Genomic DNA, 59,728 nt, shown 5'->3' with positions numbered 1-59,728 from the left:
ACTTTCGTGAGTGTTGCACTTGTTTCCGTTTTAAATGTAGAATAGAACGACAAAAAATTTTGGAAACATCATTTTTAGGTCGTTGAGCTTTAGGTTTATTAGGCGGTACTAGAGGAACTTGACCACTATGACCAGTCAAACGCCAACTATGAATTTTATTTCTGATCTCAGTAGCCTTACAACCTTCTTTTTGAGATTAACAGGGAAAAATTCAAGTCGATACCGTAGATCAACAGCTGTTGTGAGTAAAATACGTCGTTATCATGAACGTTTATTCGTGTGCTTTTACTTGTCCTGGACATGACTTTAAACTGTATCCTAGTGTATGACTCGATAATCGAAATGTTTTTTTGTAAACAAGGTCCTTGGACCAAATATTTGAGCACTTTTTTTCGTTCAATAAACATTATAGTAGTATAAAACCTTCTTTCAAAAGCCTATTTTTTATTTTCTGCAAAGGTTGCTAAGGTTTTAGAACTATTTTTACCTGGTGGACTATAAGCTTCATGACTAAAATTTTTTTTAGTACTGTTGCATGCGGGATTACACTTAACAGCAATGCGTTGTTTTTACTACACTGCTGCGTTACTATGTAAAAGGGTTCGAGTAGCTCATTAAGGAGGCTAACAAATTTCAAATTCATCAGCTGTAAGAATATTTTCGGGTTTAATCTTTTTTTAGCCACGTAGTTCTGGAAATAAAAAAAAAAAATTCTAGTCTTTTCAGCATAAGGTAGGTTGAGTTTCACCTTGTTTTAACATCTTGCATAAGTAGAAAGAATTTTTGCATCGAAATTGATGAACCTAAAGTGACCAGATTTTTTAGTTTCTCGCACACTGTAGAAGAATGATTAAAGTGGCCTACAGTTTGACGGGCCTTGGCTATCAACACACTTATGTTATTTGCTGAAGACAGTAAAACTTTAATTGTTAGTTGAAGCGTGTGAATTAAACAGGGTGCTGTATCGGATTCTAAGAACAACATACTTCATGTTAATTAAATTGTCGCGCAGAAAATTTTGTTGAACTATTGCTGCCTCTTAAAGTTTCAATAACCAAGTATTAAATGAGCTGCATTTGTAGAGTTTTTACATAATTTAATATAATTAAATGAGAACAAATAGCTAAATTAAAACTATTCAAAATATAATTTTAAGTGTTTGTTAACAAAAGATCAACAAAATTTTTTTTAAATAGTATTGTAAAAAGAATCAAGCTATTTTGTTAAAGTCTTGAAAAAAGGTTATTTTACGTATGAAAGCTAAAAGTAACTAACAAATTAACACTACAAAACTATTACAGACACTTTATTAATTTTTACACGCAACATAATTATACTGTAGCGTACACTTAATAATTTATTTTATACAGACTGCGACGTTTTGTTGTTATTGTTGAAACACGTCAGACAGATATAAGTCTTACAAAAGAAATTTGTGTACAAAAGTTTTTAAGTGCTTGTTCGTATGAGTATTAAAAAAGACACAACAAAAACATTTCAACTCAACGTCTTAGCTACTATATGTTTTAAACGAGACAACAACTAATATCTCGTATTTATGCTATAATATCTTCGTGGTAAAGTTTGTTGTACAGTGATGAAAAAGCTCAACTATGCCAAATTATTGATTTACAAAGTTTGACTTATTTTATAGCTTAAAAACATCTTGAGCTTCTGATAGATAATATTTTGAAAAGTGCTGTTAATTAACTTTCTAGTTTACCGGAGTGTTTATTACATGTTCTATCATTGCAATTTAAGTCTCATAGAGTTTTTTTTTATATTACTTCTTTTTAAATTACACAGCCCGCTAAGACTTTTTTAAACAGTTGCGTCCAACAAATGATATTTTTCGAAGCTTGTCAAGTAAAAAAAAAATTATCCCCTGTCTAGGCTTCAGCTTGAACATAAAATAATACTATATTAAATGATTAATAACACTACCTTATTTAAAAGTGTTTAATCGATTTGGTCTAAAAAGTTGATCAAAACAAATTTTAGTTAAAATAGTTTTAAAATTTTTAGAAACAATTAAACACATAATAATAAAGTGTTTTTTTTTAATAAAAACTTAAAGCTTATAAAAGTATTTTAGAAACAAAAGTACATAAAGTAGGGGAAGTAATAACATAAAACTTTAGTTTAATGAGTTTTTCTTAAGATTTAAGTAAACTTTTGCCACTTTATGCTTAATTGTACGATCAGCTAAAATTTAAAACATAACGAAGCTTTTAATAGTCAGCTAGATATGAATTCTATAATTTATTAAAACTAGATTACTTTATTTTGAAAAGTGGTATGTAAAACAGTTTTATCTACTACAACTTTATTATAATTTTATTTTAAGACGATTACAAAACCTCCTTACTTTAATATTTAGTATCGTTACTGAAAGTTACTCCTACTCTTCCATTTTTCAAGCGGCATAATAATTATAAAATCTTATAACTTATACTTACACAAAGTACATTTTCTTAATTAACTTTCACCTCAAGAAAACATGAAAGTAAAGTTTAAATTTTTCATAACGTAAATACTAAAATAAATTACGATTGATCTACAGAAAGTAACACAGCTTACTTCGTAAACTCTGTTTTAAATTTATATAGTTGAAATCAGTGTACTTTCTCAGAGTTACAATTAAAAATTATTTTTAGATTCAAAGATAATACTTGTATAAATTCAAATAAAATATATCAAACTGTTTTCATTGATTTAAAAAAAACAATAGTTTCTTAAGTCTTGTCTGCATAATTTTAATTATTTTGTAGGAAGTTTTTAAACTACTATTTTTAAATTCAAAATTTTCACAGTGATAATGTTGAACAACGAAAAGATAATAATAAATAATTTGAAACATAAACAAAATTTAAAGTAAGTTAAACTTTAGCTCAACATTTAAAGAAATCTTTAAATGTTGTTTTGTACAAATATAAATATTATACATTGAACGGTTTTAGATCTTTTATAGTTTGACTTAAGGATGAACTTATTGTATAGTGTTTATTATAGCAATAAGTGCCAACTGCGGTTGAATCTAGCATCTGAAGATAGGAATCGAGAAAACTTTCTAGATCGTCTTTAGTAAAATCAAAGTTCAAAAAACACTCATAAAGAGCTCGAAACGTAGGATTGACATCACCAAAAAACGACGAAGATATTCCATGCACTGCTCCTGCTCCAAAAGACTCTGCATCAGGACAAGTCAAGTCATCTGATGAGCACATATTGTTTTTAAAATTCCATCTGCAGGATATCGGCCTAAGCATCTCAGGATTGTAATGGAATATTATATTAAGCAGCTTTTGGTCATGTTCCGCGGAACTTTTGTACCTAAAGTAATACTTAAGAATCAGCTTTTTGCCGTATTCTAACGACTCATCACCAATTTTATCAAGCTTCCATTCACTTACCAGCATTTTACGAATATCAAAAAGCAAGACTCCAGAATTTATCTGAAAATAGCCGCTTTCTTTACTTTTTATACTAAACTCATTCGAATCCGAGCCTTGAAAAGTCTCACCGCTAGTTGGTGCGACTCCCATGACTTGATTTTCATCGAAATTGTCAAACTCACTCCAAATATCGGCCACTGATCGAACAAACAATACGTCATTGTCGACGTAGACTGCTTTGCCGACTCCAACTTCATCGAGCAGCATGGGTGCGAAAAGCCTGTAACTCCCGCACGGCTTGTACCACACTTTCAACTCTTCTCCCAGCTCTTTCGGCACGAACCGCTCGTAGTTTATGTCGTACAACGTCACATTGATTCGGTTGAGAGCTTTTTCCGGCCAAGTTTCCAGTTCGCTTTCAAAATCTAATTTCATATCGGGTTCAGTGAACACGTGAAAGTGTATGGGACAGTTTGATGTCGCAATAGCTGATTTCATCATAGTGACAGATTGATCAACGGCCTTGTTTGAGTATCTCACGTTCTGGTAATCTAGTCTGGCACAAGATACAAGTGCGATGTGAACTGAAGAAACTTTGTTATTTTTCAAATGTTTTGCTTTAATTAATGCATCTGAATGTCGCCTGTAGCCGAATTTGAAAAGAAGTAAGAGAACTATTATTGTTAGAAAAATGAACTTACACTTCGGCAAACTCCATTTGTACCTATTCATTTCAGATTTCTGCAGAATTTTAGAAATTATTAGTAAAGCTATTTTGAAATATTTCAGTTATTTTTAGATAGGTCTTATCACTTTACTTTTTTCAAAAAGTCGATATCTTTTGCTTTTATTGCTCAAGTTACAAAAAACAATTTCATAGATAATAAAAATTTAGTTAACAGTTACTGTTCTTGTTATTATAAAAAGACTATTAAAACATTATAATGTAAAATAGTTAATTTAAGATTACATACATTTATTCATTTTGTAGAAGTTTTAGACTTTTTAAATTCTACTTTGTCGTAAAATAAGAATATTTATTTGTCATAACTTAAAAAACAAACAACATTTTTGAATGAAACTTAATAAAAATATTTCAAATAGACCATAAAATATATTTTTAAATTCAGAATCAATAAAGTTTACTTTAGAATTAAAATATATCTTTTTGTTTATAAAATGCTCAATGCTTTAAACAAAAAACTAAAAAGCTCACTTATAATATATAAAATGTTATAAATTACTGTAACTAAATTAGCATTATAATTTACGAACTAAGTTTGGTTTAATATAACTACAACTAAAGTAAAATCGTTAATTTTATTATATGTTCACTGTATAGCATTAAGTACAAATATCATACTAAACATTCAAGATTTTTTCAGCAAAAGTAAATCAGCCTTGGGCTATTTTTATAAAAAGTACACTTTTTAAACTTAATGATAATAAAAAGTAATAAATACATTTATATAATTGTAAGTACAAAATTCAAAAGGTTTTACAGCTAAGTAAAATTTATACAAGATTTTTTTTGTTTTAGTTTTTTACTTTTAAAAGTTTAATCAACTTATAAGTTTTTTTTTTGTTCAGAAATTTGAAAAATATATTTTCAAAGACTAAGAAACAGCAATTATAAACTTAAAATATAGTTTGATGAAAAAAACTGTTTGGATTTGAAACACAAAGCATAACTTTAAAGTCAAACTATGGAATTAAAAAACATGCTTGCGTTTGTTTTATAAAATTCAGAGTTAAAGCTAAACTTTAACAATTACAAAAAGAATATTCAAACTGAATTCATTAGATAAAGCCTTAAAAGTATTTATGTTTTTATTTGGTTAAAAGCTAAGAAAAACTTTCTAGATAAAAGAACAACATTTTTGAAAACTGTTAATTTACATCAAAATATTTAAAATAAATTAAAACAATTTCATACAAAACATAATTTTTTTATTTTAAATCATGCTTTAAAACAAATAGTTTTGAAATTTTATACGGTTTTAAACTTACAATTGATGATTAAAATACATCTTTGCTTGCTGTTGTTACTTAAAAATGTTTTTTAAACTTCTTGGCGAGATTAATAAATGAAAACTTTAGCTTAATTTAAACATTCCAGTAAGTAGTATTAGTTGATCAGCTTAATTTAACTGAAAACGTTGAACTGAAAATCATACAATTAGTTTTAAAATAGTTAATTATATTTACTTTTTCTTTTAAAAAATCTATAAATTTCTTATGCAGTAAACCAACTCATTTAAGTTATAAAGCAAAAATATAAAATAGGTTTTATATATACTTTTTATATTTAGTAGTTTACAGTAATTTGGTAGCTTATTTATTTCTACTTCTGTATCATTTTTCCAATTTGTATCATTTTCATTTCATGAGCCAATCGTTAAACATTAAATGAAAAAAATTATAAATCTTAAACAACCTTACTTCAAATTAAATAGATATATTTATAATGTTTAACTTAATAATGTTTATAGAGATCTAAAATTTCGATGAGCGTAAAGTCTTTTAATAAAATAGGTCTTTTGACCATACTTTTAAGCGTCAATCTCTATATCGTATTAAATTAGCTAACTAATACAGACATTTAAAAACTGCAGCACGAGAATTTTATATTCGTTTAATAAAATTTTCATAAAATTCGTTTTTAATAAAACTTCATAAGTTTAATAATATAAAATAATTTTCATAATTTAATTATAGTGTGTTCAAATCACATCGGTTTGCAAAAGAAAACTTTTCTTTGAGGTACGGCTCTCGCAAATTTTTAAAAGTAAATGTGACCCGTCGTTCATAAAACGCTGCCAAAATGTAAAGCTTTGTTTAGTTTGTAATGAAATTATTTAAAGCCCTTAATTTTTAAATAGAAATATAAAACAATCCAAAACATCTTAAAAACTGTTTTATTCAAATTAAACTAGTTTTATGTGTACGCTGACTCTTTCAGTTTAAAACAAAAGTAATTTTAAATAGATAGAAGAAAACGTCTCAGTATATTTTGTTCACAATACCGCCATGTTTTATATATGGGTAAGCGTCTAATATGCACGAAGACCCTTTTGCATGAAGACACTTTTGCACGATATCAATTTTGAATGAGGGGTAACTTTTGCAGAAAGACACTTTTGCACGAAGGGTGACTTTTGCACGGTTTGAAAAATTTTATAATCTTTTTATAAGCTTTAATTTGTTTATATTTTTTACTATGCTATTACTTAACCCTTATCCTCGGTTGGTAACTTTTTTTTGATTTATTTTTTTTTCTTCTTATTTTTTCTTTTTTGATTAATATTTTTCATCAGGTATTTATATATTTATATATATATTTTTTTCTATCACTTTTAACTTTTACCCTCGGTCAGTAATTTTTTTTTTTTTTTTCATTATGTTATTTTTATTCATTTTTTATTTTTAATATCACTGTTACCCCAAACCCATATTTAATTTAAGACAGAATGTAAAAATAAATATACAAACAAAATTGAGAATATTTTACAACAAAAAAGCTTAAAAAATTTTAGAATTAGACTTTTAAAAATCTATCAGACATCTTTTACACTTAGAGCTACCAAGTTTTTAACTGAGTGGTATTAAAAATTAGGTAAAAAAAAGTACACTATAGATAAAATATGTTTTTTTTCAAAAAATTAGAAAAACGAACTCATACAAGCTAGCTAAAAACTGCTTTTTAAAGTTAGGACTGATTTAATGTAAAAAACTAAATATTTAACGTCTTTAAGCGATAAAACTCCACAAACACTTTTGCACAATGATACTTTTGCCCGGATTTGAATTTTTTAAAATTTCATAAGTTTTAAAATAATGTTTCAATTGTTTTATTTTTACTATCGCTGTTACTCCTAACCCTTACCCTCGGTCCGTAACTTATTTTTATTCTTTTTTTTGCTTTTATTATGAATTTATTTTTTAATTTCTTGTTTTCTTTTTATTAAATATTTTTATTAGTAAATTTTATTTTTTAATTTTCTATCACTGTTACCCCTAACCTTTACCTTGGTCGGCAACTTATTTATTCAAATTTTTTGTTTTTTATGAATTTGTCTTTTCGTTTTTTTCAGGTTTTATATTTTCAAAGTCTTGTGCAAAAATGACCATTCGTGCAAAAGTGTCCCTTCGTGCATATTTGGACCATCCCTCTTTCTATGATACTTTCATAGCAGATACCTGTTTTTTAAATATTTAATCTAGCCAACAAGTAAAGTTTTTAAACGACGCCGTATAAGTAACAAAACACATTTAAAAAATTTAGCTTTTTTTTGAAAACCGCTAAATAACAATAAATAATCACAACTATTGTGTTTTTTACTAAATGAAAACTAAAAGATTTTTTTTTGCAAAATGGAAAGCATAAAACCTCAAAAACTTTTACTGTTTACTGTAGAAACGAATTTGTTACAAGTACAAATTAAAAAGAATTCCAAAAAACTCACATACTTCACCAGTTTTTTTTATGTTTTAAAGTGCCGCTGTAGGTTATGCACTTTGTTTGACTTTGATTAAGGCACTAAATAGGTATTCCCAAGCCTACTTCAAACGTCGAATGGCTCATTGTCCCATCAGCTTTCTTGTAATATGTGCCTCTTAAACATTTTTGAGCACTGCCATGGCAAGCAATGATGAAGAACAAATTAAATATCAGCAAAATTATTATTTTCTTTTAACAAACCTGACCACTTTGGCACGGAGGGTCACTATAGCACGACGTCATTTAAGCACGGTCCGTCACTTTAGCACAGTGGGTCACTTTGCCACGGTGCATCACTTTTGCACGGTGGGTCATTTTTGCACAGCGTCACTTTAGGACAGTGGGTCACTTTTGCATGGTGCCTTTTATTTTGCACGGCATCAATTTTGCACTGCGTCATTTTTGCATGGAGCGTCACTTTTGCACGACGTCAGTTTATCACCGAGAGTCATTTTTGCACCTTTTTTTCTCTTTTTTTGCTTGAAGCGTCTTTTTTACAGTTTTTTTTATTTTGAACTTAGTCTTATTTTATACAAACAAAACATTTTTAAACCTCTATGTGAAAATACTACAATAATAAAATTTTAATTATAAATATATTTAACTCAGTAATATATAAAACACGTGTTTTTAAACTTAATTGAAAAATTAAATGCAGAAACGCATCAGATACGTAAAAAATTTAAACATAATTTACAACTTATTTTTTTAAGTATTCTAATATTATTCAAAATGTAGTACATACTAAGTTTCTTTGACAACGGTGTAAAGTATATATAACAAATTCTAAAAAACAAATAAAGTTAAAACGATTAAGCAACCACTACATGCTCTAAATTTTTTTTTGAACGTGTAGCTAGTTTTACTGGGTAGCTGTCTAAATTGCACGAACGTACAAAATTGCACGAAGGGACAAAATTGCACGAGTGCACAAAATTGCACGAAGATACTTTTACACAAATGGTCACTTTTGCACGAAGACTTTTTTGCACGAGTAGAAAATTTTTCACGGTTCGATTTTTTTTTTTTTAATACCTTAAATTTTTTTAGTTTTAATTTTAATTTCTTATATTATTACTATTACCCTCGGTCGGTAAGTTATTTTTTATTTATTATTTTATTTTTATTCTATTTTTAGTCTTTTTGTTTTATTTTTTTTATAATTTTTTTTATAATTTTTATTTTACGATCACTGTTACCCCTATCCTTTACCCTCGGTCGTTAGTTTTTCTTTACTTAATTGATTTTTTAAATATTTTTTTTTTAGTTACTTTTTTATTTTTATTTTTACTATCACTATTTCCCCTAACTCTTACCCTCGGTAAGTATTTTTTCTCTTTTTTTTATTAAATTTTCATTTTGTTTATTATTTTTCTTTATTTATTTACTCTCGTGCAAAAATATAATTCGTGCAAAATTGACCCTTAATGAAAAATGGTCTTCGTTCAATTTTGTTCCCTTGTGCTAACTTGAATTTAAAAAAAAAATATTTTAATATTTATACAAGTAAAACTCAGAACAGGTCTAAATTGCACGAGGTTACCAAATTGCACGAGGGGACTAAATTGCACGAGAACAAAATTGCACGAGTACACAAAATTGCACGAAGCCAAATTTGCACGAGGGAAAAAAATTGAACGAAGACCATTTTGCACCCTCGTGCAAATTTGGCTTCGGGCAATTTTGTGTACTCGTCCAATTTTGTTCTCGTGCAATTTAGTCCCCTCGTGCAATTTAGTAACCTCGTGCAATTTATACCTGTTCCCAGTTTTACTTTTGTAAATATTAAAACAATTTGTTCTTAATTCAAGTTATTATTCAGTTTTATAAAGTAAAAATATTAGTAACGTAACAATAAATTTAAATTTACTACTTTTATTAAATTTTTAATTATACTGTATTTAGTTAATGGTAACTATCAAAATAAAAAAAGATTAATGTTTTAAAATTATAATTGCTTGATACGTTAGTTTCAAATACTTACAAGTTTGAATTCATAGAAAACATTCATACACACATAAAGAAATTTTAAGTTCCTATTTTTACGTTTCACGGACTTTCATATTTATCTATTGAATAAAAGACTTATTATAAAAGTATTGCAAAAATAACAAAACTAAAATCAAATATGTTATTAAACAATAAACATTTAAAAATAAACGTTAAATTCTTAATTAATTGCTGCAAAACTGTTTTAACTTGAACTTGATACAAAACTATTTTCATTCACGGGTCGTACGTTGCCCACCCCTAGTCTAAAGTATTGGTTATATATAAGCCAAAAAGTTAACGAAATTATTAAAAAGTATAAGCCCTAATATGTAAGAAGTATTGGCAAAAAAAATAAGCCAAAGTAAGTTACGAAGGTTTTTTCAAAACATAAGCCCCAGTAAGTGACAAAAGTTATTGGCATGGTATAAGCCCAAGTAAGTCAGAGTTGTTGGCAAAGTTTAAGCCAAAAATAGGTAGTTTAGAATTTTTTAAAACTTATGGATATTCTTGTTTTTTGCTATAATTGTTACAATCTTAGTCCTATATAATTGAAAACTTACTATCTTTTTATTAAAAATCTGTTTTTAAATACTTGTAAATGGCTATACTATTTATAACATACCTAATTTAAGTGAAATCACTAAAAAACCTGACAAATTCAGTTGTTCTTAGAATTTAAAGCTTAAAAAGCTAAACATTTTTATAATTATGATGTTATAAATTCATAAAATTGGTTTTTATTCTATAAAAATTAAGAATCCATGTTGTGAAAAGTGTCTACAAATCAACACGTTTTTTACGAAGCTAACAAAAACAATATACTACCAAGTACCAATAATAAAAAGAATTAAAAAAAATTATACATTAATTACAAAATCAGTAATAATTATGCGCTAAAAGTCTCTAAAAGCAGACTTTAATTTGTTTTTAAATAATTTTTTTACTTGGTATTCTTGAGATTTTTACAATTTTTTTAAAAATCTCAGCTCTCTTTTAATTTTTCGAAAAAATACTATCGTATTGATAATTTATTATCTTTGCTATCTTATCGTAACATTTATATAGTTTAAAATGTATACAATTATTAATTGAAAAACTTTAACATTTTTAGGTTTGATATTAAATACTATCAAAATATTTACTAGAATTACAAATATAAACAAAAAGTACTAGAAAATATGATATTATATTTTTGTAATAAAGAACTAATACACAAATTAAAGAAAAAGAGTTTTGACTAAAGTTAAATATTTATGCAACTTTAAAGTATAAACATTTATCTTTATCAGTTGAATAAAAATATTCATAAATCCTTCTATTGAAAAGCTTTAGTTCGTGCAAAAACAACACTCCGTTCAAAAGTGACCCACTGTGCTAAAGTGACGTATAGCGCTAAAGTGACACCGTGCTAAAAAACACCGTGCAAAAGTGACTCACCGTTCTAAAGTGACTCACCGTTCTAAAGTGACCCTCCGTGCTAAAATGACGCCGTGCAAAATTGACTCATCGTGGTAAAGTGACCCACTGTGCTAAAGTGACACGACGTGCTAAAATGACACCGTGCAAGAGTGACCCACCGTGCTGATTTGACGACCCGTGCTAAAGTGTCGCTGTGCCATTCTTACACCCACTCGCATTTAGGCCATCAATTGCAATGAAGTAATTAACCAAATATCTATGTCCTTTTTATTGATATATAACTAGTTAATATAAGTTTTATTTATACGAAAAATAATAAATTAAAAAAATACTTTTTTTACTTTAAGTAAGAGATCGTGCCGTTTTTTCTAATCAAAGTTTAAAACTTTAGTTTAGGTCTCGTAAGACTCGATAACTGAAAGGTTCTTCGTGCACCAGGTCCTATGACCAAACATTATGAGCGTCTTTTTTGTCCTTCAATTAGCTAATAAGTATGATTTTTTCTAAATCATGTTTTTGTATCTATGGCGCCAATTCTAACAATAAACTTGATTTCAAAATGCCATCAACTTAGATTAGATGATAAGAAAAAAAATTAATTTTCAATTTAAAATATTTCAAACTCATTTTCAGAATATAATGTGTGTTTTAGAAGTTGATGAATTTTCAGTTTTATTTCAAAAGTGCACATATTAAAAGAAACTTGAATTCAAAAATAAAATAAAAGAACCTTTAGAAAATTTAATCTCAAAACTATATTATAAAACTAATCAAAGTGTTGCCTAATAGCTTTGAAAACTCTCAGAAAACTAAATATTGCAAGACTTGAACTAATGGCCTACACATACACAAAACAAAAAAGTTCTGACCAAATAAAACTTAAAACCTTAAGAAAAACATAATTTGTACTAAGAGGTAAATAGAGTTTAAAAGTGTGCTATTATACTGGTTGCTAACAATTATTTATATTAGACAATTTTTTGTATTAAGTTGGAAAAATTTATTTTTAGTAAAAAAATAAATATTTAACCTTAATAATCCAAGTTTTACAAAAGAAAAGACTATGTAGATGGTTGAAAAATTGTGAAAAATATTTTTAAATGTGTTTATTTGTTTTAGAGGTTGGTAAATATAACTCAAATTTTTGCTGCAACATTGCACATTTTAATGTTGTAAATGAGTTTTAAAGTGAGTTTCACTTTTTTACTAACATCAAGTTTCTGTTATTTTTAAGTTGTATTTTTTTGTTTTTATCATCTTTAGATTTTTATTGTTTAGCTGTTTACTGAAAGCCATTGCTGGTAGAGGGTCCAACATTTTTTACAAAAAATAAAATTAAGCTATCAAAGTATTTGCACAGTTTGTTTATATATCTTTATATAGTTTATTGAGAAAACTGGAATTTAAAAAGAACAGAACATATGTTTTATAAAAACAATTTTTTTTAAATAATAATTTGTAAGTTCAAAATGAAATGCACTTTGCTAAACATTACAGGGTTGCCACACACTCAGGGAACTCAGGGAACTCAGGGAATCTCAGGGAATTTTCAAACTGTAGAAAATCTCAGGGAAACTCAGGGAATCTCAGGGAAACTCAGGGAATTTTGGCATTTTTCTTTTAACTGAGGGAAACTCAGGGAAGTTTTGATTTTTTCTCTAAATTTCAGGGAAGTTTTTGAAAATCTCAGGGAAATTTTTTTCTAGATCTAGAATGAGGTTTAGTTAATCCAGTTTCAATATTTTGTTCATAAGTAGTAATTTTTATTATTTAAGTGGTTATTTAGACCACAAGATGGTTAGAGTCAAAGCAGGTAGCTGACAGAGCCATTTTAATTTGGCCTAATGTTGTTAAAATGGTACAGTACTGGAAAAAACTGCCTGGTTACAAACAGCCACCAGGTCAAGATTTTATAACTATAAGCAATGCTATAAAGGATGATGTTGTGAAATTGAATTTTTTTAGCTTTGTTGCCTCAATTTTGGTTCCATATTTAACAAGCTATCAGGAAAACAGCCCAAGCATTCCTTTCATGTATGATGATATACAGAAGTTAGTATACAAGTTAATGAATATTGTTTTTACTACTTCTTTCATGGAAGCCCATTCAAATGGAAAAAAGCTACTTGAACTAAATAATGAGCATTTTCAAGATAAAAGTTTTCACAAAAAAGGTGTAGAGTTAGGATGTGCTGCTTCTACTTTAATTCAAGATTTGCTAAATCAAGGTAAAGTTTCTAACATTTTTTTCAAGTCATTTCACAATGAATGTAAACTTTTTATATTTGCTATAATAGTAAAAATTAAAACAAGAATGACTGTTGGTTTGAACTTTTTAAGAAGGGCTGCTGTTTTAAATCCGGCATGTCTAATTGGAATGGGTAGAGACCGTTGTGTCAGAAACTTTACAAGGTTGGTCCAACAACTTGTCAGCATGAAGATACTAAAAGCAAAAGAGGGTGATGACAGCATTAATCAATACATTGATTTGTTAAGTTCTTCTAACACTCAAATACTTTTTGAAAATTTTCTTGAAAAAGGTCACAGTTTAGACACCTTTTATTTTGACACACTCGATATCCCAAGCAAGTATAAAGATTTAACAAGAGTCCTTGAGGCTGTTTTTGTGCTTCACAATGGCCAGGCAAGTGTTGAACGGGGCTTTAGCTTAAAGAAGGAAGTAATATCAACTAATATGGGAGAGATGACAATAAGGTCCCGAAGAATGATCAAAGATCATCTATATGCAAACAGTCTAGAACCAAGCACAGTTGAACTAAGTTCTGAATTGTTAAAATTTGTAAAATCTTCTAGGGCCCAATATTTGGCATATCTTGAGCAACAGCGCTTTGCTAAAAATGTTCCAAATAAAGGTGATACTTTGAGCAAGTTAGGAGAACAAAAAAGTAAACTTACAAAGATTGAGTTTTTGAAAACAGTTTTTTTATAAATTTAATGCAGAAGCATACACATACAACAAAAATGACAATGAGGTATTAATAATTTGTGTTAGAAGAGAAAATTTTTTTTTTAAGATTTGAAAAATACTCAGGGAAACTCAGGGAAATTTAAGGTTACTCAGGGAAATTTTTGGTCACTCAGGGAAGATTTTTTGGCTCAAAGAGTGGCAACCCTGACATTAATACAAAAGTTATACAATAAAACAAAACAAAAAACACTGACGTAATTATTAAATATTTTATAGTACAAATATTCAGTGCAAAAATTATTCTTTCATCTAAACAAGCAACTAAAATTAACAAAACTACAATAAAGTGACTATGAAAGACTTTAAAGTATTCTTTAGTAATATTGTCATTAAATAGTTTTTATAGTGGTTTTTCACCATTTTGATGTGCTTGGAAGAATCAACAGCCATTATATTATATAAGTTTAATCACTTTCAACAGAGCTGCTTGAAGGGCTTTTAAATATTTTTTTAAGAAAATTCAATTTTGAAAAGTACTAAACATATTTTTCATAAAAACAATAACTTATTTTTAATTCTCAGCTGTAGGTTTGAAATGAATTGGACTTTGCTAAACAACAATAATACAAAAGTTATAAGAAAAAAACATACTATGACATAATAATCAAATATTTTAAAGTACAAATATGCAGTGCAAAAATTAATCTTTCATCTAATTCTAAACAAACTACTAAAATTCACAAAACTACAATTTAGTGACTATAATATATTTTAAAATAATCTTTAGTAATATTGTCAGTTATTAATTTTTTATAGTCACTTAATTCTAGTTTAGTGAATTTTAATTATACTGTAATAATATTTATGCTTTTTAGTTAAAAATTAATTTTAAATAGGCAAGACAAACACATATTTTAACATTTCTATTTTTAACATCCTGAAATTGAACTTTAGAATTCATCTTTTGAATTTTCATTGATTCAGTGTAAAGTGTTGCTTTTCATTATCAAACATTTTTATTTTTATCGTCTTCTAAGCATTTTCAAGATGTCAAAAAACCAAAATGTTAAAATATGTGTTTGTCTTGACTAATTTATAAATAATTTTATTTTAAGAAGCATAAATATTTATAAAATATAGTATAAATATGATAACTTTTGTTCTAATTACTTAGTTTTAGATAGGTTCATGTGATATGATTTTAAAATATTTTAAACTATATTAAAATATAAATTAAAGAAAATATATACAAATATTGATTTTATATGAAACTAATTCCCCTTTTTCAGTTAAACAGAGTTTGCCTCCACTGTTTGACCTTATTATTACTGTCATAATTGGTCTCAAAAAGCAGGGCGGCCATTTAAAACCTGGATTTTGAAAATTAGGCATAATCAACCTGCAAAACCTGGAACTCCAAACATCTTTGCTTGTAAAATGGTGTATTTTAGGTTAGAAATGAGGTACACATTTTTTTTTGTTATTTAAAAGTTTCTTATTATGAATCATTCAAAGTAGTATTACTGTATCTTATAACTAATTTAACATTATTTATAAATAACCTTAAAATTGAATTTCTACTAAAAAGGAACAAGAAAACTTGTACTTTTTAAAGTCTAGAAGAAACTTTTGAAACCAGAGGCCACATTGAAAACTCTATGCCACATATGATATAACCTTTCTATGTTGTTTTAATGACTTACAGGGTTCCCACATCCCTATAAAATTCCCATATTGTGAAAAATCTCTATAAATCCCAAGAAAATATTTAAAAATATGTGAAAGTCTTAAAAATTACATTTCATTGTTTATTGATTGAAATTTGAAAGCCAAAACAGTGACACTACGTAGTGGAATACATATGAAAAAAAAGTTAATTATTAATTTTATTATTAAAAAAAACATCTTATAAATATCAGTACAAAACTGTGACTCCATGTGCCACCTAGTGGATAATTATTTTCCTTATTTATTTCAAATACAATTTAACTTGAGTTTGCTTATTTAATTAAAATTAGAGCTCAAAAACCTTAGAACTTTCAAAATTTTTTTATTAAAACTGCTTATAAATGATTAATGACATATTATTTTATGTACCTTTAAGGCCATAGGGGGGGGGGTAGGCCATGTTTTTTACAAGTTGATCTTATTTTATAGAGTTTTTACTAAGCTTCAAGTTGCTTTTTACTGTTTTTAAAAATTCGAATTAGTTTTTGAGATATGACCGGCCAAAGTCGGGCCGCATAACAGGTTCCTTATGGGGAAGGAAAAACTAAAACGGCAAAAAAAGACTAATGCATTCAAAATCTATCTCCTCCTTCATTTTTAAGCGATCTTCTTCAAACTTTCACAGTCTATTCTTTATACAATAACAAAAAAACGTTATTTGTGACTTTAAAAAATTTCAAGTAAAAATACCTTTTTAAAAAAAAAAAAAAAAAAATTCGATAAAAAATCACTTTTTTTTTTTTTTTTTGTCATAAAATTTTTATTTTTTTAAATTATTAAAATTCACAAATAACGTTTATTTCTCATAATGTAAGGAACATTTCCTGAAAATTTGAAGAAGATTGCTTGAAAAATGAAGGAGAAGATAGATTTTAAAGCCCGTTTTTAAAAACTCGAGAAAAACGGCTTTAAAGTTACCCTTTATATACCCTTTATAAAGACAACCTTTTATATAACCGGTCATAAAAAAAAAGTTACTTAATATTTTTAAAATCTAAAAAAAGCATCTGAAAGATTATGAAATTTACTATAATATAAGTCTATATGTTATTTTTGGTCAAAAAATGGCTTTCATAAGTTTGTAAAATTTAAAATTCATTATTTTTTGATAACTTCCTTATAAATTTCTTTTTAAAATTTTAGTTGGAACCCTAAATTCAGGATCTGGAAATTTTTAAGGCCAGTGAAAATGTTGTTGTGTTCTATTTAAATTATATGTATATATTTTAAAATGAAATTCACCCATTCAAATATAACTCTATATATAATAGATTATAATTGTAAACTAAAGAAGAAGTTAAGTTCCAACCTAAAATAGATATATTATCATATTTGTGCCTTACTTATATCAAATATTGATTATCAAATAATTCGATTTCAAATTATATTAGTTATAACTTTAGACTATATTTGCAATTAAAAAAATTCTGTTTTCATAGTTTTTATTAAGATAAAATGGATACTAGTAGAATAGAAGGCTATGATTTGGAAAATTTGAAGATATCTACTAGTATTGATCAGCTATTTTTAGCTGGCCATGGTTTGACTAGGTTGTCTTTAAAGGAAATTCAAAATCTTCTACCTAGTAAGTTTAATGACGTTTTTGTATCAGGTGATTAATTTAATCTTTTTTTTAAACCTTTAGATACTTGAGTTTTTTTTTAGTTTAGTTTCCAAGTGTAGGATTAAAATTTAAAGAAAAAATAAAAAACTTGAAAGTTATAAGTATAAAGTCTATGCAAAGGCAGCTTTTTAGTTGACAATTTGTATTTAACAGATAAAAGTCTAATGCAAAATGAGCTGAAAAAAGTCTTTCCTGCCAGCTTAATTTTTGAAAATTATACTTTTACAAAACAACTCTTTAAAAGATGATATAAAATACTGTAGAAATGATCAATTAATAATCACAATTGTGTACTAAAAATCAAACCAGGAGCATATTTGAAATTATTTCACATAAATAGCTTAATTTCATATGTTGTGCACAAGTTTTTTTTTAAGTTATAAAATATGCTGTTCGTTAGATATTTCTGCTTTATAACTCGTAATACAGTCTATTGTTTTTAACCAAAAGTTAGTATAGTTAAAACTATAAAAAACTAAAATGTTTAGCTTAAAAATATTAAAGTAAGTTTTATATTTATATATTATACTAATATTACACCACAAAGTAACAGCAACATTATATTATGTATTGTATACATATGATGACTTTTATGGATAACTATCTTTTTGATGTTATCACAAAAAGTATGACAGCTGTCTACAATGGTTTTTATGTTGCTCGGTAATTAGACAGCCTGAGCACTAATCTTATCAGTTTTAAGTTAAAGCTGTTTGTAGATCAGGGTTTCCCAAAGTGTGCCATCTTGCTCCCTTGGGGGCCATGACAGAAAGCAGGAGGCTATGAGCAGCAAAGGAGCCACAGGAGGGCCATAAGGTCATAATTTGAAACTTGCACTAGATATTCTGGAGTTGCTGATAATCAGCAAAAAAAAAGGTCTTTTAGGTGTTTTTAATGGTAGTTTTTTGAGTAATCTTGTTGAAGGGGCAATAGCTTTTCTAATTTCTTTTAAGGGGGCCTTTTGAAAAAAAAATTTGGAAACCCTGTAGATTGATGACTACAGGTATCTCAGGTGATAATTGACTGACAAGTTTTAAAAGAACAAAACCTAATCAATTTACAGGGAGCTTTGGTCTGGTGATTGAAAAGTTTTATGATTAAAAATGATTCTAATAAGTTAATAATTTTTTATGTGTTTATTCTAAAATTGTTCTAATGGAAACTTAAATTTATTCAAATGAAAACTCCAAACATCCAAGAAAGAAATATTAAAAAAAGCTTTGTAACTAAATGAACTTAATAAATTTACAAATTTAGTTTCTACATCTAGTTTACAATAAGTTTAAATTTTAATAAGCAAAACACATTTTTAGAATTTAAAAAATAAGAGTTCTTTGATTGTTTATTTATTGCAATAACTTTTAAATGAAAATCACAAAACACTTTGACTAAGTCTTGTACTTTATTAAATATATAATTTTTTTTATTGATTTACTATATATTAAATATTTTTTCTTTTAAAATATTGAAACAAATTTTCCCATTCAATAAATTTACTCCTAGATAATTTATTAAGTAAATACTTTATTAATATGATTTTTTTTTTAAAAAACATAGAGTTATATATTTCTATCTGCTTAAACTTCAGACTACTTAATATTTTATTGAGCTTCTATGTTTTGATCTACTATTTATAAAAAAATATTCTTTGTTATGATTGACTAATACTTTTTTGTAAAAAATTATATATGTACGAAAAAAATGTTTAGAAGTTTTTAATTGTAATATTAGATGTGTTGTGTATTGTATATATAATTTATAAAGCTTTTTATAATCGAAAAAATAAATGAAAAAAAAAGTGTTGATAACAAATAGATAATTTTCTGATAACATGTTTATCAAGAAATGTAAATGACAATTATTTGTAAAAAACATTCAACATTATGATTTAGATTTATAAAATAGGCTTATACTAAATTTTTAACTTTTTCAAAGGTACTAAAGTTTATCTTTTAAGAGGAAACCCAATCAACAAAAGAAGCTTTGATGTTTTGTGCAATGTCCTTTTAAATTTTGACAAGTTGGACAATAGTGTGAAATTAACTGCTTGGTCATCAATAAAAAAAGGTGTTTTTTTTTGAATTTTTTTATTTAATTAATTTTTCAATGTTATTTATTTAAAATTTTCTATAAACTAGTTTTTATCTAAAAGTTTCAAAATAATTTCATATTTTGTATACTATTTTCTACTTATTTAAACAATTATCATCTATTAAGTAAAACAATTAAATACTAGAGGCTAGTTATAACAAAAACTATTTAAAATTTTTCAACAGAAAAACTTTAATTGTTTTAAAACCTACTGTTCACAGGTGCACATTTATTTGAAAGATTCTAATGTACCTTTTTTGGGAAACACTGGTCTAGGTTATTACTTGTCCAGTTGTTATATGACACAAAGCTTACTGTTATTTAATCTTTATATAACAAGGGATAGAGGGTAAAGGCATTTGAGAAGAAATTGGTTCTTATATCTGAGTATAAATTATAAACTTTAGTTTAAGTTTTACTTAAATTTTTTTTGAGGTAGTAATTTATTCAAACAAAACTTAGGTACAAGCTAAAAAACTCAAATTTAAAAAACTAAAATTTATTTCAACTAAAAGTTTTTTAAAATTTTATTTTTTTATTTTTATCAATTGACCTCAATATTTCAGGAAATCTTCATTGCATCATACAAGAGAAAATTCTCCTGTAAACATAAAAAATGTTTTACTAAATAGGTTGAGTGCTTTAAAAGTTAAATAATTTTTTTTAATTAGCCAAAGATAACTTGAGAACGATTGCTTTAAAGCTAAGAGAAGATATGTTATTAAAGAAAATGCTTTTTTCTCCCTAATAACTTTGCTTTTCTGAAAGAAGCCTATTAAATTTTACGCTCAATCTCAATAAGTAATTTTAAGTTAGCGAAGTAAAAGATCTATAAAATGAGAACATAGTGTTAAACAGGTACTCACCCTTAATGCCCTTAAGATCTTCGTTAAATGTTTTGATCTTCATCAGTTTTTACAATTAAGTTTTGATGTAGGATTGGTTAGAAAAAGTTTGCACTTTTTAGTTGAAGTAATTTATAGTAAAACAATAAGGGTAAATAAATTTTAAATACATTGTCTAGTTGACAGTAAATCTATTTAGATTCAAACGTGAACTATTTAAAGATAATGAAAATTATGTTTATTTCCTTTTATCTCAGTATTGTCTGAAATTACTAATATTTTTTCTAATAATCAATATAAGATTCATTTTGATTTTCTGCCAAAACTTTTTTTGTATTGGATTTCAGAGATTTTACAGCTATTTGGTTAAATATTAAAAGCTTATAAAACATCTTGATTGTAGATATAGATCTTTTAACAAAGTACAACAGCTACTTATTAATAAGTACTAACAACACATCTTTTTAAAATGAAGTTTTTCTTTTTTAACTTAATTAATTAAGTAAGTAACTACTTATTATATTTATTTTTAAGAAAAAAATGATTAAAATCTTTTAAAAAGTAATTTTGTAAACGTTTTTTACAGCTTGCAACACATGTAGTTCGTTACTCGGTAGAAATCTCAGTGTAGAAGATAATCAGTCGTCACAAATGCAAAGAAATACACAAGAAGATCAAGCGAAAAATCGTCACAATGTTGAAGTTTTAAAAATGAGCACATATCTCATAATTCACATGTCATTAAAATTCCACTCTGTTCAAAGATCTCTAGCCACATTAGATCTTGGAAAAAAAGGCAAAAAGCAAAAGCAACCTTCTAGCCAAGGTATATTTCGCTACTCAATTTCAAAGTTATTTAAACTTACAAGCCTTGTCGCAGTTTTTAATAAATAAATGGTTGACAGTTTTGTTTGTTAAAAGTTTATCAAATGTAAATAGTACAAAACTATTTAAAATATAGAATCAATACTGTATGTTTTGTTTTATTGCCCGTGGTAGAAGGGTAAGAAGGATTTTAAAGTTTTTATATGATTTAGTATTTATCAGTTTGAAAAATTAATAGTAATTTGTGATATATAGCTAGTTAAAGTTGGAGAGTTCAATAAATTTTTTCATAAAAAAAAAACTAACTAAAAAATCAATTGGACTTAAAAATGATTTCCTTTCACTTTTTCAATTGTAATTGTTTTAAAACCTTCTCACTCTAGTTTTTATAACTGATTTTTTTTTAATAAACCTTTTCAAATAAAAATATTTTTATTTAAAAATTGACTTGGAAAATTATTTTTTTTATTTTTTAGTTGTTAGTTCAAAAAATCCATTATAACATTGTATCACAGAATGTAAGTAAATATTCCTGAAAATTAGAAATTTCTAGCCTAAAAAGTTTAGAAGAAGTTACAATTTTTAATAAAATTTTTAAAATTATGAGAATTATTGACTAAGAAAATAATGCCTATCATTCATTTATACCTATAATTATCTCATCTCAAAAATTATTTGAAACTTTTATATTCTAGAATGTTACTTAAAGCTTTTAAATAAGAGCCAATGTTAATTTTTGTAAAAAAAAGTTGGTCAAGTTGAATGATATTCAATTTATAAACAATTTTTTAAATATTAAAAAAAGTTATTTGATTGTAATTCTTAAGTAAAATATTTTTTATTGTTCGTGTAATACTAAAAAAAAATAGTTTCAAAAAGTCAGCAACTTGGAGTTTTTTAAGTGTACTTGTTTTATTGAAACAGATGTACGTTTCTTTTTGTGTTATTATGTATAAATACTTGTATAATTTAACGAATTTGTTTATTTCGGATCTTTTTTAATAAACATGTTAGCAATCTAACATTAAAAACATTAGTTTGTATTATCTTAATTTATTTTAAATTTCAAATCTATAGGAATAGCTATTGAGGAAGAGCTTAGATGTACATTAAGTTTCCAGCTCTCAATAATTGATCTGGACATAAGAAAAATATTTCCTGATCAAATAGTTGATGATGACTTTATAAGGTTTACTGGTAGATAAAATTTATAATAGTAGTTAAATTTTAACTTTTTGTCGTTCTAGACTAAGAATTATTACCGTTTATTTGGTATACTGTCGACTTACAATTATAAGAGCTAGCATATTGTATTTACTTTATTTTAGTGTTTAACTTTTATGCAATTTTAACAAAGACAACAATTTGTAGTTGAGACTTTTAATGACTTAATTTTCAACATTATACAAAAAAGTTAAACACAAAATTTTATAGCTTTGTAAAAAGTATGTTATCATTGATGGTGTACCTAATTTTTTTCTAATCTTTATATTAGAATAAATGTTAATTAATAGTTTTGAGTAACATTTTAGTTTTCAAGTTTCTACCTTTGTAATAGATGAAGTTATGACTTTAGATAGTTCCATTTATTTTGTTAAATAATCTAGCTCTGGTAAAGTATATTTTTGTATATAAGTCATTAAAATTTAAATTTTTACTTAAATGTTGAAATAATTAGATTTAAAAAAATGCTAACTGGTTTTTCTTGTAAGCCTTTCATTTCAAACGTAAATAAAACACGACAATGCACATCGTTTTATTATAAATTTTCTGGTTATAATGTTTTTATTTAGTTCTTAATTAAATTGAACAATTGTGTTTAAGGCCATAGCGGGGGGGTCTAACATATTTTTTTACATAAATTAACTTTGGCTTTTATATGAAAGCTTTAAGTACAAACTACAAGCCAGTTTTTATAGAATTCAAAAATATCATTTAACTTTTGAGATATTTAATTTTTTGTAAAAATTTTCCAATGTAAACGTATCGACCGCAAATTTTTCGGGGTCAATTTTCTCGGAAATTTTAAAATTCACTAAAAATCTATCTCCTCCTTCATTTTTAAAGCAATCTTCTTCAAATTTTCAGGAAACGTTCCTTATAATAAAAGGAAAAAAACGTTACTTTAGAATTTTAGTAACTATAAAAGATAAAAATTTTATCACAAAAATTAAAAAAATAAGTGTTAAAAAAAAAAAAAATAATTCCAAAGTAACGTTTTTTTGTTATTGTATAAAGATTAGACTGTGAAAGTTTGAAGAAGATTGTTTGAAAAACGTAGGAGGAGATAGATTTTAAATGAAGTAGTCTTTTTTCGCTGTTTTAGTTTTCCTTTCCCATAGGGAACCTATTATGCGGCCCGACTTTGACTAGTCATATCTCAAAAAAAAAATTGAAATTTTTAAAGCGATAAAAAGCATCTTAAAGCTTAGAAAAAACTCTATGAAATAAGATCAACTTGTAAAAAACATGGTTTACCCCCCCTATGGCCTTAATATTATATATAAAATTTTTACACTAGTAAAATATTAGATATAACACTTATTTTAAAACTTTTCACTGAATTTGTTATGTTAAGTGCTAGGGGGGGGGGGGATCAATCACCCTTTTCACAATTTAGTCTTATTTTATTGAGTGTAACTAAGATAAGAGTTACTTTTTGTAGATTTTTAAAGCTCAAAGTATTTTTTGAGATAAAGCCGCTTGAAGTCGGAGACTACAATAGTACTAATCAAGACCCCCCAATACTCAAATTGACTTCTAAAGAGGATTTTCCTTACTTTGAAAAAATATCAGGCTAAATCGGTCTCAATCAGGCTAAATGAAAAAAAAAATTGCACATGAACCCTGCACCTAAGGTATAATGCAAAGCAATATAATTTAATATGTTGCTTATGAAAGGCACAACTAAAAAGACAAAACTCTCAACTTTATTAAAAACCTATGACTTTCAAACTCTTTACTAATTTTTTTTTTGAGAAATCCAAAATGCTTAACTAAACGAGAGTGCGTAACCAAATGAGTGTGTAGATTCGCGAGAGGCGACTGTAGTTTTAAAATTTCAATCGATATCGCTCCCTTCATTTGAAACTAATGATTTAGCTAATTAAATTAAAAATATAAATTTATTAATGTTTAATGCATTTAAATGCTATAAACATCTTTTAAATATTTTATGAACCATCTTAGAATTTTTTTGAAATAATTTTTAGTGTAAGCAGTTTCCTAAGACTAAAACATTGAACTTTTTGTGTAGATTTCAGTTTTATTTTAACGTTTTTTTAATTTGTATTTCATACAAATTTTCTAACTTAAAAAAGTTATATTAATAATTGTTTTTTACAGTCAAATATCAGACTTTTGCTATTCAATTTTAGAAGACAAAGAAGTTGTTAAAAACAAACAGTTAAAGTCTATGATGATTCAACTACTTGGAGTTAGTATCAAAAAGTCAGTATTGATTTTTTTACAGTTTATTAACGTGTATGTATATTTTCATTTTATTAGTTTTTGTTTATGCTTTTCGTTTATATTAGTAATAGTTTAAACAATTTTTTCTAAAAGCATTTATTGTATTGATATATACTGCATAAATGAAATATACTGATTAAAATGCTGTTAATTTTAATTTTTGGTCTAACCTTTAATTTTTGTATTGCTGTAAATTTTTATACATACTTTTTATAACTAAAAATAAACTTTTATTTATAGATACAGCCAGAGTGTGAGCGCCTCGTTGAAAATGACGCAACTTTTGCAGAATTTTGAGCACTTGGACCTTGTTTTAGCTCAAGCGCTTCACGAGTGGACCGAAAAGCTGAACTGCAAAGTTGTTGCTAGCGAACTACTCAGGTAGAGTTGCTATATTTTTTTTCACAATAAATGAATATTGGTTTTTAGTTTTACCATGCACAAACTTATTGAATCATGAAGCTACAAATCTCGATAAAAAGTTGAAGCATGTTTTTCATTTCTTTATTGTTGTGTCAAAGTTCACTTCTAATGAAAATCTACTCAGGGAGCTGAGCAACATACCCGAGCGTGAGCTGATGAGAGACTCGTCGAGCAGCAAGGCGATCAGCAGCTTCACCACTGAGGTTGCCAAGCTGCTGCCTGATTGCATGCAAGCAAACATACACCGCATAACTCCTCGTCTCGAAGAAGAAGTTTGTTGCAAACTTGTAACTCCTAGCGATAAAACTTAAACTTAAGTAAAAGTACACTAGAAACTTGTGTTTAACAAATTAATAATAGTCTTGTAGAATTTTCAAAAATATTTTTGGCTAGTTCTTTTTTTTGACAGTGCTTTAAATTTCTAGGCAAGGACTTTTTAAGTAGAATATGTAGTTAAAAATGCAAATAAAAAAGTATGTTAAATTACAGCTTATAAAAAGTTTTTTACTTTATTCATGACAGTCGTATCAGATGAGAAATTGTGTGATCGAATGTGCCAGAGAAGTTCTCATTCATTGTCTGAGTAAAGATGGCATGGAAAAAAAAGCGAGAGACGAAAGGTTATCATTCATTAAAGTTATTAAAACTACAAATAGCAAATTGCTTTTACGAACAAATAACGAAACTACTTAAATTTTATTTAAATTTTGTATTCAAGCAAATACTTCTATTTAATTTTTTTTTAACTTTTGTCGACTGTTCTGTTAAGCATACTAATATACTTTTAAAAACAATTTTAGCCCTACCTTCAACATAATACAAGAACAATTTAAAAAAATTATTTACAGAGAACATTTACTTGAGATATTGTTTGATCATGGAACTTGTGATGTAAATGCTTTTGTGAGAACTCGAGCTATAAACTCACTTTCCACAATTGTCAAGGCAGGAGCGCTTCCAGTTCACAAGTATGTGTATATTATGTTGCTGTTATATAAATTTCAATGAGTAATTCAATGTTAAAAATAAAATAACTCATAGTTTTAATAATATTTTTGTTTTATAGCCAAAACTTGTTAATTTTTAATAACAGTTATTGAAAAAACATTTTCGTTAACACATTCATTGATTTGTGTTATGTTTTACAATGTTACTAGTTTTAGTATAAACTTATAGTATCTAATTTTGCTTTGAATATATAAAATAAAAAAACATAATTTCGTTTATATACCATTATGATGTTAAAACACTATACGTTCTGTTTGATATTTATATTTCACTACTTTCAGTTGCTCAACAGTCCTAGCAATGGCAAAAAAGTTACTTTTAGATAAAAGTAATTCAGTTCGAAAAGCTACTATACAGCTAATGGCAGAAGTGATAAAAAAGAACCCGTTTACAAAAAATGTTAATTTTTTTGTCTTATATACAATATATTTTTTGCATACACAATAAACTCTGACTGTTGTTTAATATTTTAAGTAATGATTATCATGGTTTTTATATACTTTTAATGTATTTAAGATTTATATTTTTATTTTGTTTAAAAATTTTCAGCTCACAACTAAAGGGCTAGACGAGCAAATCAAAGAGTATGAAATTAAGTTAAAAGAAATTGAAACAAAGTTAAAAGCCGACAAAGAACAAGAGACTGATACCTGTGATCAAAACTCAAATAAAGATGCTGAAACAGACCAAAGTATAACAAAAAACTTAACTCTCAATAATATTTTAATTACACTTTAACTTTATACATAAACGCTTTTGTATAAAGTACTTAAATGATTTAGAATATTTTGAAATAAAAAAATGGTTATAAATGTAAAAATAAGTAGTTATACATCATTCTCTACCCAAAAGCAGTAATTTATATGTTAAAACAGTCACTTATACCTCACCACTTATGTATTTGCTTATCGTTTAAGTTTTCATTAATAATTTAATTAATAATAATTTCTCATACATTTTAAACTTTGAATTTAGATAAAGTTTAATTTATACCTATAGGAAATACTAAATATGTTTGAATCATATTTATTTTAACAAATTTTACTCTTTTTGCTTGCATTTTATTAAAAAAATGTTTGATGTTTGTATAACGAACAATTATACTTATTGTCTAATAGTATACAATCCGTCTATTTTCCATATTTGATGCAGTCTTTTTATATTTAAGTAAACTTTTGTTATAAAAAGTTGAACTATATAATAGAATTTACTAACATAAAGTTATATAATTATTAGATGAAGCTGTAGAAGAAAAAAGTGTTGATCCAGAAAAATCCGATAAAAATTCAGAAAGCGGAGGTTAGTTCTAACGACTTTTTATAAACTTGTTTTGTTTAAGAAGCTCTTTTATACTTTAAAATTGTTTTTTTAATGGCTTTTTTTGAATTAACTGAACATTTAAGAGAGAAAAATTAAACTATTTATTTTTTTTTCGCGATAAGCATATGTTAAATTTGAATTTGTAAACCTGGTAGTGAAATATTTTTTTTAAATCTCTAGTCGGAGTACTCTTAAAATGACACCATTAATAAAAAATTACAGTTAAATATAACTTTAATTGCGTAAGTATTGGGTTGAATATTGAAGTATATTTAAGTATTGAAAATTTTATAAAAAAAAGATCGTCCTATAAAAATCAAGGTGGGGTCCCTATGGCCTTAATCTTTTAAAACTTATGCTTTATATATTTTGATAAATAATAAATTTCATTGCTAGTTAAAACCCTTTTGTTGCCAATTATATACACATACTCGAAATACTTTCTTTGTATTTAAAAAACTGAGATCAATGAGACAAGTTTTTTTTTTGAAAGAATCAGGCTGACTCAAGCTAGTTGAGATTTTTTCATCAATTTCTGGCTAGTTACTTAGAGTTTAAATATTTTTTTATAAAAACTTGTATTTTTGTTAAGTACTTTTTTTAGGTATTTAAGATTGAATGACCGTTTTTTCTCAGTTATTGGCTCCTTTTTTTTTGAATTTTATTCAAAAACTTTTCTTAGCTTGATGTAACTCAGACTAGCTTTTGGTCAATCCTGGCAAGCTTTTTGCCTCAAATACTGGGAACTCTAGTAAGCAGGCACGTAGCTTTGTATGTTTCTGCAAATCTGCAAAAAAAAAAATGTTGAAAAAAACTAGCTTTTGTTTCAATTCTTCAGCTTAAAAAGGCCCTGCTTTCTTAGCTTTTAGTATTCATTTATACTTAGTTTTACAGTCTTCAGAGATAATTTTGGTATGTATGGACTCTTTAGCACTTTTAGTGTCGTAAAATTGAACGAATTGAATACATCTAAGTTGTATACATTTAGCTCATATTAGATTTCATTTATCAAAAAGCTATAATATTTGAGAGTAGTGAAACGCCGTTAGTCGGAATAAAGTTTTGACACAAAAACATCTGTGGTATTTTTTTTCAACTTTAGTTTTTTATGAAAAGTTTATTCTGAACTAAAAAAAAATTAAACTGAACTAAGTTAGAAGTATATTATTAAAAAGTGCTTTTCAAGCAGGAATTGATGTCGAAAAAGCAGCAGAAAGTAATTGTGAAGTCGACTTACTAAGTAATGAAGAATATAGCCGTCTTTCGGTTAGCTCATAAAGTTTAGTATAATAGTAAGATAAATCTGTAATGTAATGCTTGATTAAAACGATGATTCGAAAAATAAATTAAATTTAGTCAAAAGTAATACTGTTGAAGAATCAGTAGTTTGCTAAAGTTTTAAAGTACTGACTTAATAAAGTTTATATTAATAATATCTTAAAAGTCAAAATTATATTACAGGAGCTTTTGAACTACATAATAATGACGCAGCATTTTGTCTGTTCGTTCAACGAGACTCATGCCATCATGCAGCAGCTTGTTCGATCCAAAACAGCAACTGATGTTCTAGAAGCCATTGAATTTTACAAAACCGCCTATACTTTTAATCTTGCTTTTGCAAATGAAGGTTCTTATATTTTAAAACTTTTTTAAGAACCTCTTTTTCATAGATTTAGTCGGATATTATAAATTTAGTTCAATGTGCAAAGCAAAACTAAAATGAACAAATTTATATAACTCAATAAATTAATTATTTAATACAATATCCAAAAATGTATAAATCAAATTTAATATAATTATATAGAGTTTATCTAAACTTCTAAAAATGGTCACGAAGTAAAATTAAACTTGATATAATTTTTATAACAGTTCAGCACTAAGTAGCTTGTATATATTAGGAAAGAAATTCTGAACAATTTTGTAATATGAGAGATTGTTTTAATACTGGGTTTCACTTACATGGTTTATTGGTTCCAATTTTTTTCTTATTTACATTCTATTTGAAGAAAAAATATTTTGTACATGGTGAAACTGTTTAGGTGAAACCTGGTATTACAATGTAATAAACCTCGTACAATCAGGTTAAGAGCTGTAATTGTTTTACTTAAATTCAAAAATATAAAGTTAAAATAAATTTAACACTAACCCAAACTTAAACCTGAAACTTAAAAAGTTCGCAAAAGTTCTGATATTATCATAAGATTTCTAGTTTTTTTTTTAATTATTACACTTTATTCGTATAAATATTGCCTAAATTACTTAAGTTTAGTTTTATAATAAAAGTTAACCTGTTTAAAGAATTTGACTATAAATAGTGCACTTTAACTGCAAAAGTTGCTGCTACTTAATTAAAGAACATTAAAGTGAAAATTGTAAAAAATGTTGAAATTAAATGTGAATTACCATTTTAACTATTTGAAAAAGACTAATGATTAAACGTAGGTATCCACGTTTTGATGGACATGATTTGGAGCGATGATCCAAAAATTAAAGATGCTGTTGTTGAAGCTTACAAAGAGCTTTTTTTCTCTAAACCTGGTTCACAGTATGTTATTTTTTTTATTATATACTATATAATTAAAAGAATAAACAAAGTTAAAATTTGCCAGGGCTTATTTATTTTTGTATTTTTCCAAAAAAAATTTTTATTATTATTATAAAGGTTGGTTAGAAAACTGATATTCTATCAAAATAAACTTTAATGCTTAAAATTTTTACGTTTTATTTGTATATTTTACTCATTTATAATATAATTTAAAAAATACTAAAACAAACATTTAGTACTTTTATTAAGTTACATAGTGATAATCTTAACTGTAGCTTATTCGTTTTTTTAAATAAAACATAACCAAATATTTAGATACTTTTACGTTAAAAACGAAGATATTTAACAGTTTTAATGCTGTTGTCTCTGTTGCCGCAGCTGTTTTAAATGATTGCTTTTAAAATTAATAAACATATATAATTTTCATAAACGATATAATAAAAATCTAAATTTTCTGAAATAAACTTCATGTCTTTTATAAGAATGCTAGGTAGTTTTTTTTAAGACTATTTTGATTATTGCTTGTATAAAATCTCTGGTAACATGCTGTCTTTTAAATTTATTTAGCTAAAATATATTTATAATTTTTATACGTACCGATTTACTCATTGGTATAAAAGTATAATCAATCATTATAATATTTAGCAGATTCTGGTTGTACTAAAATATCAATATGCAATCGTTCTTTGAAAAGTTTTGTTCAACCATTGATATACTTAAAATAAAAACTAATATAATTCAAAAAATTAAGTTTTTAGGACATTATAATGAATATTTTATTTTTTAGAATGATGTTTCCCGGTGAAGTAGTTACAAATATGATGAAGCTGATTTCACAATTAGATCTTTCCAGCTGGGATTCATTTGAGAACTTACTTGGCGAATTGAAAAAAGCCAACGTCATACCCAATTCTGTTGTTCAGGTAAGGTTTCAAAATTTTTGTAAATTTTATCTTTAAGTCGAATTTTAATTAACATTAGTTACAACTTTTTGTTAAACTATTTTTTAATAAGAAAAACACTGTAAAAATATAAAGCTTAACCTTTTTTTTTCATGATTTATAGGTGGTCTTTAAACTACTTAAGTATTTATATTGTTAACTTTATAACATATCCACAACAGCAACTGAAAGACAACTGGTTGTTTTAGGCTTTGTATCCAATTTAAAACATAAGTACTTCCCTAGACCATAGAGCTGGTTCTTAATACAGTTTAAGGTTATTGGGAGTAAGATAATTTTTTTATCAGCTAGAGACTTTAAATTTTTCAAGAAAAAATCCTTATATCGTTTAAAAGACTTTGAATGTTGAAATTCTTAAATTATCAAAAGTAAAAGGTTTAGATAAATAATAAAAAAAGTATAGATGTTTTTTTTAATAATATTTTTATCTTTTAAAATAAAGAAATACGTGCATTAAGAAGATTTAAATATTAGTAAAGGACTTACTGTAAAAAGTATGAAGATTATTGGTTAGAAAATGAAGGAGAAAATAGATTTATAGTAATATATTCATTTTTTCACGTTTTTGTTTGCACCTTTCATTAGGAATCTATTGAGCTCACCAACTTTAAACGCATATACCTTGAAAGTTACTTTGACTTTTTTAAACGAAAAAAAATACTAATAACTAAGATAAAATCGTACAAAATAACATCAACTTGTAAAAAACTAGTTGGACTCCCTTAATTATGCCCTTTAAAATTTGTTTTGTCTCATAAATAAAGTAAATTTCTAAATATTGTGCTTAGGAAAATAAAACAAGTAAAAAAATATGTTAATAATCATAAATTTTTTGTTATATAGTTTATCTAACATTGTTTATTAAGTTTTACTAGCATTCATCAATTTAATAAGTTGATAGTTGGTTGCAACAAAACATTCAGTAGCCCCAATTTGTCATCCCTTTTATATTCTATTTATTTTCTGTAGCACAGATAAATTTAGAGTTTGTTAAAAATAATAGCTTTTATTAATAAGTAATTTTAAAAGATTACATTCAAAGAAATTAAAATTTATATAAGTAACTCTTTGGAATGTTCCCTTATATATATAAAAAAGCTACTTGTGCTACCAAAGACAAGTTAAGAGTAATGTCACCTTGGTGTAAGCTGTATTAATATTTTATTTTTTCATGAAAGTTTGCTAACTATAAGTTTGTTAACTTTATGCTAAAGAAACTGTGAATTGAAAAGTAATAAGATAAAAACGATTTAAATAGTATAAAACTTCATTAAACAAAATTAACAAAAAATTTCAAAAATAACTTAACTAGTTAAATAGCTTAGAAAAAAAGGATTAACTGATTTATGTTTTTGTCTGTATTTTTTCTTATGTTTCTTAACATGTAATATGTTGTGTTATATAACAAAAAACTTTTTCAGATTCTGTGGAACAATTTAGAAAAGGAAAAAGAAGTTAGCTATAAACAAACGAAAACTACAATTCAACTAATAGGAATGCTTGCTACGTTAGCGTTTTTAAATTTTAATATAGTAACTAAAAAGGTAGTAAAGCTGGTAAAAAATAATACTAAATTCAAACCTTAATATTTATCTTCACAGAGAAGAGCCATCAATTTTGCACGGTAAGGTAAATCTGCTCGTTAAAGTTGGATTGAAATCACCAGAAATAAAAGAAGATGCTCAAGTTGATTTTGAATGCGCAAGGCTCACGTGTATTGCGTTTAGCAAGCTCGTACCAAGCAATAAAAAGGCAGGCATAGTTAAAAAACAATGTAGATACGATAACAACAACATTATTTTGCAATCAATATACAATTTGCTCGTGAAAGGCTAGTTAATTTTCACAAACTAAGAATTTGTTTGACCTTAATTAGTATGCATGTTTAAGTTAAAGTCAATATGCTGATTTCTTTTATAAAACCTTAACAAGTTTTTGTGTTCAAGTAATAAAAATATAGTTGAAAACATTGTTAAAACTTATTTTTGAAACGATGCAGTTGTAAAATATTTTTTTTTTCAATTACTTATAAAAAAGTGTAGATTATTTGGAACAAAATGAATCGATACAATAGGAGTTTTTTAGTTTAAAATTATTTTAGTAACGAGAATAAGTTTTAATTAATCGTTTAATCTTTCATGTAGGTTTTAATAGCAAGTCGGAAACGTATGTTAATTTTGCAATGGAAGCAATAGGAGTTTTGTTCCAGTTGGCTAAATTCCCTATGAAAATGTCTAAAAATATATTTTACCAAATAAAAGATATATTAGGTTAGATTGTTTTATATTTAACCTATAGATTAAAAAAGTATCTTTTAAGTAATCAGGTTAAATATAAAACATATCAATTATAAAAAGCATTGACACCAGGAAGGCCATTTACCAGGCTGGAAACCTGGAAAAACCTGGAATTTTAAAATTTAGGCAAAATAAAGTCTGGAAAATCTAAAACTTTAAAGAATTTTACTTTATAAACTTATGAAATTTAAATTAGATAGAAAATAACTGTTATACTTAAAAATAAGTTATATTTATAATATATTATTTTAAAACACATATAGATTATTTTACAATATCTTTTGAATAACTATTAAACAAAATTCTCTACTAAAAAAAGACAAAAAAACTTGTACTTTTAAAAACCTGAAAGAAACTTCTAAAAACCAGTGGTTACTCTGTATACTCAACTTCTATTTGTGACCCGTACACTTTTATTATTTTTTTGCTTATACTCATTGTATCAATTTTTGCTTTTAATTTTAATTGAAATTTACTCACACTTATTTCATATAAAGTTAAAGAAGGCAACAACGAAATACTAGCAAGATTCTTTTCAATTTGTGGACAATTAGCTTTGAAAACACTTGTTTTTGTTGAAACCGATGTATTATCAGAAATTAACAGACAGTAAGAGCTTTTTATTATTATTAATGTTCTAGAATTAAAATTTATAAGAGGTATACATAATAGTATTTTTTTTATTAATAAAAATAGCTGTAGAAGTACATGTAGTTGAAAATTTAAAAAGAAGACGAAAAATTGTTTAATTTAATAGGAGTGCGAATGAAACTCACAAAAAAGAAAATAAAAAACTTAAAAAGAAGAAATCGAAAAGCAGAAAATCAAAAGACAGCCGTAAATCAATGGATGTAAGAATATATATTTTTTGAACTAAATACAAAAAATCCAAACATAAAATGTATAAAGAAAGTTAATGTTAAGAATTAAAAGCAAGGATTTTTGTTATTGAAACAATTTTTTATTATTATATTTAGTTTAAAAACAATATTTTGAAAGCAAGTTATTCTTAAATTAATTAAAGATATAAATAGATTTGATAAAAATAATTTAACTATGAATCTTATAGGGCCAAACAAAGTTTACAGGATTTTAAATGCTTAGTTTATGATTTAGTTTAACAAATTTTTGTTTTGATTGTCTGGTTTTTTCATAGATAGATTTAAATATAATATGTCAAGTTATTTAAAGAGATTTATGCAAATTATATATTTTATTCGCGATTGGTTTCGGTGGCAAGAGATTGCGACCTTTTCAAGAAAAAAATAAAATATTAAACTGCATATAACAATGTTAGTTATTTTACTGTTATTTAAAAAAAGTTTCAACAAGCCTGTCTGAGCTTTTAAACTTAAAACTTATCAATTGATATGCTTTATATATTGATACAGACTTCAATAGAAAATGACGAAGATTCCGGGTCAGGCTTAGAAGATGGAATTGGTATCGATGACCAACGTATAGAGCAAATTAAAAACATACTAGACAATCAAATTGTTGGTTAGTTATAATTGATATGTTTTTTACATACGTTTAACTAATTTGCATTTAAATAATTTTACACAGATTAGATTACGTATGAAAAAAAATTTTCATAATTGTGTTAGCAAATTACACATTAACTTCCAACAGGTGAAAACACGATGCTAGGCTCGATATCGAAAATGCTGATAAAATGTTGCGAGCGGAATGTGGATCCGAAAGATATTTCATCTGTGAGAGCTCAGCAAGCAGCAAGTCTCACTCTAGCGAAATTTATGATTGTAAGTTATTTAAGTATTTTTGTGAACTATTTTTTTTTTATAACTAAGTATATACTTTTTTCAATTGAACTGTGATAATCAAGACTGATAATGTTTATGTTTTTGAGTTTTATTTCGTTCAGGGTTGCCAAAAAACCTGGAAAAACCTGGAATTTGACAATTTAGGCTAAAAAACCTGGAGTTTTTAACAATTTTTACATGTTCAGTAGTAAAATTTCGATTTGACACAAAAAACCTATTATATAATATAGATAAAAAAAATTGTCTTCATCAAATTTTTTTTTATTAAAAAACACATTTAAAGTAGCTTCACAGTATCTTTTCATTGTTTTTATACTATTTAACACAGTTTATTACCTTAAACAGAACTTTAAACTAAAAATAGACCCAAAAATGTGTACTTTTAAAAACCTTAAAAAATTTTTGAAAACCTGGAGAAAATTTTCCCAAACCGTTTGGCAACCCTGTTCATTTCAAAAATAATATTGTACTTTTAAGTTGAAAGTGTTAAATGGTTTACTAGATGTTTATATTTTTAGGATTTTAAATAATTAGATATAGTTAAACATAATTATTAGAAATAAACAAAGTAGACTTTTTTATACGCAGTATCAAAATTTTTTTGCTGATCATCGATCTTTTAAAATAATTTTTGGAGAAAGTTTAGCTATAAAATTCACAGTGGACCTGAATCTCGCTGATTTCAAGACAGGAAATATTTTTTTAAATAACATCAATATTTGTCAACATTAAAAAAATAAAATTTTAATGTCGCCCAATATATTATATCAATTTTTTTTTCCATATTAAAAAAATCTACATAGAACAAAAGTTATCGTATTTAAATCAATAGCTTTAAAGAAGTATCTAAAATATTTTTGATTTAAGCGCGTTTTTCATTTAAAATAGTTTGTTTTTTAAATATAAAGGAGCAATTTCAACCCATATTTTAAAGTATTTTTGTGTTTTAACAGCGTTAAGAGTCTAGTTAAACTAAGAGTTAAACATAAATTTTTCATGTTTAAGAATAACACGTACTCCTTAGCTTAATAAATGAAACTTTAAAACATCAAGGGTGTTTTTGACAATTACTGTATTTGAAAAAATTCTTATAATTTCGATTATTCGAATTTACTAAATCAAAGGTTATTGTTTAGTTATGTATTTAAGGGTCCTCTTTTAAGATAACCTAATTTTATTTAACCAAAAGACCTCATGCCAACTAGTATATTTCAGTCTTAGACGGAGCTTATTAGTTTGGTTGAAGCTCTTTTTTTTTTTAAACTTTGCTTTGTGCTACTAGTTAATAGAAAACAAATATAAAAACTTTTTTTATTTCGAGTTACGGGCGCACTGTGTATTTAGTGATAATTGTTTATTAACAACGTGTTTGATTAGTTTAATTACATTTAACAACGTGTTTGTTAACTATAAATTAACGATTTACTTATATTTAAACATAGTTTTAATGTGTATCTAGTTAACAATATTTTTTAAGCCTTACAACACATAACAATATCAGGTGTCTCGAAACTTTTGTGTTGATCATTTAGATAGACTAATAAAATTGTTGGAAAAGTCTACACTAGAAGGAGTTAGAGTTAACTTACTTGTCGCTGTTAGCGATCTATGTGTCAGATTTCCCAATGAACTAGAACAATATAACTCCCATATTTATAACAGGTATGTAGTTTTTTAGTTACCAAGTTTAAAAACTTAGTTTATAAAACATATTAGAATATTAGTTTTATACATGTAAAGTATTCACATAAAAAGTAGGTTGTGTTATATGCTTCAAGAATAGTTATGAACGAAAATACTATGGTATGTGCCATGTGCATTTGATAAACTTTATTTTAGTACTTATTTGAATATTTAATCAGGTTGAACGACGAATCTTATTTAGTTCGAATTTGTGCGTTGAAAGTCCTGACAAACTTGGTGTTATCCGACATGATCAAGGTGAAAGGCCACGTGAGTGAGATTGCTCGTTGCATTGTTGACGACAACTGCAAGTTGCAAGAAATTGCCAGAAGGTTCTTCAACGACCTTTCCAAGAAAGTTAGTTTCTTTTTGTTTTTCTAGATATTTATAAAATTATTTCTAAAATTAAACTTTAAAAGTATGTTATAGTGTTTATTTAGTTAAAGTTAAAAAAAAGAGTTTGTTACTGAAGATTGGGGTTTGGTGGTGAGGTACCTATAATAAGCTGGTTATCATGACAATAATCCGGCGTTTCTGATATAACCCGAAATTATTTATTTTAAATATTTTTGGTAGGGATTTTCCCACCTTTAAAACTCTATAAAAGTAGTTTGTGAAGTTATTTTGTAAATAGTTTGATTTTTTTGTATTAGTTAGAAAAAATACAACTTCAAAATAATAATCTTCCTATTGAGTATGAACTTTTCAGATTTTTAAAGTTTTTTTACAAAACAATGTGAATGAAATTTAGAAATTTGCATTGATCATTCTCCTTATCATTAAGTCGAGAACTTTTATTGTGATCTATAAAGTAAAAAGTACAGAGTATGAACTTTAACCACATTCAAAAAGTCCTGGTATATTTTAAAGATTACTCGAATTTTAAACACAAAAAGTTTTGAATTAAAAACTTCGTACCTAATTTATAACTTACTGTAAAAAGATGTCAAATTTTCACAGTAACTAAATATTAATAAATAAGACTGTGGTGTTGACAACTTTAAATTAACTGCTTATAATTTCGTTTACGATAATCTCAAATGTTTCCTTCTTTAACTTATACAATTATATTAAACAATAGTTTGTTGTTTTTCAATATGACTCAGTATAATCTTTTCATGTAATTAAAATTTTTAAACAATAAAATTTAGTTCAACAATTTAAAAATTTAGTAACGACAGCAAAGAAAAAAAAAATTACAGTATTTCTATACAGTAAAAGTTGTTAAAATAAAAAGAACACACTGAATATAGTTTTTATTCAGAAATAGATAATAAAAATCTTTAATTTATTTTTTATAGGTTATTTAAAAACATAGTAGTTTACATGATTATGTACAAACAGCCAATATTAAAAACAGGGTAATTCTCTCTACAATGTTATTCCTGACATAATATCGAGATTGTCAGAAACGAAATCAGAGGACTTCACTGAGGATTATAGGCAGATAATGAAGTTTCTGTTTGAGTTCATTAACAAAGACAAGCAAGCTGAAAGTTTAATAGAAAAACTGTGTCACCGATTTAAAGCCACCAGGTACTTTACTGTTATTTTGTTTTTAAATTAAAGAAAGTCAACTTGTATATTACTTTTAACTATTTACTTAAAGATGTTTTTCCCATAGATGAACTTTACTTATAAAAAAATATACTTTTGCATTTACTGTTGTTTATATATTTTTTTATGTTTTTCCATGTTATGTTTTAACTGTACTACTTGAATGTAAAATAGTATATTTTGTAGATGTTGACCACCTGCCAAATATAAAAGTTTCTTTATATTATTTTCTTACTTTGACATTTAAAATGAAGTTGGATAGTTAACTTTATAGTTTCTTTAATTTTACTGTATTATAATTCTTAAAAAGTTCATTACACGCATATTTTAATTTAGCTTACAAGGTAATTTGTATAACTTTTAGTTAACTATAATGAAAAACATTTTATCTTAAAAAAAGTTTTGGTAATAATATATAGTTATGCTTATTCAGAGAACGCAATCAGTGGAGAAATCTAGCTTACTGTCTCACGCTACTACCTTACAGTGAAAAAGGATTCAAGAAAGTATATGAAAACTTCGGGTTTTATACAGAATCTCTCGGAGACGTTGAAATATATGAATATTTTAAGTTTATTCTCGCTAAAGTTAAGAAAAATACTAAATCTGACATGGTCAAAGTAAGTTTTTAAATTTTCAAAAACCACAATTTTTTATTTTGACTGTTAGTAGAAACGTAAATTGTAATTATGATAAACTGAAAAAAGCTATAATTTAACTAAAACTAAGTAAATTTTTATAATTTACTTAAAAAGAAATTCTAAAAATAATCTTAAATAAGAGACAAGAGTATTGAATGTAGCTTATATGTTTTTTAAACAAAGGCGCAAGTGGAAGAGTTCGAAGGAAAAGTGAATGAGAAGCATTTGCAAGAAAAATCAGATTTCGAATGTGCAAATAATGCTGCCCAAGCTACTCAGCAGCATAAAATGAAAAACAATAATTGTAAGTTTTCTTTCTAGTATAAAACTATTTACTTGAAAACTTTAATTCACTTTTAACTGTTTAAACATAAAACTTTATTAGATGTAATCTTAATTTGTAAATAAACGTTACAATCTTGTTTGTATCTTTGATCTGAAGCATAAATAAAAATTACCTGTATCATTTTAAAGGTTTTTGATACTGATTAACCTTATTTTCATAATTCTACATAATTTTTTCGATGGTGTATTTGATTTATATGAATAAAATTTAAATAAGGTTTACTTTTGTAAGGTATGTTCTTAATTATTCTAATAAAGTTAGTTAACTATAGCTAAACAAACTCTTATTTAAGTTCAATTAATTTACTTTAATTAGCTGTTTATTGTATTGAGGTGGGTACTACTAACACATAGTACTTGTTTTTAGCTATAGTTTATATAACAATATAGATTCTAATGTTTGTACTTATTACCAATGTAATGATATTAACATCTCATTTTCGTATTACAAAGCGAATTTTGTGGAGTGTTTTGCGCAGATATTTGTGACGTGCTTCTAGTATTAAAAAAACAAACATATTTTTATAAAAAAACAAACATTTTTATTATTTCAAGGAGTTAATTTCATTCCGACGAGTATATATCGGCGTTTGTCTTTCAAATACGCGTTAAAGTTAGTTGTTTTACTTACTGAAAGACGTTTCATTAACTTGTTTCGAGAAAACGTCTACATCGCGGAGTTGATGTTAGTATTTTATATAACTTTACGATTGTTAATACTTTTGATAGATTTTATTTGTGTCGTGATTTAATAGTTTCTTTCTTCAAAACTAAGATTTATTATTTAAATTAAAGTAAAGTGCATTTATTCAAAGTGTGTTTTATTTATAACTTAGGAAATAGTTTTGTAACTTATAATTGTAGCTACTTGTAAATAAAGCTGTCAATTAAAGTTACTGGAGACCACGTAGTTAAGACAAAAACATAAATAAAATAACCTTTTTGGTTAAACCAATAGTGTTTCAATTCTAAAAACAAAGCAGTTTAAATTAAAGTTATAAGTTGATGTTACAAGATTTAAGTAAATTGTAAAATATAATGTGTGATAATTTTTGGTCATATTGTTTACTGGTGTTAGTTAAATCAAAGTTAAAAAATTTGTTTTTTTTTGTTTTACAAAGTATACTAAAAAACTGCTTATTAGTTTTTATCAATTCTTATGATTTACAAGACTGAACTCACAGTTCACATAATTTATTTAGCTTACTTTTGGTGCTCAATAAAAAGTTTATAACCTATAAAAAGTGAGAGATATATAATAATATTGACCTCAACAATGCAGTTATTCATTAAAAGAAACTTAGTTACTTTGTTATTCACTAATAATTATTGTAGTTTATTTAGATATGTGTAAAAAAAATAATAAAAAAGTATATGCAATGAAATATAGAAATGAACAAAATTAGACAGTCATTAAGTTTAAAACATTTTCAACGCATTTTGTTATATTCAAAATAGAAGTTTTAACTGAATTTCACTCTATTAGTATCTGTATTGAAAATTTAAAATTTTTCATGGTATTTATTTTTAGCTTAATAACGTTTGTATTTTTTTATAAATTTTGCTTGGTTTGTAAAAGAAACGACTAAATATAAGTAAACTTAAATATTTTAACAATTCAAAATGTTTCACAGCCATCTTATCTTATGTTACGCCTGCGAAAAAGAAGAAATCTGGTAAGAAAGAAGACATTGTGAGTGACTCTGATGATGAGGAGCCAGCTCCTGAAAGAAAAGCTCTGAAGCGAACTGCCAAGAACAAGAAGGCTGTTGAGTTTTCCTCCAGTGAGGATGAAGGTTTTGATTAGTTGAACAAATAATTTATGACTAAATTACTTAAAGTCTTTCTTATGTTTTATCTAGTTTATACTTAAGCTATGAATTTGAAAACTGAAGCTAGATGTTGGTATAGCTGCATTTAATTCAGGGGTCGTAAAGCTAAGGCCAACGGGCCAAATGCGACCCTCAAAGCCAAAATCTGCGGCCCGTGAGGTACTTTTTAAATAAATACATACCTTTTTAAAATATTGTAAATATTTTTTTGTAGATAATACCTTACATTAGGCTCTTAATTTAATGATTACTCTTTACCTTTACTCTTTTAAGCTGTTTTACTGCTTCTTTTGTATTATTTACTACAATCATTTTAAAACAACAAGGGGCCCGCGGAATATTTTTTGTCTTAAGAGTGCGGCCCGAAACTTATAAAAAGCTGCCGCCCCTGATCTTATTCATTAGAAAGTTTAAAGTATATAACAAGAAGTAGTTTTCAACTCTTATAAACAAATTTATAAGTTATTTTTTTAACTTTTTTATTAACCATAACTTCATACGTTTTTAAAAACTAACATAAGTTGTGTAATCAGTTGATAAATAATTTTAATTAATTTATATGATAAACTCTGTATACTATATTTAAGTATGTTGATATAGTTATTTGAACTAAGGTTATTTTTGTTAATAGTTTTGTAGCAAGTCAATATTTAAGTGATTAAATAATTCTAAAATAAAATTATAATGTTATTGTCTGTCACCTTGACTTTCATCTTCACAAAATTAAAAGATAAAAAGTAGCTCCACAGTTGTTAACTTAATAAGGTAAAGCTAATATATATATTTGTGATATTTAAGTAAATGTTGAAATAGAAAGGCTCTCCACAACGAATTTTAGGTGCCAGTGTATGTAACCGTATTTTCATTCATTATAAAAAATATAAATAACACAAATTTTTGGATATACTTTTTGCTCGAAAATAATAATTTGAATAAAATATTTTTAAAACTATGAATAAATGTGAGAAAATTAACAGAAGACGACATGCTTGAAGAAGTTGACGGTTCTGTGTCGCCCTCCGACGTTGATAAAACGCCCATTCGAACAAAACCTACACCTAAATCTAGAAGGACCACAAATTTGCTTAGAGACTTGTAGCTACGATTTTGTTTTGTTGCGTAACTTTTCTTTTGTTTAAATCTTGATTTTTGCTTTTTATAAATTGTTTGATTTAAAATAACTTATGTTTATCTATGATGAAAACTATTATAAGATATATTCAAAATGTCTATTTTAAATATAGGAAACATGCAGAATACAGTTTAATATTTATTTAATGATATTTTAATAAATGTTAAATAATCAGGTTAGTTTTAGTAAGTTACCTATAGTATATAAATATATTAATAACTTGTTTTTTTATTTTTGTTTTTAAAATTTAGATGTCTTTATAAACTCTTTCTTTTTTTAATATTTCGTAATGTTGAAAAGTTTATTAAACATAACAAAGCATATTTGTGACTTGTAAATTATACTTCTTATATTTTTATATACTAAGTTTTTCTAAACTTGAATCGATTAGACTTTTTCAAAGTTAAACTACAGTAACCTGTCGTTTTACTTCGCACGGCCAAAAAGTAAGAAGTCAACAAAATTCTGGTCCTAAATACATTAAACTAAAATCTCCTCACTATATCATGTGCTTAGTACCTCTCAATTTATTTTGTATTTTGTTTAAAAAAATGTTTGTTTTACCGTAATGTTAGTATGTACTTCTAAATTTAGATAATGGAATAAATGCTTTTATAAACTTTAAACAACTTATCTATTAAAAGATTAATATCAATTTGACTTGAATTCTAGGTACATAGTTACCTGTATGCGTTGATAATTTGTTGTTTCACTATACGGGTTTGTGCTCCGCATCATAACTTTTAGTTGTTATGGAATATCATTCCTCCCCCTATTTGGGCAGTATAAGAAATCTTAGGTGATTATAGGTAAAGTTCTTATTACTTACTGAACTTCATATTTTAGTTGGTTTGTGCATAGACTGGAAGACTTTGAACAACCTCTAACTTTATCATTTTCAACGTCAAAAACCATGCTGGTAAAAATATAGGAAAGTTTTTACTTTGAATATTCAAATTCATATGATTGCCACGATCTTAGGCTAATTTAAAGTTTTAGAAAATCTCAGGCAAGTTTAAAAATTTTCACGTTACTTATAAAACTTTGGCTAATTTTTATGGCTTTAAAATTATTTTTTTGTTAAAGAATATGTATTAAGTTTCATATATTACTTCATAAGTTAGTTTCAATCTTAATAACAGTACTTTATTTTTTTTTTACTACCTTTTTATATATTTTTGTACTCAGACTAGTTTTTTATCACTATTGCAGTAATTTTTGCTTCAAAGAATACCAAATTTGTAATTAGTTAAAAATTTATATAAACTTAAATAAACACAGACGTAAAACATAAATTTAAAGCTGTTTCCCCCTATTAGTAAAATGATGGTTTGAACAACATAACTTTTCAAAATATAATTTAAATAGTACAATAAGCAATTTTAATTAACAAACACAAAAGATATTCAAGTTTATAATTAAAAAATATTGAATTATTTTGAAACAAAAATAGGAGAAAGAACAGCAGTTTTTCATTTTAAAAGTAGTTAATGAAACTGTTTATTGCAATATATGTTACTCCAGGTATGCTAGCGAAGTTTATACCACTATTTACAGGGAACGGGTCACTTTTGCACGAGCGTCACTTGAGCTCGCGGAGACACTTTTGTAACAGAGACATTTTTGCAAAGCCTCACTTTCGCGCGGTGTTATGTTTTCACGGATTTACTTATGAACTGCAAAAATTTTAAACAATCAGTAAATTTTGAACGGAACTTTTTTGCACGCCTCTAATTTTTATTTTCTTAAATAAAAATTTAAATAAATTATTTTTTTGTCAACTTAAACAATATTCGCTCTTAAACGAAAGTTGTTTTGAATCAATAAAATGTGGTAGTTTTTAATGAAGATTTAATGTAAAGTTTTTATAAATTTATTCTTTTAAGAATTTATTTTACAAACTAAGTTTCGATCAAAGACCTCTTCAGTGCTTAAATAAAGTTAGTATTTGAAGTTTTAAGTAGAGCATTATAATAAGGTACCACAATTCATTAATTTATATTTATAACCTTAATTTTAATAAACTAGTAAATACACATTTTCTAATTTTAGTAAAAACAATTTTGAATACTTTAAATAAAAATAATCTGAATCTCTTTGATTTTTAAACAGAAAGATAAACTTAATTTAGTAAGACTTTAAAAGACGAACCTTGAGTATTATTTCTTTCTTATATTCTTTTGATGTTAGAATTAGCATTATATAATGGTTAAACAAATATTTGAAATTTATTTTAATTTTAAACAATTGTTAAATTAAAAAAAATATATATTTACTTAATTTATGAAGTGTAAAGGTATTTCAGATTTAATTTGATGTTAAATTTTTATTTTTTTTAAATTTAGCGTGAGAATAAAAAGAGCAATAAAATAGCGCATTTTTCATGATTAAAACTTGGATTATTTCATTACTATAATGTTGCATGATCATGATAAGCAAATGAGAGAGTAACATTTGGAAGTTTGAACTTATGTTCAAAATAAATATTCTATATTAGTCTTCAACCGCTGCAACTTTTCAATAATGAGGCTTGGCAGAATTCTATTTTTTTATCGGTCAGTTGAAATATGGAACAGACTACAAAATGAATTAGTTTCTTGCAAAAATTAAAAAAAAAATCGATTTAAGTTTAAAAAGTTTTATATGATATATATTTATGTTAGTAGAATTAAAAAGTAATTTTTATCAACCGTTGATTTAATTTTAAGATTAAACTTAGTTTATAGTTCAACTTTATTAGCAGCACCTTTACTCTATTAATAATAAGTCATTTTTTAATGTATTTAATGATTATTTATCTGGCCAGTCTATTATTAATGTCCTTAGAGCGTTAGGTTTCTATTTTTGTTGTTAGTCAATGCATTTAAATATTTGATGTTGATCGTTCTACATTAAAGCGTAAATAAGTATAAGTTTGAGGTTAAATTTTTTTTTATGTTAACCTATAAATTTTATAACAAATTATGTTTTAATAATTAAACTGTTTGTGTTAATTTAATTTTTTCTTTATGTGTCTTTTAGTTTAAGTGGTCTAGGTTTTGATGCCTAGGTCCATCATATGGACAATAATCTTGTAACCGTATAGTAGAATATATAAAAAGGCATAGTTGTTGATTAGTATATTAAAGTATATGGACAATAATCTTGTAACCGTATAGTAGAATATATAAAAAGGCATAATTGTTGATTAGTATATTAAAGTTCAAAATAAACTAGAACAATTTACTTACACTTAAAGTATTTTTTTATCCTAGTTTCTAAATAAATTAAACTTTTTGTCCCTGGTATGAATCTTTTAAAAATAATTTTATTTTATCTTTTCGTTAGTTTGTTTCTAACATTAACTTTTACTGTTTAAGATTTTAAATCTTTCATTTTCTGCGTTTAACATAAGTATGTTATAGAACTTTAGTTTTCAGTTTCTTTTTATGTTACAGATTTGGTACTAGCTAAAAAACTTTTTACCAAAATGCAAAATTTGTTTTTCGTGCGAAAAAGTCATCGTGCAAAAATGTCATCGTAAAAATGTGACGTTGTGCAAAAGTATCGTTGTGGAACAATGCTGCCGTAAAAATTGTCATCGTGAAAAAATGTTGCCGTGCAAAAGTGTCTCCTCGTGCAAAAATGACCCTGCGTGCAAATGTGACGCCGTGCAAAAGTGTCCCTTCGTGCGAAAGTGACCCTCCGTGCAAAAGTGTCCCCTCGTTCAAAAATGACCCTCCGTGCAAAAGTGACGCCGTGCAAAATTTTCCCCTCGTGCTAAAGTGATGCCGTGCAAAAGTGACCCTGCGTGCAAAAGTGACGCCGTGCAAAAGTGACACCCACCCAACTCAATATTTAACTAGTTTATGAAACATAAAAATTAACTTGACGCTCACAAATGTTTTTAAAATATCTGAGTGTAGAAAAATCTTAGGGTCATTTAAAACCTATTTTTTTCACAGAAACTTTGTTATTGGTTTTTAAGCTTTTTAGATTTACATTTGGTTTTACGAATAAAATTTTGTATAAGTGAATTTTAATTTTAGAAAAATCAAAAATAACCAGCAACTTTTTTCTCGTACGGGTATATTAATTCTCAAGCATTTAATTTCGTTTGATTGTCTACAGATGCGGTTTCACTTGACTATTTTTTTTGTGTTCTAAAAACCAGGGTGTCCTTGACAAGACGTTAAAAGGTTCTTCGTCCACCAGGTCCTAGACCAAATGTTTTGAGCGTTATGAATTGTCGTGTGAACTGATGCTTGTTGATGTACTACTAGTTTGATTATGAAAAACATCTTAGCTTTGCTAACGACTACTACTAGAAAATTACTACTAACTGAAAAATAAGTAGTAGTGTTTAACAAAAGCCTATTTTAATTATTTAAACAGGGTGGCCACTAAACTTGAATCCTGGAAAAACCTGCAATTTAAGCTAAAAAACTAGAATTTGAGAAATTTTGAAAAAAAATCTAGGATTTAATCAACTATCATATGTTTAGTAGTAAAATTTTGATTTGATATAAAAAATATATCAAAAATTTTCTTTTTTAAAAGCATATTTAAAGTAGCTTTACAGACTCTTTTTATTATTTTATACTTTTTACAGTTTTTTTTGTAAAACTTAATTTTTAACTAAAAATATACTTAAAAACATTTGCTTTCAAAATCCTAGAATAATTTCAGAAAACCTGGAACAAGTTTCTCAAAAACCAGTGGCCACCCTGTTTAAACTTAGAGAATAAAAAATTAATTTTTTTGACTTATATAACTCCTACATTCTTAGTTTTTAGTTACTAAAACTTGCTATTAAATAATTTTTTAATACTTCACATTACAACTTTGTTTGAAAATCTTAATTATAAAGTATATTTCATACCAGTATAGAGAAAGCTAGTTAGACTTTTTAATTCAAATTTTCACATTGTTGTCTTTTAAAATAAAGCTAGCCGTCATTTATTGTTATATAACAAATGAATTCAGTTTTAAACATTTTACTTTAGTAGATAACGTAATACTTACCAAACTCATAAAATTATATTGTTAACTGTCGACAAAATTTTTAATAGTAAATGATTTTTTAAGTTTAAACTTTTTTTTATGTTTTTAACTTCTAGTTGATTTATTTACTGACATGCAATTTAAGAAACTTTACTTTGATATGATGGACCTTTTGTGTATACACTTGGGATTGATTATAGCTTTTATTTTTTTAAATTTGGTAGAAAACTTTTATAGTTTCAAACGAACTATTCACAGCACAATTTTTAGTTGTTAAGTTTTTTTTGGACCTTGTAAAGCAAGTATTAAATGTAACAAAGTTTGTATTATAACTTATAAAATCCTTACACATTCTTACATTCAGTATATACATCATATTACTTAGTTTCAACAATATATATTTACAGAAAATGAAGCTATTTAATATTTTTGAAAAGTTTATTTTCACCAGCGTTTTAAAAAGTTGTTTTTTGATTAATCCGAGAAAAAGATTAAAATAAGAAATTTTTAAACAAAAAAAACAGTTTTTGCAAACACAATTAACACATTTATATAACACATTTGAATAATAACAACCATATTATGCTTTAAGTTATTAAACGCAAGTGATAACTGACATTACAAAATAAAAAGGATTGACAATGAATTATTGTAACACTGCAATCTAATAAAGATAATTATAATTTAGTAAACCGTAAGTACAACAAAAATAAACATTCAAAAAAATAATTAAAACTATATTTAGAAGTAAGTTTAATTGTGTTTATTTAGTTAAACTAAAATAGACGTATAAATTATAATTAACCTTTCTTTTTACTTTAATAAAATAATTTTATAAACACCACTAAGTAGACTGTTGAAAAATCACTATTGATTAACAACAACAAATTTTATGTTTTTTAACATATAGTCACTTTAACTATTAAATAAAAAAAAAATTAAAAAGAAAAATACAAAATGAATTTCTATATCTAACTCTTCTTCTTGTCTAGTTTAAGACTAAATCAAACAAAAATTAAGCAGTGAAACTAGCGTTGCAATATAGTTTTTTCATATGTTATATAGCAAAAAAATACAGAAAAAGTCCTAAAGATTCGTTAAAGACTTTTAGTGACTAGAAATGTAAACTAATTTTCTTTGTCTTTATTTTACTCGCTTTTTTATTTGCTATTATTTTCACTTAATTGTATTTCAGTCTGCACTGCTGTCACTATGACTAGAGGAAGACGTAGTTCTAGTTTCGTTAGTATCAAGTACTTGTGAGTTAAAATTTTCATCTACATTTGGTGGTCTTGTTAACTCGCCGCTAGAAGATGGCAAACTGTCATCTTCCACATAAGTAGGTAATTTGATCGCTTCCTGGTAAGATGGAGGGTCTGCTTCTAGTTGTAATTCCAAACGTGTCTGTTAAAATTTAGAAGTTTTATTATTTAATTATAGGAAGATTGATATACTAAAACAAAATGTACTTGTTAATTCAGTAGCAGTTAAATTTTAATGTTCAAATTAAAAAAAGATAGAACTTTAATTGGGTACATTTAGGGACTCACATATTCTTTTTTTTTTATTGAAAAAAGTTTAACTTTACGACAATAATGAGACTATTTTTGTGATTGTACTCAACCACATTGTTTTTTCAATTCTAAGCTGAAGTTATTTAATGTTTCTAATTTATTAAATTTGTGATAAAGCTATACTGTTAGTATATATAAATTAAATATTAGCTTGTTTGTTTATTTTGATTCATTTTAACGAAAATACTTATGAAAAGTTAATAAACCTCCTAAATTGTTACTTACAATCAGTTTAGTTTTATAACTTTTTATTCACTTAAACTTTTAAATTTAATCAAGTTTATTGAAGAATACTTTAAATTTTTGTCAAAAGAGATCTAAAATAAAAAATAAACGTTTTTCATTTAAATATGTATAATGAAAACCGAAATGCAATTTTAGTAAATTATAAGAAATATAGTTTAATGCTTGACGCAACTTTTAGGTACAATTTTTAATATTTTTCAACTTACATTTAATTCATGCTGGTATGAGTTATTTGTTTCACCCTGTGTACTATTCTCTACTTCTCGTGATACTTCTGACATTCGCAATGACTATATGGTGGTATTATCACATTTAATAAAGTGTTTTAACTTATTTTAAAATATAGGGAAATGGTTGGCAATGATATACTTATCGACATTTGATGTTATGCAGTTAATTATAACGTATAATACAAACTAAAAATTAAATTTTAAATTTTAGTTTAACAAACGAAGATAAAATTAATAAGGTATAAAAATATTATAAACTACATCACTAAAAATAAATCAAAATTTACTATAGCAAAAATATTTTTTAATATGGTAAAGCATACCACTCCATAATTTTTGTAATAAAATTTGTTTTAAAACATAGATTTTATAACGTGTTATAGAGATCTTAAAAAAACTATTTTTAAAAACAGTTTTTGGCATTTATAACATTTATCTGTTTATACATGTACTATTTAACTAAGCTGTAGTATTCATAAATCATACATTTTAGATATTTTAATCAAAAAAGTTTTTTTTTTACGGTTATAATATCTTAACGTCTTAAGGTAGTAAAAAAATAAGAAAATAATTAAGAAGTTATTGCTTTTGTTTGCAAGTAATTTAGTTGATGTTTTCAATAAATAAATTCATTTTTAGTAATTAAAAAAATTATTAAAAAAAAAACTAGTTTTTTATCAAGCTTTAAACATACGAAAACTTAAAATAAGAAAACTAAACTACTAAAAGCAAAGATTTTAATGTAAAGGATTTTTTGCTTCGAGAAATTTTGTTTGACATTACAACAAAATAAAGTTTTTTAAACTTTATAACAACCTAAATCGAAGAAATAAAATAAAAAAAAAGCATTTTTTACTTGTAGTTTTTGTTATAAAACTAACCATTTCAAGTCTTCTAGTTGCTCTGTCCAAGCGAGCATCAGTTTCATCCTCTTCAGATTTGTTGCATTGTTTGTAGCAAGATTTGAAGCACTGCCACAGAAAACATGAAAAAACTGCCATTGCAAGCCAAAAATCTGTTGAGTCAAGTTACTTTGTGAATTTTTTAACACCTTTTGAACATTTAAATTTTGAGTCTTTTTTTTTTTGTTTAGTTCTTGCATTTAATTTTTTTTAAACCACAAAGTCCGTATTGATTTTAAACAGTTAGTTTAACATAAGATCTATCAAAGCACAAAATACTTTAAGTTGAAACAACTCGCTGTATAATTAGAATATAAAATTGCAATTAGAATTTAAAAGTATTCAACTTAATACAAGTAAAACCTTTTATATGTTTAATACTATGGTTATAGAAATTTTCTTAGTAGTACTATAGAACTGGCGGTTTCCAAAATACATTTTTGAACACATAAAAAAAATTCAAATTAAGTTGAAACAAAGTTCTGGGTAATGAATTTAATCAAAAAAAATTTTTTTTGAAAATATACTCAGCAAAGTAAAGTAGCCATAAAAGAGGATACCTACTGGTCGAACATAATAAATACTATTTTTATTATAATTATGCTTTAAGAATAAAACACTAAAAAATAAATTGTATATTGATTAACTTAGTCTGTTAGTGAAATGTTTTAAAGAGTTAAATGGTTTTAGTTTAGTTATTTAGAAAAGCTGAAATGTTTTTTCACAAAGACTTGATTTCCGTTTCGTAACTATTAATAAACACTATGTATTTATAACATTTAAAAAAAATAATTTTTTGTATAAGTTTAATTTATAGTCATTCTTACATTTTGATATGCTTATATAGCTTTATTTAAAAACGTTTATTAGTAATTTTGTTGTTTTAGTCTTACACTTATATAACTTTTAGGTTATTTTTCATGCTTTTTAAATAACCAAACATGTATGAGCAAAATGTGTAATAAAATTAAATTTGAGACAAATAAAAAAAACAACTATGATTTATTTAAAAAATATAACTTGTGTATTTATTTACTTTAAAAACCAAAAATACATAAAAATACATAAGACCCTGAAAAAATGTACACTTACACCATATTGTTACTATATCCACACCATCATCATTATCCGAAGCTTTAAAGATAAATTTAGTAAAAAATCAACTATATTTAAATTTACTAATTGAAAAACAGTGTAAATCTACAAAATTACATTGCACTTTTATACTTCAAAAAACTTACAAAACGAGTTAAACTTTGCTATTTATATTAAACGCTACAATCTATGCTAAGAGTTAATTCTCTACAAATTAAATTAATGTTTAGTTTATTGAACGACTAAAGAAATGCTCTTATAAAGTTTAGTCCCAGGACCTGGTGTACGAAAAAACCTTTCGGTCATCGATTCGTACACCATTTGGACACATTTTAACGTTTTGTCTAAAACTAATGATAAAAATATTAAATCTACTATCAAGAGACATAAACTAAAATTACAAAATATAGAACAATTGTTTTTAATAATTAATGTGTTACACGAAAATAATGGTTTTTAACACACTTTTAATGTAACATTGCGAAGAATTTTTACTATAAAAAACATTTTAATTAAGTAACAATAGCTTAATTTAAATTATCGGACTGTCTTTACTTAAAAATTTTTTATAGTTTGTTAAACTTTATTTTTTCTTCAAATACCAATACCAAAGCAAACTGTAAAATGCGTAAATAAAACAAATATGTTTTTTGTTGTTTGAATAATTCAAAGAATTTTCTATATTTTAAAAGTAATGTAGCTATTTTAATAGCTTATAAAATGATTATCTAAATAAAATATACCTTTTATTATGACGTTTTTTTTTTAAGAAAAAAAAAAATTTATAAGTTATATCTTTTCTAATCAGCATAAACCAACTGTACATATAATAAAAATAATTTTAAAGATTTTTTTTTATATAAACTTAAATTTTATTATTTAATCTAGTTAAACTCACTGTAGCTTTGGCTAACATTCTGTGAATCCTGTTAAAATTTATTCTTTAACTAGTACATGGAGTTTGTAGTTATTTAGCTTCAAAGTTTAAATAAGATGATATTTAGTTTTATTAGTTACAAACATTTTAATTGAATGTACGAGTTTAAATCAAAAAATTTGAGTTTTAAAAATTTATAACTAACTATTTATATTACAATAAATAAAAACGAAATGTTTTAAATTAATCAAATAAGTTTACATCATAAATAAAGTTATACCTTCACATAGAAATCATTTTGAGTTATGTAAAGAATAAGATTAGCGTAGTAATGTTTTTGATTAAGAATTATTTTTCTAAAAAACTAATTTAATTTTTCTAAATTCTAAAAAAGTTTAATATGACTTAAGAAACATATAATTTTCAAACATAAATTTTATTTTTTTAAATAGATAGTATAGGTATCTTGAAGTTACAAGCTTTAAAAATTTTTCAGCTTGTTTTGATTGTGACGTTATGAGTGTAAATAAGTAATTACAACTTAATATTAAACCATGTCAAAAAATTCAAATAACTACAACATAGAATAATAGATAAAACTTAATAATAAAGAAATATGTAAATTTAAAACTTAAAACTGTATTACTATTTTGTTAACATGTTAAAATGCCAAAATTTAGTTTTTATTTAAATAAAAAATATCACTAGAGTAAAAGTTAAGTTATTACAACGTTAAACAGTTATTTTTAAAATAAGCTAATAATTAAACAATAAAATTAAGTTATTCTTATTAAGATAGAGTAACAAAGTATCTCTTAAACAAATTTACGCTAAAAAGTTTTAAAAATATTACAACCTAAAATTTATATCTTACAATAAAGGTTTTCAACTTTAAATTTTATAGACTTGGTTATTTATTGCTTTTTTGATTGATGATTTTTTAAACTTATATAAGTTTAGTTTAAAAACTATATATATTTTTGAATTATCACATGGTACATGCTTTTAACAAAGTCCTGGTGATTTTAAGGAAAATAGATATGTAAAACTAAATAAATTAAGTAAGAACTAAAAGTTTAATAATAATATAACTTTTAGTTTTTTGTTTTGCACTAACTAAAAAAACACTTTGTCCATATCTATTTATGTTTTATATATTTGGCTAATAATATATTTTTCTTATTTGACTCTTTTATACTTTACTGAACAAATGCAAATTTTTAATCAAATCATTTAAGTATGATGTAAATTAATACACTCATAATTTTACGTTGCATAATTTTTTTTAGTTCCTAACAATTGAGTAAAAAAAAATATCTTCATAGTTTACTTATGCTATAAAATTTTAACTTCTTACCATAATTTATGCCACTAAAACAATAAAAAATAGTTACTTAACTAAATACTGATACTTGATTTAAGTTTTTTGTTAATACTAATTTTTATCTAGTTTTATTTATTTTAAGTGCTGTTCTCTCATTCAGATGGATTTTTGTTGTTAATGTTTAACTTTTTGTTAGTACATACTAGATATGTCATTATTTAGTGTAATTCTTAATAGAAAAATATAAAACATTTTTTTTAACATTCTTGATAAAAAAACATTAAGACTGTCTGTAGTATTTTAATAACATTAAAGACTTGTCTCCAATCGAAAAGTATTTTTGTTTATTATTATTCTTTCTTTGACTTTACTGTACAAACTTATATAGATTTGTTTAATTTACTTAACTCGAAAGTAATTTTCGAATGACACTTTTTCATACTTATTTACATGTAAAAAATACAAAATTGATTCAACAACGAACGCATAAGACTTAATGTTAAAATATGCTATACAAAATTGTGAATTTTGTTTGATATTTTTAATTATTTTATTATTGGTCAATTTCAATATTCTCTATTCTTCAGCTTATAAATTTCAAGTACTAATAAAGACACGCAAAGTAAATAATGTACAGTAGACTACCGCTTAAGTACGCAAATTGAACCCGACCAAAAAGTGCGTACTTAACACGGGTAGTGCGTACTTTTTGACGACATAGTATAATATGAAATTTAGTTGTTTGTTTTCTTTCTTACAACTAGCCACCGAATAATTAAGCCAAATAAACCAGTCTTTTTATTTTAAATAACATTTAATACATAATGCTAATCTGCAAAATTTTTTCATTTTTCTTTAAAAAGTTTCTACATAATAAATACATACATTTAATATAGAAAGTCAATGTCAGTCAATGATATAAAAAAGAATATTAAGCCATATTTTCCATATTTTGTTTGTCAGAGTAAAAGTACCAAACTACATTGTGTTTACCAAACATTTTCAAAACATCAATGTGTGTACATTTAAACTAAATTATGACTTAACTATGTTGTATTTGTAGGTTTTTTTAACTTTGTCATCTAGATTTATTTATTTTATAGCATTACAGCTCAAATATCATTATTCTTTTTACTTTTCTGCAACCACTACGTAAATATGTGAAAATCTGTGAAAGCAATTATTCAGGTTATTTGTTTATTTGAATTTGATATAAATATATGAAAAATTTATAAAAAAATTTGAATTTTTTTTGTCTTTCTGGATAAGTGCGTACTAAGGCGGGGTGCGTACCAAAAAAAGTGCGTACTTAAGCGGTAGTCTACTGTATTTAAAGAACTTAATATATGTAGAAACATTTGGTTTAGTTTTAACAGGTGTCTAAATTATTTAACGTATGAAGTAGCAATATAATAAAAAAATATATATTACTTACTATTTTGAAGCAGTGATAAAACATGCATAAATAATAACAAAAAAAAAAAAAACTAAGACTTATGTGAAGTATTTTTAAAGTTTTATTTAATATTACATAACTGTGCTGTTAATGCTTTCCAAACTGTTGTTGGATATAAAATAGAACATTTACTATGTTTTACAAGTTATATCTACATCATATAAAAAAAAGTAGACGGAAGTTAAAAACCTTATAATCTATCTATTTTAAACAAAACTTACAATATCTTTCTTATTTTTATTATTATAAAATTAAGTTTTAAATTGCTATAGTTCTTTTAGTTATAAAACTTGAATAATTTATAAACATTTGAGTTAACTTTCTGGTTTTAACTAAATTATTGGTAAAAAATCTTGAATAACTCACTAGCTAATTACTATAACGCACATTAATCAGAGTGGTAAAAAAATAAGTGATCGAATTTATGAAAGAAAGATTTACGAAAAATACTTATAAAATACAAAATCGATTTTAAGTGATCGAAATTAATGAATTTCTATCCTTCATCGGAATCAAATTGATTGCTAATTTTAGATAATTTTTTTTTCGATTATTAAGCCTCAGAGATAATTACTACACAGTCTAAATTATTATAAAAACAACTAAAGATGTTTTCAAATTTTTCAAAATGGAAAAAAGTTTATTACTCGTTGGAGCTCTTGTATTCTGGAAAGTAGTTTCCTCTAAGTCTCACCAACTTAACGTCAAAAATCAATTTTTTTTCATTTTACAAGTTTTTATATGCAGCATCTATATTATTGTTGATAACAATAGTTATCCAAGGTAAATGCCGTGTGTGAAAGTATCTCTCAACTCATTGAAAGTGTTGTTTACATTTTTGCTGAATATTTCTAAAATGTTATTTAAAATGATTTTATAAAATACTGTCAAATACTGTTGCATGACTCGGTTGATTAAGGGTCGACAGCATTTTATAAGATGCAGATCAGTTTTCTTAAAAAAACATGCTCGCGAGCTGCACTATAAAAAAGTCTTTGCGGGCTGCATTTTTTCTAAAACAGTTATAATAACCGATATAAAAATAATTACCTACACAAAAAATTACAAAAAAAATCAATAAAAGAGCACTAATAAAAGTTAAATTAAGAGCCTTAATGTACCACAAGAACTTTTGTTTTAATTTTTTAGAAACTAACATATTGATAACTCATAAACCTGCTGATAAACCATTCCATTAAGGACAAAAATATGATTATAAACAGGTAGTTATTTGTTTTTTTAGTAAATATATTTTTACAAATATGAAAGTTGAGAATCAGTTAAATTAATTTTAAAGACTTAATATATTGTTTTCTTTAATGGTACATTTGTGTAGGATCTTTTATTGATGTCAAATGTGGCATATATGCTGGTGTTGGGAGGTTAAATGGAAACTAATTGAATTTTTTTTGTGTGTTTTAATGAATTGAAATAAAATTGGCATAAAAATATTGCGTAAAAACTTCAAAAGAGCTTTCAATAAATTTAGTTGTTTGGTTTTTAAACTTCAACAAAAATTAATCAAAATTTGAACTATTTAGACAAAAATATTCCAAGTATTCTTATACGCTTATCACTTCTGTTTCTGTATTTTTAGTATCAATAACAAATTTAAATTATTGGTTGTCTAAAGATGTACTTGAAATAGGTAGTAGTTTTTTTAGCTAAAAAAAGCTTTTCATGACAGACTTAAAGGAAGTTTTGCTTGTAATCTATAAGCCATTTTCATAAAATCATCTTTCAAAACTTTTTTGAAAAGTTTACTATCAACAATTTAAGAAAAATTCTCCAAAATAAATAGTTTTAATTATTAGTTTATCTTTTAACTTCAGTTGAAGTTTACTCAGATATTATTTTAATTTACGTTTCTTCATGTTTTTAGCAATTATTATCGTAGGATTTTTCAAATTTAATTTAGGTTAAGTTTATGTAATTTTACTTAACATTAACTTAATGTTGAGCTGTAAATCTTTACAACTTAATGTAAACTTTAGGATAAGTTAAATAAACAGAAAATACTTATGATAAGTAGTTTTTCGAAAACATTTACTGTAACCTCTGACAATTTTTAAAAACAGCCTATTCTAAACTAGAAAAGAACAGGTATAAAAAACTAATAAAATAAAAGCTTTTATGACAGGTTAGTTAATAATCACCATTCTACAAAAACATTTATATAGAAACTAATAAAAATTTACTCCTAGCACTCGTTTTGTGATTATAATTTTTTTTTCAACTTAGGTAATTAAAAACTTGCAGGTTGTACAAATCAGATGTTTGTAGCTTTTCATCTCGTTTTTAAAGTTTCGTCATATTTTGTATTCAATATTCGATTTTATGTACTCTTTTCAGTTTTTATATAACTTCCTCAATCTTATTTATATTAAACAAAACACATCTTAAACGATTCGTCTTTTTATAATAAATTTTTTTTTTATTTAAGTCAAAAAGTACTTTTTCGATATTTATAACAAATTTAGACAAACTCTTTTTTTACTTGCAAAGTAAGACGAATTGAATAATATGTTTTTAAAAGCAATTTAAGAACTTGAAATATGTGGATTTATGGAAATTTATACCGAAATTTTGAGTATTTTATTTAAAACCGGGTGAAATTGTAAAAATTTAAGAAACCTGATTTTGAAAATTTGTAAAAACTTAGTCTGGAAACCTAATATAGATTTTTTAAATGAGGTAAGGTAATTGCAGCATGTTGTAGAAAGCTTGTAACAGTTAATAATAAATTTCAGACTTTTTAAACTTAAGTTTTTTAATTAAAAAAGAACTTTTATTAATTGAAGGAAGATATGCTAAGGCAAAACCATTTTTAGCTAAAAGTAAGATAAAATTATATATTAACTTTTGTTTATGAGTATTTTTAATCATTAATAATTTTTTAGATATACTATACTTTTTTTTGTTTGGTTTCTCCGATTTAACAACAATGAAATATTGTATTAGCAAAGTATACTGAGTAAATTTTTATAGATTGCTAAAAAAACAAAAAAGGTTTTTTTTTAATAAAAAGTGTTTAACATATTTTGGTAAGTGGACAAAGATTAAATTTATATATCCTATGAGAATTGTTGGTTTACAACTAAAAATACTTTGATGACAAACCATTTATTGCCGTTGATTACAAATTTGTTTACCTAACGTGACTAAAAAACTTAATTGATAATTAACTAAATTTCTTAATTCATATATTAAGCTCGTTTGTTTTCACCAACAAGTGTTACTTTCACTTCAAAGTTAAATAATTCTTTGTTTTTAAATCAGATTATTTTTTGAACAAAACTTAAGTTATAAGTAATATTTTAGTTTGCGCTAAGTCTATAGATTTAAATATCTAAATGCATTACATTGCCAGCTGTTTTTTAGAGTTGTTATCTTATAAGTTCATCAAAAACATATCGAAACTTGAAAAATTTAAAACAAACTTTTTGAGTTACCTTGCTGACATAATGCTTTAAAAAAAGTTTATCTGTTTTTTTCGTAGTACAAGAAAAATATCAAGAAGTAAAAGTTTTATACAGTGCTATTTTAGAATAAATATAAAAAATTAGTTCTTACTGTTTTTACTGTTTTAGTTTTAAAAATTTATAGATATTTTTATTACTTTTTCTATTAGAAAAAGACCTTTACTAGTTTTACAAAAAATGTAACGAGTTTTATAATTTATTAGTTAATAATTTTACTTTATTAATACGATATAAAGTACTATACTTTTTACTTTAGAGATTACAATAAAAGGTTTCGACTTAATAATAAGGAAAACAATTTTTATTTCTACACATTAACACCAGTTTAGCCCTAATGTCCCCCTAATTAGCATGTTTATATAAATAAAATTTATTCAGATTTTAGTATTTAACTGTGGATCTCGTTTGAATTATTTCAAACGAGTAAAACATTAATTTAACAGTAAAATTAAAAAAAATAAGTTATAAAATAAAAACATACAAAATGTTGTATGAACAAAGCTTTAAAAAGCTGTTTGTAAAAAGTATTTATACTAATTTAATAAAAATTTTATAGTGTACTATGATGATTAAGTTTTTATATCTCTAATTTTTTTACTAAAAAAGTAAAAATTAAGTAGATTAATCTTTAAAATAAGGTACAAATAGGTTTACTGCAGAAAAAAAAAAATATACGTAAAAGATTTATTTGAGCATTTTTATAATTTTTTATTTGATGTAGCTTCAAAAGTTCTAAAACAATTTTTAGTAAATTTTTTAAAGTAATGACGTAACCGAATAAAATTAATCGAGTAAATGAAATCATTTTATTAATTATGAATTAAAAAATCTTAAAACGATATACTACTTTTCTAGCTAACTTAATAAAAAAGATCTAAAGATAAACCGCTTTATATTTGCCTAGTTAGTTTTAATTTTTAATTATTCGAAAACTTTGGCGAGTGAAATTTTCAAAAGTATAAAACCTTAATTCTAAAACTGTTATGAAATCATTTACCTTTTAAAGTAAGCGATTATGATATAATCAACTAAATAAAAAACTTAAAACTAGCAAGAAAAATTTACCGTCACTATTTAAAAAAGTTTAACCTAACTGCACGACTATCAACAACAATCAACGCAACAGTCTGCGGTTTGACTTCGTCCTCACTGAACTTATTAATCAAACATAGTCAAAATTGACCGCTTTAATATTCTAACAAAACGGGCT

The 59,728-nt window shown here is 25.3% G+C and overlaps 2 protein-coding genes across 2 annotated transcripts; one reads left to right on the top strand and one right to left on the bottom strand.

Annotated features, from left to right (window-relative positions):
* Positions 1–2,624: 2,624 nt before the first annotated feature.
* LOC145829207 (glucoside xylosyltransferase 1-like) lies at positions 2,625–4,130 on the bottom strand. The gene has a single exon (XM_082936940.1). The coding sequence runs from the start codon at positions 4,125–4,127 to the stop codon at positions 2,940–2,942; it is 1,188 nt and encodes a 395-aa protein (XP_082793066.1). The 5' UTR covers positions 4,128–4,130; the 3' UTR covers positions 2,625–2,939.
* Positions 4,131–17,419: 13,289 nt separating this feature from the next.
* Positions 17,420–42,522, top strand: LOC145828618 (condensin complex subunit 1-like). The gene is made up of 30 exons (XM_082936375.1): positions 17,420–17,549; positions 19,524–19,655; positions 21,111–21,350; positions 22,427–22,538; positions 24,695–24,799; positions 25,061–25,201; positions 25,368–25,515; positions 25,766–25,863; positions 26,092–26,211; positions 26,533–26,650; positions 26,801–26,942; positions 27,488–27,550; positions 28,761–28,837; positions 29,033–29,198; positions 30,014–30,116; positions 30,904–31,039; positions 32,500–32,585; positions 32,680–32,909; positions 33,223–33,348; positions 33,873–33,984; positions 34,133–34,226; positions 34,767–34,875; positions 35,008–35,138; positions 36,661–36,821; positions 37,022–37,199; positions 38,203–38,378; positions 38,833–39,019; positions 39,224–39,344; positions 41,020–41,181; positions 42,195–42,522. The coding sequence occupies exons 1-30, from the start codon at positions 17,420–17,422 to the stop codon at positions 42,314–42,316; spliced, it is 4,026 nt and encodes a 1,341-aa protein (XP_082792501.1). The 3' UTR covers positions 42,317–42,522.
* The last annotated feature ends 17,206 nt before the right edge of the window (positions 42,523–59,728 follow it).

Source organism: Thalia democratica, chromosome 2, assembly GCF_965202585.1.
Source record: "Thalia democratica chromosome 2, ktThaDemo2.hap1.1, whole genome shotgun sequence".
In the NCBI taxonomy this organism is placed as follows: Eukaryota; Metazoa; Chordata; class Thaliacea; order Salpida; family Salpidae; genus Thalia; species Thalia democratica.
The sequence above is the reverse complement of the archived record's forward strand: the minus strand, read 5'-3'. Positions and strand labels throughout refer to the sequence as shown.

Coding starts and splice junctions, on each gene's coding strand:
- LOC145829207 (XM_082936940.1), bottom strand. CDS start 4,127: ATGAATAGGTACAAATGGAGTTTGCCGAAGTGTAAGTTCATTTTTCTA.
- LOC145828618 (XM_082936375.1), top strand. CDS start 17,420: ATGGATACTAGTAGAATAGAAGGCTATGATTTGGAAAATTTGAAGATA. Junction 25,516..25,765: donor CTCCTCGTCTCGAAGAAGAA/GTTTGTTGCAAA, acceptor TATTCATGACAG/TCGTATCAGATGAGAAATTG. Junction 34,876..35,007: donor ACTAGACAATCAAATTGTTG/GTTAGTTATAAT, acceptor AACTTCCAACAG/GTGAAAACACGATGCTAGGC.